We start from the raw sequence: 72,089 nt of genomic DNA on the forward strand, positions 1-72,089 counted from the left end.
TTGATGTCATACACATACTTTAGCACCTACAATAATTGCTACACTCATGTCCTTTGGTTGGTGTTATATATATAATCAATATTCTTGTAGCGTAGGGTTTTTATTATTGTCACAGGTTGTGTAATGCTACAGTTCCTTAGTAAATAAAGATGTGCAGTTGGATGAAAAACACCCCAAATGATAAAATCGAGCCTCTGATTTCCTGTTACAACATTAACAAATTCATCCTAAAACACACCACCCCAGATGGGACTCGAACCCACAATCCCTGGCTTAGGAGGCCAGTGCCTTATCCATTAGGCCACTGGGGCTATAGTCAGACAAGAGCTCTACTCATTTTCTATTTTAACGTACTACAGTACCTATGCGCTATATGATCACAAACAAAGGTTAAGCGGTTGTTCTTACTATATGTTATGTATAACTGTGGCACAGTGGGATGGGATTACACTATCTATTTCCTTCAACTCTATCCACACTTTTTACTCGATTCTTGAAACCCACTCAGCAGCTAACTCGGAAAGTCACGTTCCCGTTTTAGTCCAAACGAAGTTCACGCAGTTATTTCAGCGTTTGCTGCGTTCTTGAATGCGCTGCCGAGCGGCGCAAGCCCCCTTTGATCTCGACTGGTGACAGCTCTTCCTGCTTCCAGCCTTCTGTTTTCCTCCTCCCTAGCAGCACAGTCAGGAGGAATGGTAGCCGGTTAGCTCCTCAGGCGGCAGCTGTTGGATTAACTTGTCACCGCTGTTTGGCATTCGGTTGTTTCTGTCACAATTATGAATTTACTACCATCAAACCCGCACGGGAATGGACTCCTTTATGCTGGGTTTAACCAGGATCATGGTATGAAGCGTCGTGCTTTTTTTTTTCCTCCTCCCAAACGGAATTTGGAAACGTCGTTGATTGTTAATCTGTCACCACTAAGTCAGGGTCTTCAAATACATAACACAACATAACAGCAGTAGTTTTACACTTTCAGACTTTGGAATATCTTGTGAAAATATGGTTGTGTCGTTGCTCTCGTTGAAACGTTAACTTTGAGCACTCAATGTTAATATTAGCTAAGGCTACCCACCCGAAAAATAGTTAGCGTTTTTTGTTTTCGGCTAACCAGCTATCGGGTCTCGATTCAGAGGCTGGAAAATCAGGTATAAACGTGATGAAAGTTCGAGGTCTGTAATGAGAAAAATCTATAATTGGCTGCTGATTTGTATTTAGCACTAATGCTAATGTCAGCTAAATTTTCATCGGTCGTCGCACTAGTAACTGTGACCACTACGGCTGTCAGCTACTGTTAGCTAAGCAATGCTAACAGCTTCCTTCGCTAAATGGGCGTTAAAGCATTATTAATAAGCGCAAACTGCACAAGTTCCTGTTCGCTTTTTAGGTGAACAGTTTGTCACTAGAGTGCTCGCTTTCTAAAATAAAGATAATGTTAATTTGAAGTTCACGTTAAACATTAACATTTGCCTAGCTCCCCACCCACCCGCGTTTACACACAGGCCGTAAAGTTGGAGTGATTCCTGACCGTTCGGTCAACATCTAACTTCACCTTTCGGTAAAGTTACTGCTGTCATCCACCTTTGGCAAGAGTTGGGTTAACGTAACGTTACTACACTAAAGGGCCATGGCGCCAAACAACACTGTCATGGTGTGGCATTTTCAGATGAACTCCAGCACAGGTTCATTATTTTCGATGGATTTTCTGTCACAGCTGCGCTTTTATCACCGCTTTGTCCATGATGTAAATTATTCTCCTCAGTACCTATTCTGCGTTCACATTACTGCAACTGTTGATGGCTTAGTTATAAAGATATTTATGAAGAATTCCTGGAATTACAAGCGTGGATTCGCTTTGTGTGCCTCTGCAGGATGCTTTGCCTGTGGGATGGAGAATGGATTTCGTGTATACAACACAGATCCTCTCAAAGAGAAGGAGAAGCAAGGTAACGAGACTGCAAACAGCGTGATATTGGTCAGATTTTTCTTAACAGGGTTTTTACACCAGTCACTGTCTAAATATGTTTGCTACAGTCACTGGTTTGCTCACATACAAGATGATGAATTAGAAGAATATCAATTAAGTTGTCATAAAGTCTTTGACGTGGGGCACCATTATCTGGGTGTTGTGGAGCTGTTTCACTGTGTTTGGCAGTGTAGAAAGATTAAAATATTACATGAGAAAATTCAAAGACATTCTCTGAGAATTTCTCGATTCTGTTTAGTTTGAAGAACACAGATATATAAATGGACTAACACCATCAAACACCAATCTGTTAAATTCCAAAAATTTATTTTCCCCCAAAAAACAAAATAAACAAAAAAAGCTCAAATGTGTATGGTAAGGCCTCCAAAACATGTATTAAAATAAAAATAAAAATATTAGAAATGATTTCTGGCCTCTTTTTGCTACACTGCTTTTTAACATTATAACTGGAGGGTTTTTCATGTGAATTTGAACATTTAATTTTCCATGCTTGCCCTTTTATTTTTTTCTGGAAAAGGCTTTTTTTTTTTAGAAGAAGCAAAGATTAAATTGACATTTCACCCAGAAAATGGAGTAAATTAGACTGTGGTGTGGGCACATTTGTGCTTGTGTATGTGTAGGAGTGCTTTATTTGAAAAATTACTATCACCATATAGATGTACTTTGTGAGCATAATGAAGCCATAATCAGCTGCCTTTCCAGTAAAATCCTCCAGCATCATTCAGCTGGTGGCAGTAGTCCCTCTTCAGTTTTCAGTGGAAATCCCCGTGAACATGGACTGCTGCTGTGGAGCGGCTGCAGGACTCAAGACAGCTGAGTGAAACAGAGATCACTAAAACAGCCTGGGCAGGGAGGACTGGAGCTAGATAGATGGTAGCCTATAACCAAAAAGCTGAAGGAAAACAATGTATAGCTCAATAAAATAAGAGTAAGATAAAGTAATCTCAGTGAGGCAAAACGGCATAAAAATGTGCTCAGTTAAAATGAAAAATAAAGTAAAAATGAACTGAAGATCCCAGTAAAGTCAAAATCTTACACAATTATGTGTAAGATTTTCACTTATTATGTAAGTAAAATGTATGTAAATTTTGACTATTATACAGTGTGTAACTCAGTCATTTAAAATAGGCCACAGGTGTGGATGTGAGTGTGAACTGTTGTCACCTGTCTTGTGTCAGCCCTGCGGCAGACCCTGCCCCTCAACTCAGCTCAGCTTTTCAGATACTGCCAAATGTACGAGACAGGCGGAGAACTGAAATTACGTTTCCCACAACCCACGGGGTGCAAAGAGCTTGTTCAACATAAAATACACAGTATATATCACAATGTACACAGTAGAAAACTCTCTCGCCCCAACAGCTGGGATAGGCTCACGTTACTCTGTGACCCTGAAAAGGATAAGCAGAAGAAAGAAAATGGATGAATAAGATATAACGTAGAATAAGTAAAAATGTTAAAACTGAATTATAATTAATAATGCTTTATTAATTAGGTAAAGACTAAATATATATACTAAATATATATTGGCTTTAAAAAGAAAAGTAGCTCATTCAATAATTTATATTCATTTTTGGGGTAATCTGTAAAATTTGTTGAAAATAAATCCTCATTTAGGAAAATCATGCGGTCGGTGGAGATCATGTGACTAAGCACATGCAGCCCTCAGATTTAAGGTTTCAGGTCTGCAGCTGTCCAAGTACTGTTCACAGGGCTGTGGCGCTCCTTCGTCTCTCTGTGCTGACCCACAGTGACTGCAGGCTTTCTTTTTCTTACTGTCACCAACAGTATTTATTTCTCACGTTACTATTCATTACTTTAACTTTCAGAGTTCCTAGAGGGCGGAGTTGGCCACGTGGAGATGCTGTTTAGGTGTAACTACCTTGCACTAGTGGGAGGCGGGAAGAAACCCAAGTACCCAACTAACAAAGGTTTGTTTTGTGAGCACAGGTTTGCACAGCATCAGCTTTACTGTTGAACCAGCCCTCTGCTCTGACGGATGATTTCTTTTAGTTTTTCTGGAAGTGAAAGGTGGCATTCTTATTAATGACAAAAAACATCACCAGTTTTCTATTTCTACATACTGAACCCACAGACTGAATGCAGAAAATTTAGAAAACTTTCTGTTTGAGCTTTGGTTGGAGTTCCCTCTATTACATCATATCATTTTTTTTTTGTTTTTTTATTTCCAATTTATGCCACATAACTTTGATTAGACAGGACCAAAGTGCCCAGGGTTCATCTGTTCACCTGTAGCTTTTCTTCACCCTTGTTATGGGTTTTCAGTGGGATGCTGGTGTTAATACTTAAAATGATATTTTGAGAAATAATGAGGTAGAAAAAGTAAAACACACATCTGTTTGATGGGGTATGTCCAAGTCTAAGCTTCATCATTCTTTGCACAGTATGCAGTATAAATGTTGCAGTGCTATGTTGTGTCACTTCCTGCAGAAAAAGCATCACGTGGCACATTTTAATTCATGTCACCTCTTTGTTTTTATTCTCTAGTGATGATCTGGGATGACCTGAAGAAGAAGACTGTCATTGAGATTGAGTTCTCTACAGAAGTTAAAGCAGTGAAACTTCGACGTGACAGGTAATAAAAAAACTGTCCCCAGATTGTAGCTTTTAAAGCTTCATTAACTGATTTTGTTTATTCTGTGCTGATAGTGTGCCTATTTTTATTCATTCTCATTTAAAACAAATCTTAATATCATTGAGAGTGGCAGGTAAAATAAAAATTTTATACCCAAAAAATGAACTTTTGAGTAGATATATATATATATATATATATATATATATATATATATATATATATATATATATATATATATATATATATATATATATATATATATATATATATATATATATATATATATATATATTTTTGGCATTAGCTTGCAGTTTATATTTTAGCTTGTGTGTCGGCTCTCCCGTCCTCTTAGGATTGTGGTGGTCCTGGACTCAATGATCAAAGTGTTCACCTTTACCCACAACCCCCATCAGCTGCATGTGTTTGAGACCTGCTACAACCCCAAAGGTCAGTCCGTCCTGTGACTTAAGCTCTCGAACCATACTGACTCTTTGATGGCAGCTTTAGCAAACCTGTTAATCACCTGAACTCTAGTCCCAGAAGTTCTATCGCTGTCTGTAAGAGCACCTGAAAAACTGAGCTCAGTGCTGAACCTTTTCTTTTGGTGTAAGTCACAAAGCGTTTTTGAAGCGTGTTGTTCAGGTGTGTCGGGATGAACACTTTGTCCCTTTCTCTCCTCAGGTCTGTGCGTGCTGTGTCCCAACAGCAACAACTCTCTGTTGGCCTTCCCTGGGACTCATTCAGGCCACGTGCAGATTGTGGACCTTGCCAACACAGAGAAGCCCCCAGTTGACATTCCTGCCCATGAGGGGGCACTGTGCTGCATAGCGCTCAACCTGCAGGGCACAAGAATAGCTACTGCATCAGAGAAAGTATGGGCTCTAGTAAATTAAGCCAAGTCTAGTAAAAAGAAAATTCTTTAGATGTGTATTTTGCTTCTTACTGACTTGTGATCTATGTTGTATTTCCACAGGGGACACTCATTAGAATTTTTGACACATCTGCAGGTCAGCTCATACAGGAGCTAAGACGGGGCTCACAGGCAGCTAACATTTACTGGTGAGTGCTCAGCATAGTGCTAGTCACATCTTGACCTAACAGCATAACAAACATGGCAAAATAAATTTTAAAAAATGCTACTTGATGCAAAGCTGTTATTTGCACTGGTAACAACTGCTCTTCAAAGCCTTTCTGCAACATGCATCAGAATATTTGCTCTTCCCACAAGCGTAAATTGCATATCAGCAGGTTGCAGAAACAGCAGTGTTCATTTCTCCATTATACTTATAGTGTGACCACAGTCTGAGTGCTGCTTTTACAGTCATCATTCAAAGAAACTGCAAGATGTCTGTTACATAGCTACACCAACCCTCTCACAGTGACTCAGCTGGAAAGAGGACCTGAACTATAAAACTCTCCATAAGGTGACCCCATCAAGTCACCGTGCTAGTCCATCTGAACAAACAGAATAGCATGAAAAACTTCTCTTCACAGTTTAATTAGACTTTAATAAACTCTATATTATTACACAAAGTAAAATATTTTAAGCCTTTCTTGTTTTAATTTTGACGATTATGGTTTGTAGCTCATGAAAATCAGAAATACAGGATCTCAAGTTATTTTCTAACAAATCAAAAAGTGATTAACAATACAGAAGCAATCTGAAAACTACAGTACTGTGCAAAAGTCTTGAGCCACCCCTCATTTCTTTATATTTTGCTCAGAAAATGGGAAATAGTTGTAGTGATTAATTGAAATGAGCAAACATACATGAAAATACAGTATAGAAGGAAAAAACTAGGGGTGGGACTCGATTAAAAAAATTAATCGAATTAATTACAAGCTTTGTAATTAATTAATCGAAATTAATCGCATTTTAATCGCATTTCAATATTTAACATGATAAATATTAATTTAAGTTTAGTTGATGAATAAATCAATATACATAAGCTTAAACTTCAAAATTTAGTTTATTTTCCCACCAGTCTACTACACAGACCAATGAAGGGTGGAAGTGCTCCTGTGATAAGCAAACTCCTGAAATTAAAGTTAAGCATCATAACTGGATAGTTTTATTCAACATTAATGTCTCACTTGTTATAGTTGGAAATTAATCATTCTCTCAGCTGTATTCCTTGATGTTGAAATGTGTTACGCTTGTTTTAACAGCTTATTTTGAATTAAAGACTTAAAATTAAACCACAAAAAGGAGAAAAAGTTCGTTCTCCGTTTAACAGCTGCTTTTACACAGCTGTGCTTCGCACTCACGGTTGCTAGGCGACATGAGCTACGTAGAGGTGACGGCAGCTGATATGAAGGCTGGCTGCTCACTTCCGGCCTTTGTGGTGTTCGTGGGCTGCGAAAGACGTGGGCCGGGTCCTTCGCAGGATGCGGCCCCTAATTTGGACATTGTGCGTCGATATAATCTGTATGCCGGGAACTCGTGCACTGAGAAACGTTCCACGGTGCAAAGTGCGATTAAAATGCGTTAAAAATTTTAACGCGTTAATTTCCCCGTAATTAATTAATCGAAATTAACGCGTTAAAGTCCCACCCCTAAAAAAAACAGAATTTGTATAATTCTGAGTTTGTTAGTCAGTATTTGGTACGACCACCTTTATTCTTAAACGCAGCCTAAACTCTTAGGCTACGTTCACACTGCAGCCTGAAGTGACCCAAATCCGATCTTTTTAGCCCTCATGCGACCTGTATCCGATCTTTTCAAATGCGACCTGAGTGTGTACGGCCAGGTCACATTCATCCAACCTGCATGTCATTGATACTCGACAAACGTCACTATTCTGTGTCCTTTTACGCGGACGCGGGAAGGAAAACGTGTGACTTCTGTAAACATTGAGCGCGCTCGCTACATGTGATGTTATCGCGTCCTCTACTGCACATGCGGGACACTTTCAGGTTCGTCTGCTGTTCACACACAGATCACATCCAAGTTGCATATATTTGGAAATGTGAACGACCACACAAAAAAAAAAATCGGATTTCACAAAAAATCGGAATTGGGTCACTTCAGGCTGCAGTGTGAACGCAGCCTTAGACAAGCTTTCCAATCTTCAGGAATAGTTCTCCAGAGTTCTTGAAGCAGATTTCATAGCTTTTCTCTGGATGTTGGCTGCCTGTTGTTCTGTTCTCTGCCAAGTTGATCCTTACTGCATCAATAATGTAGAGGTCTGAGCTCTGGAGAGGCAAATCCATGACTAATAGATAGTTGTGTGTTTTTTATATCCAGGTATACTTTTACTGCACTGGAAGTGTATTTGGGATCATTGTCATGCTGAAAAATAAAGCCTTTTCCAATCAGATGCTTTACCAGTGGTATTGCATGGTGGATCATCTGAGCGGAGAAGCCAGACCTCACTCTCTGCAGCCACCTCCTCCAGCTCATTTCACCGAGGTGTTCCCAGGCCTGCTGAGAGACGTAATCTCTCCAGTTTGTCTTGGGCCTGTTCTGGGGCCTCCTCCCAGTAGGACATGCCTGGAACGCCTCAGGAGATGTATCAGACTAGGAGACTTGAACCATCTCAGCTAGCTCCTTCCACCGTGCAGTAGCAGCTCTACTCTGAATCCCTCTTGAATTATGAACTTCTCACCCTGTCTCTAAGGCAGAGGCCAGCTCTCATTCTGAGGGTAGGGACATACTGTAGAAATAAATGTTGAAATAAATTTCTGGCTAGAATCCTGATCATGATGTTATACAGTCTAACTGCTGTTGGGATGAATGACCTGTGAAGCTTCCTGCAGGGAGGATGTTTCAGTTTCTGACTGAAGGAGCTGCTCAGCTCACCCGCGGTCTCATGCAGAGGGTGATGGGGGGGTGGTGTCCATAATGGATGTTAGCTTTGATAACATCCTCCTTTCACCCACCACCATCACAGACTCCAGAGGACATCCCAGCACAGAACTAGACCTTCGCACCAGTTTCAGTCCTGCTCCTGTCCCTTTCGGTGCATCCACCCCCCCCCAGCAGATCACTGCATAGAAAAGGGCAGATGCTACCACTATGATACGATTATAAAATTGATCAACCTGCAGTTTAGGGTGTCCTGGTGCCATGTGCACTCATGCTTGTGTTATGGACAAACTTTGGTTAGTACAAAAATCCAATAGCAGAACACCACATTAGGTCAGGCAGGCTGTCCCTCCCAACCACGTCCCTCCAGGCCCACATGAGCATTGAAGTCTATTAGTAGGAGTCGCCAGTTGGGACACCGTCCAGCACCACACCCAGTGGGAATACCCAAGTTCAAGAAAGCTGGGTGATCTGAGCTGTTGTTCAGCACAGAGGCGCCAGTCAGGACTTATTCCTGACTGAAAGGTGCAGGGAAACAAACCAGGAAAAAACTCCAATGTAGCGAGCCGGGTCAATACTACAGTACCCACCCTTGCCTCCCGCCTGTCATTGAGGTCTGGAACACAGCCCCTCTTCAAGAGATTGGCTTGTGCTCTAGAGCCATTCATTGAGGTGAGCTTGACTATATCTAGCGAGAGTCTCTCAACCTCATGATCTAACTCAGGCTTCTTCTCCACCAGAGAGGTGGTGTTCCATGTCCCAGCAGCCAGCCTCAAGACCGCCAAGGCTTCCACCCTTACCCGCCGCCCGACACAAAGTGCCTCTTGCAGGTGGTGAGCCCCCAGCAAGGCAGGCCCATGTCACCTCTTTGGGCTGAGCTCAGCCAGATGATCTGAATCACTCTTTGTCTGGCCCCTCACCCAGGACCGGTTTACCTGAGACCCTACCAGGAGCAAAAGCCCCTCACAACATCCTGATATTAAAGGATGGATGGAGGACTAAATATTCATTCAAGTAGGAGATGTTTTTCTTCAGAGGTTTTTCAGGCAGAAAGCTTTCTCGGTCAGGAGGCAGCACCAAACTGCTCGGTTAGTTTTAGGAAGAGATTGTGGTTTGGGTTGTATTGTTTTCTCTTACAGAGCCTGTCTGTCAGAAAGCTTTAATGGAATGTACTTACTGTGTAGCAGAGTCGCTCTCATTAACAACCGGTTTGCATGCTTTACTTTGTGTCCCTGTGTTTATCTTAATGACAGCTTATTTTTTCGGTCTGCTGTCTTTTCAGCATTAATTTTAACCAGGACGCGTCCCTCATCTGTGTGTCCAGTGACCATGGCACAGTGCACATATTTGCTGCAGAGGACCCAAAAAGGAACAAACAGTCAAGGTCGGTCCTTACTAACGTTCATCACCTAAGTTTCCCACTTGTGATGTGAAGAATGTCTTGGATAGTAATTTAATTCAATCCAGTGTCATAAACATAAATCCAAAAACAGCCTGTTTACCTTTCTCTCTGCAGCTTGGCCTCAGCCAGCTTTCTTCCTAAATATTTCAGCTCTAAGTGGAGCTTCTCTAAGTTCCAGGTCCCCTCAGGCTCTCCCTGTGTGTGTGCCTTTGGAACAGAGCCCAACGCCGTCATAGGTAGGTCCAGATGCACAACTCGTTGTCTCATCAGTTACATGACAGAAGTTGTCAAACAAGGATGACAATGAAATCACACTTTGCAGCATTCTCATGGTTGTGGTAGTTAACCACTACATTAAAACTAGGAGTGAAGAAACATCTTGAAATGAAACTGAAAGTGAGGGAATGTCAGGGCTGTGCTCAGCACGTTAAACTGGCCCTTGAAACACACTTGACTCGGTCTACTTTCTACTAAACCATAGGTTTAGGACTAAGAAAAAAACACCAGGTCAGTGCTGACGGGATATAAATGAATTGAAACCAGAAATAAAGCAGTCACTCAAATTTCCTGCGCAACATCTGCAACAAATACTGTAGCGCACTCTCGCTGTGGCATCTCTGCTCCTGCATTGATGTACCAAAGAAGTGCAAATAGAGACTGACCCGGTTGACACAGGTCCATCTGGTGTGGCTGTGCTTGTTGCAATGCATGCATCAGGTTACACAAATATGTGAACAACCACATACAGTTATTATTTTTGGCTCACGCTGCCAAAAATGGTGAGGACAAGCTGTCTTACAAACCCAAAACTCTAAAAACCAAACAAACACACACATACAGGATGAGCCTTTTGTTTTGGTCTCTAAAAAAACAAAAATGTAAAAAATATCACCTTAAAATGTTATTTGTATTGTAGAATCTTTCAAATATCCCCCTTAACTCTCTACATCTTTTTTAAAAACTGTTTGGTTTGTGTGGTTCTCCAGAGTTCTTCGTTTTCCTCCAGCTGTCCCTCACACTTGGGTTACTCACTTCATCTTGCATATTTCAGTCCATACATAGTGCGACCCTGGCTGTTTACATGTTTCAGGCATGGTTTAATCCATGTCTGAGGAAACAGCTTTAAGTCTTCAGTCCTTATACGTTCAGCTGGTTTAGACTAATGTAGTCAAAACAAAGTCCAGGGTGGTGTTGGGTCAACTGTAGGATCATCATGGAAATGTTACACTGATATATAAACTTAGCACAAAATCTAAGGACATTTGTGTTTACTAGATTATTTCTTTGTTGTAACAAAGCTTCTTGGCAATAAATCTGTTGGAAAGCCTGTTTATTTTTTATGGAGCCACATCTGTAAGGAACATGCATTTGTGGGTTGAGCAGCAGCGTTGTATATGTGGGCTACATCCATGAGAAAAAGACTCCTTTTGTCTGCCAAACAGGCTTTTTCTGCTATTGACTCTTGATTGGTGTCATTTATTGGATTGGATGATTAAAGTCTGAAGAAACAACATATTGAAACAAACATATTGGCAATTTAACAATTTATTCTTAGAACAAACAGGGGCCTCAGCAGCATGTGGAAGAACCATACACAGCTACAACAAACTCCTCCTCATGCTGGTCACAGCTTGGTCACACACTGCTCTGAGATGCCATCTCATTCTTCCACTAGAATTTGTTGCAAGTCAGCCAGTGTGGTTGTGTTGGTCACTCTTGCATGAACGGCACACCCAAGCTGATCCCACATCTTCTCCACTCCTAAAGTCTGGAAGTAGTCTCCGATAAAGCCCTACTCTTGGGGAGATGAGCATTCATCTTGGAGGATAGAGTTCAGTCCCAGATTGTGGAGATATGGGATTGCCACTGGTTGCAGAATCTCATCTCGATATCTCTCTGCATTGAGATTGCCTCCAATAATGACAAGCCTGACTGTCAGCACCTGGGGCACCAGAAGCTCCAAACAAGAGGCAATAGCAGAATCAGCTGTTTGGCAGAGAGGTTGGTCAAGTTTTTCATGGGTGCAGCCCACATACTCAACTCTGCTGCTCAACCCACAAATGCAGTTTGTTTACAGATGTGGCTCCATAAATGGGCTTTCCAACGGTACAAAGTTTATTACCAAGAAGAAATAACTGACCAATAAATTTCCTTACTTTCTGTGCAAAGTTTATATTTGTAAATATATTTTTATTTTTTTGCAAACCATAATAAGGTAGCAACATTACCATCACTCCACATAGCAGTGGGGGGGGGGGGGGGGGGGGGTGACGTAAGTAAGAAGTTAACAGATAATATTCTGTGGCCTCGTTTACATCCATAAAATCTCAATGTTCTAGCATCAGTGCTGGTGTTTGTTTATCATGACATTCAGATTAAAAGCTTATAGTAGGTTCAATCACAAGATGTCAGCCAGATTATGGTCCAGTTCTGACACTGCAGGGTGTTTGGTCAGGAGGGGAACAATTCAGTTCAGATTTATTTATATAGCACCAGTTCACAGTAGCAGTTGTATTAAGGCACTTTATATAAAAAGGTAAAGACTCTACAATATTAGAGAGAGAACCCCAACAATCAGACCATCTTCTGTGAGCCAGCATTTGGAGACAGTGGAGCAGAAGAACTCCTTTTTAAGAAGAAACCACTGGCAGAACTAAACTTGGGGGAAAGAGATAAAAAGGAGACCACAAAAAACAAACAGCACAATATGCAAACTTACAGGAGAGAGTAGACATATGGTAATTACATGCAGTAATGGCATATAAATAAAGAAGGGAGTGGAAGAGGAGTCCTCAGTGCATCCTAGGAGGTACCACAACCATCTGACTCCGTAGCAGCGTAACAAAGGGATGTTCAGGGTCTTCTGAGGGAGCTGGTTTCACAGGAGCAGCAGCCTGATGGCTGAAGACTGCCTCCAGTTCTACTTTTGGAAACTCTAGGAACCACAAGTTAGTCTGAGTGCTCTTTTGGGATAATATATTATGAAATCCATCACATGAAGAGACGCTAATCGTTGAAGAATGTATGTGAGGAGTAAGATGAACAAAAATAGGTGTTGTGCACAACATGCAAAATAGGAATGATGGTGCCTGTGTAACATAAGACAGCCATTATCATACACACTTCAGTTTAGTTGCCACTTTGTGCTATTGGTTACCATTATCTGTTCACCCTTTTCTTGGAACAACTAGCTGCTGCCTCTTCCTGATGACAGCAAGCATGTTGAAAAATACAGGAAGGGCAATCTTTAGTCATGTCTTTCAGTTATGAAATAGCAACATTTTGACTTTATAATTGCCTAATCTGACACAGTATTATATGGAGTAGTGTGAGCGTGACATTGTTGCTAAGTAAAAACACCTCTGACCCGTCCTCTCTGCAGAGCGCTGCTTTAACTAAACACTTTGTCTTTTTTCTCCCTCGCTTCAATTTGTAGCCATTTGTGCTGACGGCAGCTACTACAAGTTTCTGTTCAACCAAAAAGGGGAGTGTTCCAGAGACGTGTACGCCCAGTTTCTGGAGATGACGGATGAGAAAATATGACCTTTGACCTGTTTTCAGACTTCCTATTAAACAGCCTGTTTTGTTTTTCTTTACTCTTTTTATTTTAAAGGCAGTTAGAGAAGTCCAATGTTTCACTTCTCTTTATGTTGCCAGACTCTGCCACAAGAGCATCAAATGAAGGGAGAACAAAAAAAGGAATTTCTGGGGGGGGGGGGGCCTCAACGCAAAGATGGTGGAAGTATGAACAGTGGTGCAGATTTCATCTCCCTGCACAGATGAACATGGATGATTTACTTCTAAACCAAACACAAGAAAAAAAAAGGAAGTTATTTTTTGAAAGGACAACTTGCCTCTTTTTAAGACGTCTTCCGAGGAATTTACAAAGGATGGCTATTTTTAATCACACGGGATTCTGATCCAATGGGAATATAGAGAATTTTGTCAACTGACCACCACCACCTAACAATAGGGAGTGCCTCTGAAACTGAAGAGAATCTGTGTGCACATGCTGTTGTTGTTGTCATATATATACATATATAGATATATATACATACATACAAGTGTTTGTGTATACCAGTGTACCATACTAGGCATTTGAAAAGCAGGATCAGAATGATTACTATTTTTTTTCTTCCCTTTGGTTTTACTTGTTTGCAGAAACATCTAGAGGCCCCACAGCAGACTGATCCTGTATTGTGTAACGCCACCTTAGTATTACTAGATTTTCTTACAGTTCCTGTATATACACAAACTTGCCAGACTGAACTTCTAACCACAAACTGTACAGAATTGTAGCAAAAAAAAAAAAAAAATCACTTGTCTTTGACATTGTGCAATATATTATTTCCTTAGTCTTTTTGTTTTAAAGGTTATTTTTATGTTTGCCTGACCAACACAGCTTAAAGAATTTGACGTTTTTGTAAATACAATTATTCACCTTTTTGAGTGTTAGTGATACCATCTTACATGTCTGTATGGTAAATGTAAAGCTACAGAATGTAGCTCGTTAGCTTAGCATCAAGTCTGGCTAAAGGTGTCAAATTCTGCCCATCAGAACTTTTCAGTTTGTTCATACAAAAAGGTAAAAGTAACGTTTTCTTATTGCGACCACTTTAGTTGTCAGTGGTGGTTTTATTGCCATCTTGCGTTTTCCCAAGAAACATATGGATATGTCAGGCATGACTGTTGCTTAGCATTACTGGTGGGGTTAGCAAGCAAGCAGGCAACAGTTATGTTTTAGTTGTGCATTACAGAATACAATCAAACTATACAAAAATTAAAGTAAAAGGATGGCAGAAGATTAGTTGACTTTTAATATCTCTGGATAGAAGTTAGGCTAGTTTTTCCCCACTTAAGCTACTTGTGCTAATTTAAGCTAACTGGCTTTTAGTCATTTACCCTGTAGACAAAGTCTGTGTCAAGTCTTGGCATAAAAGTGACTCCACTTATCCACTTAAGTTTTATTTATTTTACTTTTCAGTTTGTGAAAGCTGAGTCCCTTTTTTAAAAAAAGGAAAAACCAGGAGTTCAGTGAAAAGATTGGTAATACTTTGATGCCTGTATGGTGAATAAAAAGCTGCGGCTAGCAGCAGTTTAGCTTTAGCCTAGCATAAAAAGTGGAAATAACCACTAATGAACACCTCAGTTGAAATCATGCAAGCAACTGCAAGTGTTCAAGTGGAAAAAAGTGATATATGCACACAAAGCTAATTTGCTGTTTGCTGCTAGCCTTAATTTTCTATTTGCCCCACGTCTGCAGGGTATTCAACTTATCTCTGTGCAAAAAATAAACAGATTTAACAAAATGCTGAAATATGTCTTTAAAAGTGAATGTTGAGTGAATGTTTCTGCCTCAACAGGGAGCTTAATAGGCAAACAAATGCACACTGAATAACAAAAAAAAAAAGCCTAGATCAACTGTAAAAACATTTAAAATTTGGTTTAAGAATGCACTTAGTGTTTAGTGTTTAGCCCATTATGATTAAATCATAAATGTCAGAAAGATAACATTATTTTTGGTAAAAGTAACATTTGTAACTTGTTAAACTGCTTTACTCTGTGAAGCTAGTTAAGCTAATGCAAAGTGAAGCACTCTGTTTGTTGGGCCATAAGCAGGACATCTGCTCAGTGTGGCTCCAACCCAGAAGAACTTCTATAAGCAGCGCTGTTAATGGGTGCTTTTGGCCTTTCATTTGTCAAGCTCCTTGACAGCTTTTTGTTGATTCATTGCAAAAACACATCACATGTGTCACTTTCTGTGTCGGATTGTTGCTTATGTAGTTGTAAAGCCGAGCGCATGGGGGACTTGGTGGTCACCGTCCACAGGAGGGATGCTGCACAAACTAAAAAGCCAACTGGATTCTGACACTCAGAATGATTGTAAAACCTGCATTGAAATTTGTGAATAAAATTTTTAAATTTTTACAGTTTGAGCATTATGTGCTGTTTCATACCTACTGTAATGTGGAAACCAAATGTAGCATTGTACTGAATCTGTTTAACTGTTCACTATCTTCCTCTGTTTTTAACCATCCGTCAGCACTATTTTAAGGATGAATTAGCATATGCAGGATAACACATCCAGATCAGTAACTTGGGGCCAAGAGTAACTGTGTGGCAGTGTTAATTTTGACAGCAAATTTTGATTTAGTTTTAGTCATAATTTAGTATCTGAATAGTTTTAGTTTTAGTCGACTAATTGTAAGAATATAGTCGACTAAATCTACAGTCGATTTAGTCTAAAACATAAAGGGTGTAAAATGTAAATGCTTTTTCTTCAGTTCCCTTGAATTAGTCATTATACACAAAATTAAACATTCATTAAAAGTTATGGAATATTATTAATAATATTAACATTGGCGTTTCACCTGCTTCCCACACACCTGATCATTAACACCACCTTACTGAGATAATACAGCGTTTTACAGCAGGACGCTCTGAAAGGTACAGGGCAGTGTTCAGGACTAAGATTATAAAGGCTAATCCACCGCGGGGTGGAGATTTTCTCTGAACACAAACTGGGAAAAACACTTTACCCTGCAGGACATTAAAATGCTGACCTTTGCATGGAGATCTGGGTGACTGGTTTGCAGATGTCGTTGAAGATTTGTCGTGTTTTTACCCGAGATAGTCGCCCCACATGGTTTACACATCGTTTTGTCTGTCACGGTAACAAAGGACAAATGTGTCCATACATCGGCTCTTTCTTTCTCCCTGCTGACACTGGATACATCACTTAGTTCTACCGGAAGTAACAACAAATCACAGGCTAGTTTGTCCTTCCCGGGTTTAGAGCAAATTTGTGCATCTGTGCGTTTGATTGGATGTTTTCCTAACGTGTCCCGCCCTGTCACAAAATTAAATCAGTTCTGATTGGATGTCGTCCCCGCCAAGCATTTTCGTCTAGTTTTCATTCGTTGACGAAAGTGTCAAATAATTTCGGCATCGTTTTTATTATTTTAGGTCGTTTTTATTTAGTTATCATCTCGTTTTCGTCATGAAAAAAAGGGTCGCTGAGGAAATTAACACTGCTGTGTGGGAAATGGTAAAGCCATACATGTATGAATGCATTTAACAAGAGCACCGCTGAGTGGCTGCTAATGCTCGGCTGATTTTGATTTGCAACAGAGGAAAGGTCAAAGAGGTCAAAGTGCTGTTACAGTGAAGTCAGTGAAAAAGTGTATGGAGTTTGATGGCGCTAGCTTGAACAGTATGTTTCTATGGTGTGAATTTGAACATCCTAGGTCACATTCTTTGATATGCAGCGTTCACAACATTTTCAGAAAGCTTGACCTCTGACCTTTACCTTGAGGTCAAGGTTGCCAAGATTTGAACTCGTCTGAGAGTTTTAGTAGATGCATCTATGGTGTGTATTTGAGCATCCTAGGTCACATCTTTCTCAAGTTATGGCCAACATTAACGTCTAGTTGAGCTAAAAATTGTCTAGTTGAATCTTTGAATAATCACCAGAACAGATGTTGGACTGTATAGGTTACTACGTGTCAAACTAAAGCCCCTTACTGTAAACCAACATTTCCACTGACAGGCCAGTTCTCAATGAAGCTTCAGCTCATTCCTGATGTCACCGTCTCATCGCTCCAGCAGAGAGAAATAAATGACACAGAGTTTGCGTTTGCCCAGCTGAGAAGGCATTTACTCAAAGAAATACAAACTAAGAGATTATGTTTTAAATAAATTTATAAAAAAAAAGCATTTATCCACTGAAGCAGAACAAACACCTATCACTTGCTTTTCTTTGTGTAACATAGAATACAATCTGAATAGACTTTTTTTAGTAGCCTGAAATGAATAAGAGAATCCAGCCAACAGATTGCCAACTTCAACACAAAGATAACAACAGCCAATGATGATGGGGATAAAACCCGACTAAAAATGTACAAATAAAAAATGCAAATGTTTTTAAATGAACTAAGAGGTTAAGTGCAGCACTGGTCAGAATCAGCGTAGATCCAGTCCAAATTTTCTTCAGTTCCGTAGTCGGATAATCTGCTCAGGTACATTGTTTCTAGAACCGTAACATGCAAGCTCAATGAAGCATATGGTCAAATACACATGGGAATATATTTTTATCTCTTAGGATATTTGTAAAATATGACAAATCTGTAGATGTACAGTGAAAAAGGAATTTAATTTGCATGAATGAGCAGGAAAAAAAGAACATCCACTCCATAGTGTTTTCATTACAACAAAAAGAAAATCCAAAAAAACAGAGACTACATTCATTTCACCGAACAGAGTCCACATACAAAAACAGCAAATATAAAAAAAATAAATTAATTAAAAAAAAGAAAAGAAAATGATGTTGTGATGACCCCACTTATAGCTTTAGTTATCTTATTATTACTAGATAGTATCTGTGCCTTGGGAAATGGAGAAAGACTCAAAAGATCCAAAGATACACTTGTACAACAGAATACTGCATATCTACTCACAACTGGGTTAGCTAGGTCGACATGGAGGCTAGCTGCCGAAGATGGGAATGTCCACACGTACATACACACACTTCCCTTTGCGGAATACACTACTGGTGATATCACTTGGTTGCTTTTTCTATCTGACACACAGTTAAGCGCTTGTCTGTAATGCTACCAGGATAAGACTCCTCGTCGTCTTTGGATGAGTTTCGGGACTCTCGCTTGCTTAAAAAGCCTTTTTTTTTTCCTTTAATCTGGATTTTCAAATGTGTTTCCTTTCTGTGCTTCTTCTCTCCATCTGGGTCTCAAACGTCGGGCATTTACAGTCATCAGGAACGCTCTTGGTTTCATTTTGAGTTTTGGTCTTTTAGTTTTTGCATCACGTTTCGTGGCCGTAAATAAATGGAAGAGAGGTCGGGAAGGGTTTGCACATTCTGTAGTCCTTCGCTTTTTGGCACCTTGGAGTAAGATAATGACACCAGGTCAGATGTGGCTCAATGCATACAGGAGAGCGGGGGTCAGGATGCAGACTGGAGCAGTTGGGGGTGGGTGGGCTACTTGTCGCCGACCTGCTCGCTGACCCCTCCTTCTCCGGCTCTGTCCGTGGTGCCATTGTTACAGTTGGCAGCTGCTGGTTCGCTCTCCTCTTCCTCCTCTGTTTTCACCCTCTTTGTCTCAGGCTGGTCTTGCAGTACTCCGTTCTGCCTTTTGGTAGGAAGGGAAGCTGAGGCCGAAGCATGAGTTGCCAGGAGGTGGAGAGGGTTTGCAACGGCTGGTAGAAAAGAAGACAGGATGAATTAGAAATGAGCGTTAAATGTGCTTTTTTTAAAATTCTTGTGTTTCAAATTAGTTTAAAGACTTTACAAAATGAACTGAAGCCATCAGCAGAATGTGGAGAAACAACTGCTAGGACTTAATGTCTAAAACATCTGTTTGTTGTGCTGAGGAGATATCAACTGAAGTTAAGCCGGGCTGTACTTCATAATACCGTAATGCCAATTTTTACCACAAGATGGTGCAAAAGATCAATGTAACATGAGAGGAAGAGGAAACATGATGGAGGCAGAAGGAGCACTAACACTAATGTGGAAGGACGGGCTGAAGCACCCAGAACTTCACCCTCATCAGCACCAACGCCGGGAAACAATCACGCTCAGCTACAGAAAGAAGAAATGATAAAAACTGGACCAAAACAAACAAGAGTGAGCATCAGCACAGCTTTGGGTATGTTAATATTTTCAGATTAGGATGGAGAATTGCTGGTTTTGTTTGTCTGTAGTTCTGATGGTGTGTTCACTGAAAGGTTTCAACAAATCATCAGTTTAATCCTTCTGACAGGGACCCCCTAATGATTAATTAGGCATTTTAAATAACTTGAGAGTTTCAGGACATGTTGCAGAGAGATGTATCAAATGATCATAAAAAGATAAAAGTTATGATCAATGTTTTACTCAGTTGTTAATAAATCTTTAAGTCAACTGTATTAGTTATAGTATGTATAGTATAAAGTAGTATGTAAACAATCATTTCGTTGTGTACACAATGACAATGAGTTGAATCTAAAGAATCCTTAAAGCATCCTTTAAATCTAAGCACTCACTTTTGCCATTCATTTGAAAGATTTAATGCATTGAATACAGTTCTGTGGTGACTGCACCCTATAATGCTGACTAAATTATGCCTTTGCATAATTTGCACAGACAAACTATGCCCGCCTCCCCATCATATCCTGAAAAGAATGAGCAGGAGAAAATGGATGGATGGATGAAATGGGCCTCCTCATTTTCAAACAGTCATTTTCAAGTCTCTTAGTAAATGTTTAGTTACAGCTCTGTACTCATGTAAATCAGAAAGCAGTGGATTAACAGAGTTGTAATAAATTTGTAATTTCCAGTTAGTTTTACGTTTCTTTTTGTTTTTGGTTTAGTCTCACTTTGCTCATTCCAACTTAGTTTTTTATCAGTTTAGTCTTTTTTAATAACTATAATGTAGGTGCCGTTTGAGGGAGGCAGAAGCACTGATGGACTGCCCGAGCCCACCAAAGACACTCAGTACTCTAACTGCAACCTCTTCCAGGCCTGGAAAAAGCTATAAAAAGCATCTTCAGTCACATGAGCAAGATACAAAAAAAAAAAAGATAATTCCAACTGCTATCAGGCTGCTGAACAAATTATGACCTGTTACTTACTACAAATATCTAAAATATGGTGACATTGTATTTCTTTTACCATGATCTGCTAATCTGGAGCTCTGCAACAGGTTTTTCACCCAGTTATTACTTTTGTAAATCTGTGATGTTTGTCAGAGGGAAGATTTAAGAAGTTCAGAAAATATATTACAACACTTTGCAAAGGCAAAGTAGACATCCCTGACTCAATAAACATGTTGACCACAGCGGTGAACATGTTTATTGTTTGTTTATTATCATAATTTTCATGAACCAGTCAAAGGTCTCAGTTTTTGATGTGTCTCTAGGAGGATTTTGAAACAGGCCTTTGTTGTGTGTCTGCAGATAACTGAGCACTACTGTAAACACTGCTTAACCCCAGTGACAAAGATTTGGGCCTTTATTCCTCTTTTCACCTGCTTTCTAGTTAATGTAAACTTTCCATTCCATGTTTTTTAACCCAAGTATTTATTAGCACCCAGTATTATTATTATTATCAGTGAAGTGATGGTCTGACTGTGTGCGAGTCACCTGTGCTAGCGGCAGTACTAATGGGGACCAGGTGGGTCCCATTCTGTGTGATGGCCTTTATTGGGAGCTGGTGCTGACCCAGCGGAGCTTGCTGCACGATGGTAACTGTGGTCAGGGGAGCAGCTTGAGAGGTCTGGATGATACGACTGACTCCACCTATGGAGGAGGCTGTGATGGATGGCACCGGCTCCACTTTTACTGCACACAAGAATATCAATATTACACATGCTCACAGGATTGTATTTAATAACAACACAGGGGAGCGTCAACATGCATTAGAGACCACAAAAAACCCACCTTTGAGCTCCTGGTGCTCTCCCCCTCCGTTCTCCTGAGGTTTGGGGCTCACTGCAGCAGCAGACTGTCCGCCAACAGTTGCCATGGTGACGGCCGGGATCTGGTGAACAACATGCACCGTCTGCATGACGGGGGCAGAGCTAACTGTAGTCGTAACAATGGCCGGCGTGGCCATGGCATAGGTCACAGGCTTCATGGTCGTTTGAGGCATCTGGCGCTGCACAGCGATCAATACTGGCTGATTGCTGAGGGCGGAGCCTGTCAGAGGGCGGGTTAAAGGTTAAAGCAGCTGTCATTCACTCACATAAGGCAGTGCAGGAGCGCACAAACACGGTACACCTGCACAGAAAAGGGTTGTGTAATGGTGGTACTGCTGTCTCATTTTTGAGACAAACACCTGAAAAACAGAGTGCATGTGTTCAGGCTTACATGTGACCTCTCTGCACACAGTAGCTGTTATAAGGCTCAGGACAAAAAGAGAAATCCAGTGTTTTACCAGGGGGGTTCTGTGCAAAGCGGGCCTCTTGGATGACAGCGAGTTTGGGCTGGATTGTAGTGGCTTGGGTGGGGGCTGGTGGTGGGGTTGGGTCTGACTCCATGGGGACTGGGGAGCCCTCTCTGGACAGGCTGTCTGGGGTCTGGACCCCACTGGAGTGGGCCGAGAGCGCCCCTGTGTGGTTTGGAGAAGCTGGAGCACTCCTGGAAAAGGGAAGGGAAAGCAGTGGTTTCATCACTGCCATATAAAACCTACTATATACCCATACAGGAAGATTTTTTTTTTTTTTTAAAAACATGTCAAGATGCTTTACCTGGAGGACAGTGGCCCCACAGGGGTCCTGAAGCACGGCACACCCCTGGGCCTGCGCTTCCTGAAGGCTTGTTCTACCAGCTTGCCTTCGGAGGCGGGGTCAATCCTCCAGAATGAACCTTTACCTGGCTCTTCCTGAGACCGAGCCACCTTGATGAAATAGCGGTTCAGCGACAGGTTGTGGCGAATCGAATTCTACAGAACCAAAAATAAATGAATAAAAATTTTAATTAAAATGAAAGAACATGCTAGGAGATCTGTGTTCCATATAATGTGTAACACATACTGTTATAGAGAGAATACAGAAAGTACAAATGTAATTAGATGATCATTTTATTGAGACACCAACAATTTTTAGGCACATCTGTAGAACCTCAACAATGTGTTGATTCAATCCAGCAGCAACAAGTGTTTAACATAGTTTTACATAACCTTTGTTTCACTCAATATACACTTTATTTCCAAAAGTCTTCACTCACCACCCAGATCACTTCCACAGGTGTATAAACCAGCACCTAGGCATGCAGACTGCTTCTACAACCATCAGTGAAAGAATGGGTCGCTCTCAGGAGCTCAGTGAATCCCAGCGTGGTGCCGTGATAGGATGATACCTGTGCAACAAGTCCAGTCACTGCTAAATATTGCACAGTCAGCTGTTAGTGGGAGTATAACAAAGTGGAAGACCACATAAAATCCCAGAGTGGGTTCAGTGGATGCTGAGGATCATGGTGCACAGAGGTCACCAACTTTCTGCAGAGTCAATCACTACAGACCTCCAACCTTCATGTGGCCTTCAGATCAGCTCAAGAACAGTGTGTAGAGAGCTTCATGGATGGGTTTCCATGGCAGCTGCATCCACGCCTTACATCACCAAGCTCAATGCAAAGTGTTGATGCAGTGGTGTAAAGTGTTGATGCAGTGGTGTAAAGTGTTGATGCAGTGGTGTAAAGTGTTGATGCAGTGGTGTAAAGCATGCCGCCACTGGACTGTAGAGCAGTGGAGACGTGTTCTCTGGAGGGATGAATCACACTTCTCCATCTGCCAATCTGATGGAGGAGTCTGGGTTTGGAGGTTGCCAGAGGAACGGTACCTGTCTGATTGCATTGTGCCAAGTTTAGTGGAGGGGGGGTTATGGTGTAGGGGTGTTTCTCAGGAGTTGGGCTCGGCCCCTTAGTTCCAGTGAAAGGAACTCTTAATGCTTCAGCATACCAAGACATTTGGGACAATTTGATGCTCCAACTCTGTGGAACAGTTTGGGGATGGCCCCTTCCTGTTCCAACATGACTGCACACCAGAGCACAAAGCAGCTCCACAAAGACATGGATGAGCCAGTTTGGTGTGGAAGAACTTGACTGGCCTGCACAGAGTCCTGACCTCAGCCTGATAGAACACCTTTGGGATGGATTAGAGAGGAGACTGTGAGCCAGGCCTTCTCTCCAACATCAGTGTCTGACCTCATTGATGTGCTTCTGGAAGAATGGTCAGAAATTCCCATAAACACTCCTAAACCTGTGGAAAGCCTTCCCAGAAGAGTTGAAGCTGTTATAGCTGCAAAGGGTGGACCCACATCATATTAAAGCCTCTGGATTAAGAATGGATGTTACTCAGGTTCATGTGTGTGAAGGCAGACGAGTGAATACTTTTGGCAGTAAAGTGTATTTTCAGCCACAGCAGAGACAGGAACAGAAAATGTAAATATTGTCTTACTGTTAAATCCTCCAAACTATCACTGAGTCAAGATTCTCATCTTCATGTTTTCAAACATAAATTAGATCAAATAAAATATTAAAGTTCTTCATAAAAAACTTTAATAATTAAAAAGGCAGCAGTTTGCTTTCAGCTTTAGAATTAAAATTAACAATGTTGCCTTTCTCCCAGTTTGTCAACACTGAGGACACCACCGTGTTCAGTGTGAGCTCCACATGGTGGCGTGCTCACTGTCCTGTACAGTTTGAGCAGAAAAGCTACAGCTTCTAGATGTAAAAGCAGGCCAATCAAAAACACACTAGTACGCTACAGCAGATGGAGGGGAGGTGACATCAACATACACACATCTGCCTGAAACTGTTTGCATACGAGCACTGTATTGTATTGACCAGTAAAACATACATGTACGTGAAGTGAAGGACACCCTATGCCCCCCTTTAGAATCACCCCTGTATGCTGCACACCTTCAGCAGATGGAGGACAGTTGCTGTCTTTTTGCAGCAAAGTAGCTTATCAGAGTTCGGGCAACCTAAACAAGATATCTGCATATAGATGGCCTTCATTTTTACTTGTTCTTAATTCAATTACATTGTCAATAACAAAAAGAGGATCTGAGCAGCTGAAAAGAACATTTTCATGGTTGTGAAGGTGGTTCGTTAATGGACTTTTACTATTTACCCATAAAAATTTCAAAGGTGATTACAGTGACAATTACTGCTGGTGCCTACATCACTCCCCTTGAGTTTACCATCTTTACCCTCTGTGGTTCTGCCTCTTTGCCCCCTGCTGTGTGTGTTTCAGAGAGGGGGCTCAGCCTGACCATGAACTACACCGGTGATAGCATTAACTTCACTGATGTTCTCAAACTTTGTCAGCTGGCTGGTTTGGAGCATCAGGTCACTGGTTGAACACTGCTTCTGTTATCTTGAAGTTATACAAGTTTTGCTGGCAATGTGTAAATTTAAAAATGGATATATTTGACATTACTTTGCAGTAAAGCCATTCAGTAAAGTCTGTTACAGTTTTCTCCACTCTTAACTTTGTATAATGTCAAAGCGAGCGGATATCCCACCAAGAGCCCCACCCACCTGCTGTTCAAACCTTCTGTTTGTGAGGGGCAAACAATAAGAAGTTGGAATAAAGGGATTCAAAACTGAGCCAAATAGCGTTTCAGATGATGAACTGAGAGACTTATAAGACTGATAAGGATTATTTTGAACTGTGAATCAAGCAAAGCTACAAGATGGAGAAAGTAGACAGGAGTACTGGAAGGCAAGATGTACAGCAAAGAGAGGGGTGGCAGAAGCAAAGGAAAAGGTTTACAGTGAGCAGTATGTGAGGTTGGACACTAACGAAGGAGAAAAGGACATTTATTGATTGGCTAGACAGAGAGATCGAGCTGAAAAGGATGTGCAGCAGGTTAGGGTGGTTAAGGATAGCGATGGAAATCAACTAATAAATGAAAAAAGTGTGTTATAGATGGAAGGAGTACTTTGAGGAACTGATGAATGAAAAGAGAGGGAGGGAGGAATAAGGGACAGTTAGTGAATCAGGAAGTGCAGAGGATTAGTTAGGAGGAAGTGAGGGCAACTGAAGAGGAAGTTGACATACATGTGGAGGTATGGAGATGTCTAGGATAGAGGGAAGTGGACTTGAGTGTAAGAGGATGCCTGAAAAACAGATCAGGGTACTGATACTGATTTTCAAGGACAGGGTTGATGATCTGTGACTGGCAGTATAGCTCTGAGTGTTGATGGAGCAGTTAGAGAAGGTCAGAAGGAGTTAAACTGTGTCTTTGTGGATCCAGAGAAAGCAGATGAGAGGGTGCCAAGAGAAGAGCTGTGGTGCAGCATGAGGAAGTCAGGAGTGGCAGAGAAGCATGTGAGGGTGGTGCAGGACATGTATGAGGAGAGTGAGACAGTGGAGAGGTGTGTGGTCGGAGTGACAGATGGGTGCAAGGTGGGGCGGGGGGTGGGATTATATCAGGGATCTGCTTTGAGGCCTTTCTTGTTTGCAGTGGTGATGGACAGGCAGGCAGACGAGGGCAGGCAGGAGGACTATGATGTTTGCAGATGACATTATGATCTGTAGTGAATGTAAAGAGCAGGTGGAAGAGAGCCTGGAGCGAAGAGTAATGGCAGTCACAAGAAGGAAGACAGAACAGGTGTGAGAATGAGAAGGAGACAGGTGGAAAGGTGGACCTGCAAGGAGTAGAGCTGGTGAAGACAGAGGAGTTTAAATAGCTGGGATCGACCATCCAAAGCAAAGGACAGCACATGAGAGGTGAAGAAGGGAGTGCAAGCAGGGCGGAGTGGACGGAGACGAGTGTCGGGGTGATTTGTGACAGATGGGAAGTGAGACCTACTGTAATGTTTGGTTTGGAGACAAAAGACAGGAGGCTGAGCTGGAGGTGGCAGAGTTGCAGATGTGAAGAGTTTCATTGAGAGTGACCAGAATGGACAAGATTAGAAATGAGTACATGAGAGGGAGCACTGAGGTTGGGCGGTTTGGAGACAGCGTTAGAGAGACAAAACTGAGACGGTCTGGATATGTGCAGGGGTAGTTGATATATTGGACAAAGGATGTTGAATATGGAGCTGCCGGGCAGGAGCAAAAGAAGAAGACCACAGAGAAGATTCATGGATGTAGTGACAGAGGTTATGAAGAGGGTTGGTGTGACAGAGGATACTGGGGATAACGTGAGATGGAGGCAGATGATCTGCTGTGGCGACCCATAAAGGAAGAAGCCAAAGAAGAAGAAGAGGAGAATCAAGCAAAGCACCTCTAGTAGAGTCCAAGAATAAAAACATGGACCTGGAAACGAGCATCATAGATCCTCCTCCATAATTACACGGACATTACGGCCCTCTCCACTTATAAACACGACGGGTGTAGAATAATACAAACATCATAAAATAATGAAGTTCAGTACTTCACAAAGCTAAAACACAACATTAATTTATCAACTCTACTACAAAACTGATCATTATCGTCATGATAAAAGTGCACTTCATGGCAGAACATCAGCGCTGGACAGTGAGGACGGCAGACATGAACTCTTCAGCTTCTGCTCCACTGATTATTGATTTATGCGTGTTTATAAGAATGTACCCCCTGAAGTGAGACTCCTGCAGAATCATTTCTGTTTAACACAAACAAAAAAAAAAAAAATGATGGCAAAATATTTGGTTTTGGTTGGGAGACTGCTTTGGTTACTAACATCGGTTCAGGATCAGCGTTTATGACACACCCAAACTAGTGGCTGAATTTCTGCCTGTCATGGTCTGCTCTGCACATGTTAAACCCACGCTGGGCCCACTCATGACACACTCAGGGTGTCTCTGTTAGCAGAGGCTGCAGTGGTGGCACCGTGTTTCACCCATGTTTCCTCCCTATTTCAATGAACGAAAAATAGCTGTCCCAATTTCTCACACACAATTTCCCACAGTGACCTCTTCATCCAGACCTCATTAACAAATAAGGTGGAACATCTTCACATGATGCAGGAGCTGGGTGCAGTCAAACGGTGATGCTCTGCGTGATGATTAAACATAAAATGGCTCTCCTTTTCACATTTGAAATTTCATATTGGCAGAGGCCTATTGTTGTTATATAGAGAGAATAACTGAAGCTAGCACAGGTTATGAACAAGTTGGGCTCCCAGGATGCCAAAATTCATTTGTGGAAACATGTCGCTCCTAATTAATCAAAAGACTAGGATCTGATAGAACACCCGTGCACACGTGTAGTCTACCTGAACATCAAACAAACTGCAGATGCTTACTGATATAAAACATTGCTGTTTTAGTTCCATCTATTCAGTGGGTCGACTGGATTGGTGAATAAGTGGGTGTATGTAGCTCTCCAGCCATGACAGAAAAGTAATAACTACATAAAAAAATAAAGACGGTTACCGAGCCACATTTCAATCCCAAGCACACTGTGAGATATAATAATGCCGCTGACCTGCCAGCCTTTATCTGCTGTCCTGTAGTAGGGATAGTTCTTGGTGATGTGGGTGTAGATTCCGTTCAGTGTTAGCTGTTTGTCCGGAGCCATGGTGATAGCTTGGACTATTAGCTGTGCATATGAATACGGGGGTTTGGAGTCATCCTGTAGGAGAAGCAAAGTTACGTTTATTACACAGGAAATGTGTGTCACAAGCATGTATACACGCACACACACAGGATCTGTAGTCTATGCTGCTGCTGTGAAAGTTGGGCAATTTTTAGATTTCATTGAGTAACCAGTGATGTTCAAAGTGCTCAAATCCACTGAGATTTCTCTCAAGTCTGCTGCCGTCATCACACACAGTTCTTGTTTGACACATTTACTTTGAATCCATTTTAAAATCAAGCACACACACCAACTATATGCACTGTTCTCATTAAGCTCTTCCTCTCACCTTAGGGCTGTCTTCACCTGAGGCCTCCTTGTCGTTTTCTGATTGGGAGCTGTCTCCTATAAGATCGGAGGCCAAAATGCGGGAAGTCCTGTAGCTGGACAGTCCTGCCCCACGTGGACTTGATGGACACGAGTTTGCTGCGCTGTGAAAGATATTTAAACCATGTCTTGATTTGTGATGAGGAAATAAATAAGACTAGAAAACTGTGGCTTATTTAAAAAAAATAATCTGCTTACATACAACTCGAGCAGTCCTACCTGATGGTTCCAGTAGGTGAAGGCAGCGGGCTCATGAGGTGCGCAATGTTGTCAGGAATGTTGATGGTCAGGGGGGAAATCTGGGGCTGGACAGACTTGATTGGTGATTCTGGCACGTTCCTTGGCTCCTTCTTGTCATTGGACAGGGCTGTGAACGTTATTTTTATACTTGTGCTTGGAAAACGGAAACAACACCTAAGGGGAAAAGAACACAGAAACAAAGTGACACGTGACTATTTAAATGTGTGAAATAAATCTTCCAGTAAATTATGTTTGTTACAGTGTTACTGTACGCTCAAGCCTCTAGGCTGGCAACAAGCAGGTCAAGGAGGTCCGACTACTGAGATTCACACCTCTTAAATAGGGTCATCCTCCATTACCATTATGTAACAGATCATTTCTAACATGTCTACATTATTACCAGAGCTAACATGAATAGCTCCTAATGCACGGACACACACACACTTCTGAAGCAAAGGTGAAGCAGAAACTATGAGAGAGAAAAATGACACAGCAAAGGTCGGGAACATGAAGCCAGGCTGCAGTGCTAACCTCAGCTATGTAGCTGGGGTTGTAACATAATGCACAAGACACACAGCAACAGCTCACTGCCAGCCTTTTATTATGAAGGCAAATACTGTAGCCTGTTCTGCAGAAACACCACCTACGCAAGTTTAACTGTTAGCCTGAGTTGCTGGCATGCAGGGAGGGGCGGGAGGAGCTGAGGGTTAAACCCTCAAAGAACTTTTCGGCTCTGAGAAATTCAAACTTAATTCTATTATAATTCGGCCATTTTAATGTTTCGCACACACACGAGTACAAACGAGCATTAGACACTTTTTTCAGTTGTGCGAAGCCTCTGTAATTTGCCATAAGCGAAAAAAAGTGATACCTAAAAACAACTTTGAAGTGTAACGCTAGCTTCCACATGACGCACCAATTCTTAGCTGAATTATAACTGCCTGACGTCTCACTGACGTAAGCAGCCTGCTATAAACCACGGCACCGAAAGAAATTATCTGCGCTTATGAGTCAGGTTCAGTACGCCTCTAATAATGAGCGCTGCCGTTATTATGCATATTTGGCACAGAAGTGCCGGCTGACGCGGTTTTTGGTCAAACACACACACACACACACACACACACACACGAGCTGCACGTACCAGGCTTGGTGTTGCTTGTCACAGCACGTGCAACGCCGCAGCGGGATAACAAAACAACAACACACGATTCTAGAAATAACCAGACCCCCCCCCCCCCCCCTCATGCAAACTGGGATATGAATCTTACATTCGCGGGAGCTGTAAAGGTGGAGCCCCTCTTCTTTGGAACACCCCATCAACAAACACCCCGTTTTTTCCAAGGCATCGGAGATAGAATTCCCCCGTGCCTGTGCCATCTTCTCCCGCAGTGAATATTTCTAGGTGCCGCCGGGAGATGAAGCTGGAGTGTCCCATACTGACGTCCACGGAGCCCTGCGAAGAGTTCCGGCCGATGGTCACCGACTTTTTCTTCATGAGATACTCGAATTCTCGGCCCTCCAGCCGGGCTACCGCCAACCCCGACATCCCGCTTACCACCGCCATCTTCTAGGGTTTCTGAAGGAAATTTAGAAATCTGTTAAGCGCAAATGTATAAGCGGTTTCAGGGAACTGAAGATTTTTTGGGGGGGAGGGGTTGCGAAATATAGGGGGACCCAATTTTACACTGTGGAGAATTTAGCTAGGAACGTGCCAGCCCGGGGACACAGCAGCACCGACCCACCGCCGTGATGAAGAGGAAAAAAAAGGCACACCGACCAATCAAAAACGGCCAAACGGACGGAAGTACTATGACAGACAGTCCTTTCAACCAATAGGAAAGCGATCTGAGTTGACAGAAGTGCGGCCTTTACCAATGACAACAATAATAAAAATAGCCGTATAAAGCAGGGCTCGGTTGCGGCGCGGGCTGACACGCAGATGGACGGAGAGAGGGAAAATGCGGCGCAGGAGCGGTACACAAGGCTGGAGTAAAGGAATACAAATGTTCTTCATTTATTACTTATTTTCTAAACTGGCAGAACTTAATGAACACACTGTCTTATATGTAATACCAGCTTAAACGTGTGCTCGGAAATCACACATTCATGGATCTAGAATAACACATTTAACGACAAATTAATTTTTGTGGAGAAGTCCCTTATGGAAACTGTCTGTTAGTCTTTGTTCTTCTTGGTCCAAGGTGCATCAACTGTTTCATTCATTTATTCAGTGGCCACCTCACTGGAAACCAGCACAGACTGATGGACCTAGCTACTGGTCTGACGGGCCATTTGGTTTTCTGGAGCCAGAAGTGAACACTGACTATATTTCCAATAATATTCACTCACCATCCAAATCATTGAATTCAGGCGCTCCAGTCACTTCCACCGCCACAGAGCGGAGACTGTGAGCCAGGCCTCCTCCTCCTCCAACATCAGTGTCCGACCTCACAGATGTGCTTCTGGAAGAATGGTCAAAAAGTCCCATAAACACTCCTAAACCTGTGGAAAGACTTCCCAGAAGAGTTGAAGCTGTTATAGCTGCAAAGGGTGGGCCCACATCACATTAGAGCCTGTGGACTAAGAATGGATGTTACTCAGGTCCATACGTGTGAAGGCAGATTGAGTGAATACCTTTGGCAGTATATGTTGACAAGAGTCTGAGGTTCTAAGTTATCAGCTGGTACTAAGGGGCTCAAAATGTGCCACACCATTACACTACCACCACCAGCAGCCTGAACCACTGATACACACAGTTACTCAGGCAGCATGGATCCATGCTTTCACATTTATGCCAAATTCTGACCCTACCATCTGAATGCTGCAGCAGAAATTGAGACTCATCAAACCAGGCGACATTTTTCCAGTTTTTGTTCTCCAATTTTGGAGAACCTGTGTGAATTGTACCCTCAGATTCCTGTTCTTAGCTGACAGGAGTGTGGTCTTCACCTGCTGTTGCTCATCTGCGTCAAGGTTCCACATTTTGTACTTTAAGAGATGCTCTTCTGCATATCTTGGTTTTAATGAGCGGTTATTTGCCTTCCTATCAGCTATAAATCTATCTATATATCTATCTTTGGACCTCGGGCGTCAGCAAGAGTTGAACAAGTGTACCAAATAAAGTGGATGTACGGAATAAATACATACATAAAGATATGAATATATATACACAAATATAAAATATATTGTACATGTATTCTATTAGAAATGTTAAACATAATTATATATATATTCTACTGGTGAAAAAAACAGTAAAGACTAGGTTACATTTACTGCTGCATGATTCCAGATCCACGCAGATATTTAACCGTCCGGGGTTTCTGTGTGTCGGGTTAGTTTACTAACTGTAGTACAGCAGCCACCACGCTGTGAGCACAGTGTCTGTGTATGAAGATCATGTTAAATAATGCATGTAAAATCACTCAGACTGTGCAGACACTGCCACAGAAGTAGACTGGTTTCCACCAGGGGCCTGGTGCCACAAGCTGTTAGCCTTCTGATGCGAGTACATACATGTTCTGTGAGACTGCATTAATATTCAAGGAAACGTGCTGCCCTGAGAAAGGCCGTGCACCATGCCACACGTGTTCTCTCACAATGACGTAATCATTTTGAACTGAGCTACATTCAGGAGTAATGCAGCCTATGGGAGGTTTTGTGCCTGTAAAACAGGAACTACAGACTTTGTGCCGGCAGAAACTTTGCTCTCAAATCCAAAAGAGACATTAGGTCAAAGCTGACTTAAAAACACACTTTCAGGCTCATGAAATTAACACAAAACATATTAAACACCTACCATACAAACATGTAATTTTTGGAAAATAAATCAGAAAAAATGAAAAGGACTTCTCTTTGAATGTCTGGTAAAAACGAATTTGAATTTTAGGTAGCTGAGACTTTAGGAGCCCAATAGATACAGAGATGTAAGATTTAAGCACTCTTTTTCTGTTTCATGGGATTTCAAAAAAATGGCAATTTTTCCTACTTAAAATGTTTAAGATCAGCTGGATAATCCAAAAACCCAGGGATCTCGATGTTACACTAATCTGGTTTATTTGGGTCTTCAGACCTAGAAGAGAATAATTATATTGGCCATGCAGGATTCAATCTGCAACAACTATTTTGTTCATGATTGCACTACACTGCCAAAAGTCTTCACTCACCATCCACATCATTGAGTTCAGGTGCTCCAGTCACTTCATAAATCTCATAAACAGATTTCTTATTCACACAGAAAACACATCAAATGTTTAAACTGAGCAAATGTACCACTTTTAGAAAAATATTGGCTCATTTTGATTTGATGGTAAGAACACGTCTCAGAAACAGGGCCATGGTTAATGGACTGGTTCTTATATAGTGCTTTTCTACTCTGCTGGGGTACTCAAAGTGCTTTATACTCCAAGCTTTAGTCGCCCATACAAGTACTTTTTTCTATGGCAAAGTACTTTCTTTTACACATTCTGATGAATGTACCAGGAGTAACTTGTGGTTCAGTATTTTGCTCAAAGATGCTTTGGCATGCAGGCTGGGGGAGCCAGGGATCGAACCAGCGACCTGCTGATTAGTAGATGAACTGTTCTACCTCCTGAGCCTCAGCCATCCCAAGCATCCTGTCTTCTTTTAACAACAGTCCGTAAAAGTCTGGGAACTGAGGAGCCCAGTCGCTGGATTTTTGGGAGAGGAATATTGTCCCATGTCTGGAATGAGATTCTAGCTGCTCAGCAAAGTTTTGGTTTCATGATGGGCCAAGAGTTTTTTAAGTCTGGTGACAGCTTTGGCCTGTAGGCAGGCCAGTACCCAGACTACAACAAACCCATGTTTATCATCGTCTTGCTGAACTATGCAAAGTGAAAAAGATATCATTTGGATGGGAGCATGTGTTGTGTGAAAACCTGTATATAACTTTCAGTACTAATGGCCCCTTTCCAGATGTGCAAGGTGCCAATTACATCAAGTGAAGAAAGTAGGTTTGAATGAACTTTCTGGGGGAGAAAGGTGGATGTAGACATCTCGGCATCACCCACTGGTTTGTGCACTACTGTCTGAAACCTCAACTTTGGCCTTTTGAAAGGTGCTGTCCTTGATTCTTTTGGAGTCAGAAGTCATATTGGATAGATATTTGGATGACAGGGTGGAGTACTAAGTTATCTGTTAATGCTAGATAGACTTAGTGACGTGGGCATGGTTACTGACAAGAAAATACTGGCAGAAATTTACATTTCCATTAACCAGATTAAAGTCTTGGATCATAACCACAGTATACTGATGAAACTGATGGACATTGTACATGTTATTCAAATGAATCACCTTAAGATCACCTACAGCATACATCCTCATATTTTAAACTGTAAAGTGGTACCTGTATATATTCATTTTCACCAGAATGAGGTTTTTATGTTTGCGATGCCTGAACACACGTTATGTTTTCTGCTCTTGGGAAGAAGAAGAAGGTTGTGGTTATCAGCAGCCTTAGCTGGAGTGAAGCATCAGTCAGGTGCTGCCATCTGCTGGATGTCTGTGGTCATTCAGAGACGTCTGAGGCTGGGAAGTGACTGCTTTAAATCTCTGAATCATAGCAGCTCATCAGCCTAGAGTCAGCGCACTTATCTACATGTTCTGCCTTATGTCAGCAGTCAAAGATTTTATTTTCATATATTGCATGAAAATACATAAAAATAGTTAAATTTAGGTTATATGACTTGAATTCTGAGGGTGCAGTATCAAATCAACTTACTGAAATAGCAAGTTTCTCTGCATCCATACAAAAACAGATGTTCTTGGCTCGGTCTCCACATTAACACAACTTACGCACATAGGCTGTTTTGTCTTATTGCTATGACTGATTTTTAAAGTAATAATAACGGATTTATTAACCCTTCTTAAGGTCAAAATTTACAGCTGATCAATCTTCACTGAAAGCACCTTATTAGAAAGCACTAAACACTTTTTTCTAGAAAAATCCAGTGCAAACAGAAGACTAGGAATAAACTGAAACTAAAGAATGCTTTGACAGCTGTAGTAGAAAAATATATATATAACCCCCCGTCTGTAAGCAAGTGTTATTTCATGACTCAGCACAGAGTTCAGATGGAAGTTAAATAGATGAATATTTCAGTTTTAACTAAAGCTTTTCAGCTGCTTTTCACTTTTTATTTTTCTTTCTAAAACAGTCACTCTCCACAGAATCCAGACTAATGAAGTATTTTCTAGTGATGTAGAACCTCATTAATGTATTGAGGACCCTGCACCCATTCAGTGAAAGGGAAACTTGGATAAATTAGGTCCTGAAGCGAGGAGTTAATTTACAGGAAACACGGCTGAACAGATTAATTTTGAATGTGCAGAGAAAATGGATTCCACATCAGGTTATACTGACTGGGTTTAAGCAGACCTACTGGAGCCTTTTATTTCTGTATACTTTGCTGCCAAAGAGGCAGATTTTCTTGTAATTTTTGAAAGTAGTCTTGAGCACTGGTTCTTCAGGCTTTCTGAAAGTCTTTAAAAGAGTTTCCTTAGACATTGGCTGCTTTTTTCAGATGTTTTGGCACAGTGTGCAGTGAGCTTTTATAAAAGTGGATGAGTGGAGGACAAAACAAGAAGTGACTGGCCTGGAAAAAAAACCATCTACAGATGATGAACAGCATTGGAAGGCATGTCTATAAGAAACTGGAAGAAATCCATCATAGACCTGACAGATACACGTGGCCCTTCAGCTGAACCATCTACTGAAGCCTCATCAGAAGTGGTCTCATTCTTAAGGAAGGGAAATGGGAGAAAAGGCCAAATTTCCAAATCAGTGGCATCAGGTATTATTGTGTAATGAACCCAAACTTGAAAATTTTGGTTCCACTCATCATAAATATGTAAGGAGGAGGTCAGGAGAAGGGTACAATAATGGGTCTCTACAGCCATTTGTAAAAGATGATGGAGGTGCAGTCATGGTTTGAGGATTTTTATGAATGCAGAAAAGTACTGTGTGATTTTGATCCACCATGCATTTCAATTCAGTTCAGTTTTATTGAAATCACAGCAAACAGTCACCTTTATATTGTAATTACCTTACAATATAACCCTATAATAACACAGAGTAAACCCAACAGTCAAAATGACCCCCTGTGAGCAGCACTTGGTGACAGTGGGAAGGAAAAACTCCTTTTTAACAGGAAGAAACCTCCAGCAGAACCAGGCTCAGGGAGGGGGGGGGGGGGGGGGGGGGGGGGTCATCTGCTGAGGGGGGGCTGAGGGGAGAGAAAAAAAAAGACATGCTGTGAAAGAGAGCCAGAGATTAATAATAACTATGATTAAATACAGAGTGAAGTATAAACAGAGTGAAAAGAGGTGAATGAAAAGAAACTGCATTATGGGAACCCCCCAGCAGCCTAGGCCTATAGCAGCATAACTAAGGGAGGGTTCAGGGTCACCTGATCCAGCCCTAACTATAAGCTTGATCATAAAGGAAAGTTTTAAGCCTAATCTTAAATACCACCTGGAAGTCATCTGAATGGCACTGGCTTCAATGATCCCAAACCCACTGCTGAGGGACATAATGTAACTTGATGTGATCTGTTTGAATTCTTTTCTGAAGTTATGCTACATAATGCTAGCTGGGAACCAACTATTTGTCTTTGACTAAATGAAACAAAATTAGCATCATTTAAGCTCACCATTTAAAACATTGTTATCAAATTCTTTAATTTGTATATAAATGTACAAGAAAAATATTTTACTTACAAATCTGACAAAAAAAAATGCTGACTTTGTCCCAGTATAAGGTTTAAAAAAACCCTGTGGAAATTACATTTATGCCATCCTCTTTGCTATCATGGAGTTCTCCCAGAGATTTCATCTGTCTGATGATATCTCTTTATGGACGCAAAGTGAAACAGTGAACTGTTCAGCTAATGCTAAAAATCCACTTCAGCAGGTTCACAGTCCACATTAATCACCATTCCTCCTGTAGTGGTGGTCAGATTTTAGTGAAACTTACATACAATTATCACCTGATGGGTCTTCAACCAAACTGTGCTCCAGGTCAACGTCATATCGGTCATTTTACAGCCACATATCCAGTTTCACAAGAATTGGTACTCCTGCTAGAATATTTTTCAGATTTTAGCGTTTAATCTGTTAACGAGTTTTATCTGTGCTGATACGACTGTTTGTGCAATTTAACCAACCAATGACAAAAAAATGTTCTTCCTGTAATTCACACATTACAAAAACCCGTGAACGGTGACGGATCGTGAGCCAGATGAGCGACAACATCACTGATGTTCTAGTTTGACTAATATGTTACTGAGCTGAAGAATATACAGTTGGCATATATAATAAATTACACCAATGTTCACAGTCTACATTCACATAAAAACTACATTTAAATTTTGTTTAAAAATGCTAAAAGTTAAATAAAAAACAGCAAATACAGGATAACATTTACAAAATAAAAGAAACATAAAGTAAAGCTAAGAATGATTTCAGAGACAGTAGCTTAGGAACCAACATTTTGTTTGTTCATGTTATATTTTCCTGTCATAATAGTTTGTCAGGTTTTTCCATAAGGTCCATCTGCTACAGTTTACCCATTTACCTGAACTGTGGAGGGGACGGTTTACAAAAGACACCTTTAAACCCCACAGTCACCTGTGGGACTCCTTGACATCAGATGCCATCACCTCACTGCAGTGAGAAGTGCTGGCAGGACTGACAGCAACCAACCCCCCCCCCCGCTACGGCAAACAGTGTCAGTTGACTTTGGTGTGTTTGCTTGTGGGTGCTGGCTGTGCATTGTTCAGCAGGGAGACAACAGGTAATGGAGACACATTAGGTGTGAGGTGGAACCTGAAGCCCCAGATACACACACACACACACACACACACACACACACACACACACACACACACACACACACACACACACACACACACAGAGTGAGATTGCAACACCATTCTCCTGGAGCTGTTTGAGCAGTGAGGGTAAAGTTATGAATTAGTAATGAAATGCTGACACATTCCCAAATACTTCCCTGTGTGAGGCTAAATGAATGTGTGGGTATGCTCAAAAGGGAGTGTGAAGAGCAAAGTAACTGGGACAGTGCAAATCCTTTAATGAGGCATCATAACTTCATTTTGAAATCCATGTTTCATTTCATCATAAGGACTTGATAAGTGGTGACGAAGCTTCATTCTTGTGTCCAACAATTTTAAGCCTGGATTGTTGCAGTGATAGGTTTAGATGTTGGTCACACTGTGAGCAGGGTGTGTGAAAGAGAAACAAGTTATACCACATTCTTGGTAAAGATTACATCACAATACATATTTATAAACAGCTCTGAACAAGAAGTTTCCAAAAGTTTGATTCCAGCATGTGTGTGAGTCTGCCTGTGTGTGAGTCTGCGTGTGTGGTATTATGTATGATGTAAAATCGTTCCTCTCTTTTGTTCTCACACAGACCCATTATTGTAAAATGAGAGCACTCGTGTCCCAGTAACTAATGGACCCAGTTTGACTGGTTTCTGTTAAATGGGTTGTGCGACCAATTCTTAGATTTCACAGGAAGAAAATCCTGATCACGAGCAGCAGCCTTAGAAGGGGCTCACCAGGGAAACAGGAACATTATGATTAGCATCATCAGGACGTAAATGAAGCGGAAATGTGCAAATACAGGACGGTCTCCTGATATCCAGGCCGGAGTAAGGAAATGTGTTTAATATCCAAAAAATGTGAAGGAATAAGCAAAATATGATTAAACACAAAACAGAATCTGGAGACTCAGAGCAGGAGAATAAGGATGTGCACACCAAGAAGATGACACTCCGGGCCCCACGGATCAAAAACGAATCCAGAAAATCAATGAAGAAAACACTGCAGCCCTGTGCCCACATTTACATGTAGTACACAAAAAGTAAGAGTATGAAGACAGTATACATCAGATCATAATCAGTCATAATTCTACATAAATAATAGCAAAAAAACATAAAAAACATTTAAAAGCACCTAAAGTAAAAGTACTCTTTATGCAGAATAATCTGCATTACATTACTGGACCATAATTATTGATTTATGTTGTAACATGAAAAGCACTCTAGTCAGTACTGGTGGGGTTGGACTGGGGGTGGAGGACCCTCCGGACGTGCCCCTGGTCAGAAGGTGATGTCACCATGTTAGTGTCTGAATGTCTGTATGAGACGATTATTTGTTAGAAAATCAAACAGTGACAAAAACACACAAAATGAGCACAAAGAGAAGTTCAATTACTCTGAGAAGTGAAACGAGCTGCAACACAAGGAGGCAGAAACTGACCAGAACAACGAACAAACGCACACGGCGTCGTGTGCTGCACTCTCAGTCTCTTTTCCATGCTCATGCCCTGGAACCTGCTGTCTAATAATCTGTAGGTTATTTGATGTTTAATATAAACTATATTCACTCAACCTGGAAGAATGGTCAAAAATTCCCATAAACACTCCTAAACCTTCCCAGGAGAGTTGAAGCTGTTGTGGGCCGACACATTAAAGCCTGTGGATAAAGACTTACTCAGGTTCATACATGTGAAGGTAGATGAGCGAATACTTTTGGTAATATAGTGTTGCTGCTTTTCACTGATATTAGTATTCTTATGCATAATCAGTTTGTACATTTTATTATTGTCATTAAACCACAGCTTCAGATCTTTACCAATATAGACTCATTTTAAAAACAATAAGGTGCTCCTCAGCTGCCACCAACAGCCCGGTGCTCAGTCAGAGGTGCTCAGAATACTGATGTCCTTCCAGGTCAAGGTTCCACGTTTGTCCTTTCACAGTAAAGTTCTGGAGATTTTCGGTGATGAATCAAATGTTCACAGGTGAGTGTGAGTAGAAGCTCAGCATTTCCCCGACTGAACACAGACATCCTCGTTAAAAAAAAAAAACACTCTTTCCACAACACTTTGAGTGCACGATGCTTTAAATGTGAAGACCTTCACCTGAAGCTGTACCGCTGCTTCTGTTTTCCAGCACCACATCCCAGAAATCTGCCGTGTGCTTCAAATCGTGACACAAATGGAGACGCTCACTGAGGTAGTAACTCCTCCACTGGGACCTCCAGGTTTCCAAGATACCAGAAGATCCACAACACCAGGCTGAGGAACATAAGGAGGGGCCCGGAGAAAACAAAGAAATCCCAGAAGTTGAGGGGAGCAAAGATCCCAATGAAGAAAAGGATAAGGCCTACTGCATCCAGGAAGAGGGCACCAAAGAAAAACACCAGGCAGCGTCCAATACCGTATTTTTCGGACTATACGTCGCTCCGGAGTATAGGTCGCACCAGCCAAAAAATGCATAATAAAGAAGAAAAAAACATATATAGGTCGCACTGGACTATAAGTCGCACTTTTTTTGGGGGGGGGGGGGTTGATAGAATCCGAGACCCAGAGCAGAAATTCCATCTTGAACGGCAATTTAAAATAATAATGGATTAAAGAACAGGACGAACACGGTTACACCTACGTTATGCTAACGTAGCACATTCAGCTACATGACGCACAACGAACACGTGTTCGGTATGTTAACATAACATTAAGTTATTCAGATAACCATAGCATAAAGAACATACTAACAAGTTAACCAAACCATCAATCCATTGAATTCTTCATCCTCGGTGTCACTTCTAAACAATTCCGTACACTCCGTAGACGAAGCGCCGCTTCCTCTTCTGTGTCGCGTTAGTCAGACTCGTCGTCAGCTGCAGGTCCAATTATTCCAGCCTTTCTGAATCCCAACAGGATGGTTTGGTTGTCACTGAAGCCCATGTTTTCTTGATCCATCCAATGACTTCCAGGAAAGTTGGGTGGCGCATTCTCCCAGTTGCCGTTAAGCTGTGCTCTCCATCCATCATCCACTGCGCCCACAGGTTACGCAAGACTGCCTTAAAGCTGCAGCTCACGGAGATGTCAAGTGGCTGCAGTATTTTGGTTCATGTGTTATAAATGTCACATATACGTCGCTCCGGAGTATAGGTCGCACCCCCAGCCAAACTATGAAAAAAAGTGCAACTTATACTCCGGAAAATACGGTAAATGTGGAATAATCCATGAGGAGGAAATAACTAATGCAAAGTTTTGGCAGTAACTCACAGCTTTTCAGTTTATATTAGACACAAAAATATGAGTGAAATAAATTCAGAACTAATGCTGCCTCCCTTCTCTGCCCGACCTCTGAGTCTGATGTGAGACTGACAATCAGGAAGACTTTAAACTCTCAGATCACATTCCTTTCTCTATCTCACATTTACCTCATGACTCCGTCTGACAGAGAGGAAAAATAGTTCCTTAATGATGACAAGAGATTTCCAGGCTCTATCTCTGGATGGGACCTCATTTCAAACATATTTAGTTGCAGCACGAACAGACCTGAGCTTTATCTCTGGCCCACAGGTGAATCTGGAAAAGCTAGAAATAGACAGGCCACATATTTTAGCCCTAAACACGATTTGAAATCCTAGGATGCTGTTTAACCCTTCAGAAGCAACAATGAGAGGAAAGAAAACCTACAAAACATTAAAGGTGAACCCAGACGAGGAAGAAATGTGGCTTTTTATAACATAGATAATGTTAACAGGTGTGAGACAGTCATTCACAAAGGGAGTCAGACAATGATTACATCCAATCACACTTTATTCCAAAAAAAACAAAAACAAGACATCTGCTACAAAATCAGGAGATAAAAATAAAAAATTGTTCTGTACAAGAGCTTTCCTTTCAGTGTGCGCAGCCCTTCTCCTTACTGTGGATGCGGGGCTCTTCCCTGATTAAGAAACTGTCTTCCCTATTTAATAATTTGAACAAAGTGACTTCAGTTTTTCAGTCTGTTGGAGTTTTTGGAAAGCAGCAAAGGGAGGGTGAGGGGGCGGAGTCTGCCCATCACAGGTCATCACCTGTAAAGAAGAACAGGAGAGCTGAGGGTTTATTTATCGGTTGGATTTAGACTCAGAATAAAGTATCAATTTTAAATTCATGTGCAGAGCATGAAGTTGGGCAACTGTAATAAGTTGACTTCTGAGAAAAAGAGAGGTGCAACAATGTGACGGGGTATAAAAAATGAACCCTTGTTGAAACAGAGAGATTCAAAAATGACTTAGAAAAAAGTAAGAAAGAAAATTTTAGGTTTTAGGGCTGCAGCTATATTTTTTAATTACTTGAACGTTAATTTTGAAAACAGAAATTAAAAAGTGTTAATTTCATAAAAGGTCTTTCAAATTCCTTTAGTGTAGTTTAAACTTCCAAATGATCCTGAGAAATTATAACCAACATGCAGGTGACACTGCTGCCTCAGTAACATTCATAGAGTGGGAGGTACACACTCAGCATTACGAGCCTAATAAGGCAACAAGTACAGACATGACAAACACACAACACCTAATCTTGGACCTATCTGCAGGATTTAATGCACGTTGTGAAATATCGTGTTTGCAGTTTCAGCTCCACCAATATGTTCAGTCTAACTGATAAACACATTAGCTGGTGATTCATGATATACAGACAGGTGGCTGCTACAAAAGCAATGTTATCCTTAGGTGGAGGCCTGTGTTCACTGATAACATTATTTGCCTTCAGTCAGAACTGTGGGCAGGAGCTCTGTAATACTGAGGACTCATTTCTGCAGTGTGACCCCGCCCACCCAACCACACCTGTTCTTTTCTCAAAGCAGCCTGTGAAACTTTTATTGAGTCCCAGTTTAATTCAGTATAAACAAGGTTTGAGGATCTGTGAAGAGTACAAAAATAATAGATTTAAATTAATAACATTTAAAATGCAATAAAGCACAACAGCTCCAGAAGAGAGACGTGCAGCAAAGGAAACCAAAATAAAATATAATCCAAACAAACACGACTGCAGTAACATAATTTTCAGGTGACAGGGTTCATAATTAACCAGCAGGTCATATTCTGGGAAACTGACACATGTTCTTCGGTTAGAGCTAGAATCTGATTTAGTCCATGAATCAATGAGTCAGAAAAATTCTTTTTATAAATCAACTCTGAACACTACATTTCAGAAACATCAACTTCCTGGTTTTTACATTTTTGAATAAACAGTAAAAACTTTGAAAATTCTCAATTTCACTGTTTATTTGCTAAAATAGTCAAATGTAAAAAGATTTAGTCAGTGAGGCCCAGTGAGTCCACAGTCCTAAACCAGAAACTTTTTCAGTTAAAGTCTTGATTCTGTTAGTCTGAAGCTGGCCGTAATCTTTAGTCTGAGGCTGGCCGTAATCTTTAGTCTGAGGCTGGCCTTAATCTTTAGTCTGAGGCTGGCCGTAATCTTTAGTCTGAGGCTGGCCTTAATCTTTAGTCTGAGGCTGGCCGTAATCTTTAGTCTGAGGCTGGCCGTAATCTTTAGTCTGAGGCTGGCCGTAATCTTTAGTCTGAGGCTGGCCGTAATCTTTAGTCTGAGGCTGGCCTTAATCTTTAGTCTGAGGCTGGCCGTAATCTTTAGTCTGAGGCTGGCCATAATCTTTAGTCTGAGGCTAGCTTTAATCTTTAGTCTGAGGCTAGCTTTAATCTTTAGTCTGAGGCTAGCTTTAATCCATGTCTGGGAAACCTGCTTTAAGAGTGGGTCCTGGAAACCCTGTAAATGTAGAAGACTAAACTCCAGCTGAGGAATGTTGTCTCCTGTGCTTAATTCCCAAAAACATTTGGCCTCAGCTTTGTCTCACTGCTTGTTTGTCTACACTGTCACATTAGAGCAAAGAACATTGGTCAGCATGCAGTGTTTGCTTTTGTGACCACACCATTTGTTACATTTCCATATCTCAAGATCATTAACCAGGTTAGATTATATGGGAATCAGGCTGGGGGCCATTAGAGTCAACTACGCAGATTCATGTAGGATCCCTGCTGGTTTTTGTGACTGGGTGCCCAGCAATACCTACACCCACCTTCCACCCACCTATCTACCTACCGCACTCAATTCCACTGGATCAATAAGCGCTGCTGAGTTCCATTAAAATGCAATTGTGCCTTTTGGCCCAAAGGGTGTCTGGCTTGCCAGCCAGTTACAAGCAAACTGACGGCTAAAATAATAACTGTGAAGGTGAGTAGAAATGGTCAGGCTCATTAATTAAAAGCTGCCACAGGCCACTGAAGATCTTTTCACAGCAGCCGGGGAAAGAAGAAAAAAAACACTGTTATTACAGATATTCATGAGCAGAGTGCTGAGAAAGGTCCTGGAAAGCTGGTGTTTGGGGGGAGGCGGTGGGGATTGGGTCCAGCTCTAGTGTGAAGCCCCCCCATCCCTCAATATTTCACTGTGGGTGTCATCTGAGAGTAATGTGATGTAAAACATCTCATTATGACTGAGGTGGCAGCACGGGGAGTGGGCTGCCATGTCAGTATGTACTACAATTAGGATGCCAGCATCACTGATGAAAGGGTTAATGCTGTGGCAGTGAGCACCTAATAACAAGCAAAACAGCAGCAGACTGGCAGGAAGGGTGAAGGCAGGGCACCCTGCTGAATATTTATGACTTCAATTAGAACTGTTTCTGGGTTCCACACGGCCAGTCTTTCTGGGGATCATACATTTTTCAGAGGCTTGCTTTAACTTTTAGAGACTGTAACAGGTTATAGTGTCAGTTGGTTAGGGAGGGGGAGAATGGGTTTTCAAAGTCTCAACAGCATCGAACAAGTTACTGTAACAGACTGCAGACAGAGAGGACGTGAAGATGGCCCCTGGTTTGCTGTTGGGTGAAATACGCACCGTGATCTCTCAGAGCAGCCTCTCTGCTTTGCCGTCCTGTGCCTGCAGACCCACAGCTGAGCTCTTCAGCACTCCCAGCTCCGTGTTTCTGTATGCTGGGGATGCGGACTCGGTCCCTCCATCAAAGCCTTTGTTGTCGTGGCCCGACAACACTCCATTGCCACCTTCCCAAATAACCGGAGGCGGCGCAGACGCACGCACGGTGCCGTACAGCTCCTTCCCATTCCCCATGCTCTTCTTCTTGATGTCACCTGGTTCCAGGGGCTTCATGCGTCTCATGGAAAGCCTCTCGGACAGTTTCCTCGCCCAGTGCCTGAAGTTGATGAAGTTCGTCCTGTCGGCCGAGTGAAGCTGTACGTTCCCCGTGTACCACAGTACCCACCACATTAGACTAAGAAAAATGATGATTGAGCCCGTGTATATGAGGAAATCCCCATAGAAGCGGCCGTCCAGATAAAGCTTTCCAAAAATCCCGACTAGTAATACAATCAGACCAACAGCGTCAAACACGACGGCGAGGAAGAACAAAGGCGCGCAGTTCCCCACGAAGCTGCGGGCCATAACGGAGCAGAGACCAGAGCGCAGTAACGGCGCTGAACAGGCAAACAACTTATTTCAGCACGCACATTTCCCCCACCTTACACCTGTGCGGTGATCACCTGTGCGCTTGCCCCGCCCTGATTCACGTCACTGAATCAAAAGTGGGCTCCCACATTTGCTTATGTTTATGCTACCTTCAAATGCAGAGTAAATTTCACTACCTGACAAGAGACATAACCGTAGGTCTACGTCTCAGTTTTATATGGTTTATAGTGGGGAATCCACCTCAGCAGAGATATTGCTGATAAGGCCAATTATCCCAATTAATAAGTTCAGCTGTCCACTGAAGAAACATCTCGCTGTCTATTGACAGGTATATTTAACTTGAACGCTGTTATCTATCTAGCTCTGAGGTCCAACAGGACAAGAACAGAGATGAGTCCACTGTCAGAGGCTGTAAGAAGATCATTGGTAACCTTCACTAATGCTGTTTCTGTACTGTGATGAATTCTGAAACCTGACTGAAACTCTTCAAATAAACCGTTCCTCTGCAGATGATCAGTTAGCTGTTTTACATGACATCAAAGGTGATCGTGGAGGAATTATAACCTTAAACTTAGTTACAGCACTTTCAACTATTGTAATAAAACTTATTCCCCACTACTGTGTAATCCATTAAAGTAAATGTAAATGTTACTAAGAAATGATCAGACAGGAGGGGGCTTTCAGGGAATACTGTTAAGTCTTCAGTTTCTATGCCATATGTTAGGACAAGATCCAGAGTATGATTAAAGTGGTGGGTGGGCTCCTTTACATTTTGAGAGAAGCCAATTGAATCTAACAATAGATTAAATGCAGTGTTGAGGCTGTCATTCTCAGCATCTACATGGATGTTGAAATCACCCACTATAATTATTTTATCTGAACTGAGCACTAAATCAGATAAAAAGTCTGAGAAATCAGACAGAAACTCTGAGTAGGGACCAGGTGGACGATAGATAATAACAAATAAAACAGGTTTTTGATTTTCCCAATTAGGATGGACAAGACTAAGAGTCAGGCTTTCAAAAGAATGAAAACTTTGTCTGGGTCTTTGATTAATTAATAAGCTGGAATTGAAGATTGCTGCTACTCCTCCTCCTCGACCTGTGCTTCGAGCATTCTGACAGTTACTGTGACTCGGGGGTGTTGATTCATTTAAACTAACATATTCATCCTGCTGTAACCAGGTTTCTGTAAGGCAGAATAAATCAATACGTTGATCAATTATTAAATCATTTACTAATAGGGACTTGGAAGAGAGAGACCTAATGTTTAATAATCCACATTTAATTGTTTTATTTTTTGGTGCAGTTGATGAAGCTGTATTATTTATTGTTTTTGAATTTTTATGCTTAAATAGCTTTTTGCTGATTTTAGCTTTGTTTTTTGGTGGTCTGGGAGCAGCACCGACTCTGTGGTTTCTGGAACATGCATGAGGCAGTGCACATAATGCCCATTTGGTAGCAGTAAGTGCAACTCATTATTAGTTGCTTTATTCATATATTGGCACAATCTGATATCATGGTGGTTTTGTACTCAGTAGCTGGCAGGAAAGACCAGATGACGTCTGACTGCATTAAACATTTGTATTCCCACGTGCACCTAAATCAGGTAAGTCCTAGAAAAGTCAATCATTCCATCAATCAATGTTTTTGTCTAGCACTTTTCAAATAGGTTAGTGTAGTTCAAAGTGAAGGACTGACAAGAAAACACCAAGTCAGGCAAAAAGATAATTAGACCAAACAGATCATATACTACAACTTAAAATCAATTAAAAAACATAGAAATCAAAACTAAAGGAAAATGTGAAGCCAAAGTTGTGCTTTTTGTGCAATAAAACATGACCTGCAGTGTGTAGATGTTTTGGTTACATGACCAGGGGAAATGAAAAGCACAGCCATTCATATTCATTCAGCTGCAGTTCCACTGTGACCCAGGCTCTCCTTGGAACGAACACGCTTCATGATAACACTTCATACCTGGAAGCTGCACAGCACAACCACAGTATGACCTACTGCTCAATGAGCACCTCCCTGGAGCCGTAGGGGTGGGGGGGGGGGGGGCAGCTGGGGGAGGTTAAGGGCTTTGCTGAAGGGCACCTCTGTGGAAGTAATGAGAAAAGAATCAGCATGTTGCACCCCCCCCCCCTTTTGCTGAATGGGTGGAGTATCATGAAAGTTTGGAGTACATCATATTTTTGTCTTTTTAGCATCACATTTAGGAGCGTAAAGGTTGCATAATGCAAGGACTAACCTTCACCTTGACCTATTAAAAATAAGCAGCTTTACGTTGCTGTGCAGACATCTGCAGTTACTGAGACTACGAAAATGATATGAGTGCAGTCTGAAGCCAGTGGTGACATAAAATCCCCCGTCCTTCTGTGGCTGTATTTGGTCTCTTTTCTGGATCAACTGTGTACAGTAATTTAGTAATTTTAATATTCCAACAATTATTAAAGGTAGTAATGTTTTTCCTCCTTACTCTTCTTAATGGCAGACAGAACTTTCCCAGCAACCTCCTCCTCAGTAGACCTCAGACAATTCTGCTATTCATCTGGGCAGGGCTCACTGAAACTGCAACCTAGTCACACAGTGAATGATTTCATGACTTATTAAGCTCCGTGATTAACTGGAAGACGCAGCAGATTACATGGATTTCCTTCAGTGAAGTCCTTCATGGCTCAAAATGATTCCTTTGCCATATGCAAAGCATCTGCTGGGGAAAATTACAAGAACATAAGATTGAAATGGGGGCTGATCACGATGTCTTCCTCATAGCCTGCAGAGGACCTCAGCAGTTACAGCACAAATCTTAAACTAACTTGCTAAATAGGCAGGATCGTGTGTTTATGAGTGTATACTGATTAAGACTGCGCCAGAGAACATGTAGAGAAAATCCCCCTATTTCAGGCATCACTGTATAAATAAATTGAGCCGCTAGAGGGCACCAGTCATCTGCAGATCAGAGGTGAACCTGCATGAAGCACTGCAATGGAAGCAGACTGCACTGACTAAGCAGCAGGACCAATGTAAACGATCTGGAAAAGCAACAATTTTTAGATGAAAATTAAAAAGGAAATAACTTTGAAATAAATGTAAAATTGATCCCAGCACGTGTGAGAAAGGTTGCACATGAGGGCGCATGCAGATGTAGATATATAGAAATAAGTGCTTTAGATAATCAATTCTGAGCTAAGCTACATATACTATAAAAATTCAGAAAGATGCAGCTGCAGCTGCAGACAAACTGCTTTACTGCACATGTGCAGACACATCAGAACGTGCTCCTGAGGTTAAAGTTTTCAGTCTGCATTAACACACTGCAGTGCAGCAGTGCAGCAGCCTCTGGTGTAATGTACCACCAGATAGCTTCTGTGAGATGGAACAGGTTTCTTCAAGTATTCCTTAGCAATATGGCCATAAATATTTGACATTTGTCATCATATCAGGAGTTACACACACGCAATTATTTAGAACTGCATTTAATGTGATTTTTATATCACCAGTACATCAGAATCACAGCATGTCGCATGAAAAGTGAAGCTCACAGTGACAGACTCGCAGAAAATGACAAATTGACTGCGCAGGTTTATTCGGGTCTACTGAACCGTTTAGCTTGATGTAGCTCATTGTTTTGCTTTTCTGCCACAAAATCTCCACCCTCATTCCACTGGAGTGATGCTGGAGCAGGAAGCTGTCCAGAACTTCACAGTACAGAAAAAAAGACAGGCGGTGTTAGCAGCTTTGTGATGATGTATAGCTATCAGCTTGAGAATGCAGCACAATGCAACACAGTAGCTCAGTGGTTAATGCTGCTGGCTCATAACAAGATGACTCTTTCTGCATGTTTCACATATAAAACACGCAGAGGTGCCCAAAAATGATTGTGTGAATTTTCTAATGACGTACAAACAACATGCTTGGTAAATGTCTCAGGAGTTTCACTTGCTGCTTAAATAAAGGTGAAACAAGCAAAAATAACGATTGATCTGACATCTGCAGTTTGGTCAGATCATTTTCAGCAAATTACTAATAGTGTGCTGTCATTTATGCTAACTTATCAGGTGGTAAAATACTTCAACAGCTTGTTCTTCCACCTAATTGTAACTAAACAAAATCAGCTGTTCATAGTGTGGTGGTCGAAGCTGTGAAAAAACAAATTCAATTAAAAGTGGAACAGTATGTGCATCGTTTTCAGTCCTTGGGAGAAAATCTTTATCCATCCATCAATGTGATGGATGGATAGATAAAGGCAATTAAAAAAAGGTGATAAAAAAGAGAGACTGTACATTAATTGAAATGAGTACCTTAGTCAGACATTCGTTGATGCACCCCACTCTGAACATCCCACCACAGTATTTCAGCCACTTTAATGTGTGGACTTTGACGGGGTCACTGCAACATCTTGATTCTTTTTCAGCCATTCTGTTATAGATTTGCTTATGTGCATGGGATCATTGTCCTGTTGCATCACCTATTTCTGACCAAGCTTTAGCTGTTGCACAGCTGGCCTCACAGTTGGCTCTGGAATATGTTGGCTTACAGAGGAGTTCTCAGTGATTGCAAGGTACCCAGGTCCTGTGGCTGCAATCCAAGTCCAAATCATCACTCTTACACTACAGTGTATGACCGAAATGTTGTGTTTGGTTTTTGCCAAATGTGGTGCTGTGCATTATGTGCCACACATCTCCGCTTTGGTCTCATCTTTCCAAAGAACAGAAGTCTTGTGGTTTGCTCAGATGCAGCTCTGCAAACATGAGCCATGCTGCCATATTCTTTTTAGAGAGAAGAAACTTTCTCCTGGCATCCAGACAAGCCACACTGGTTCAGTTTTCTAACTGTATTATTATGAACTGAGATGAAGAGTCTGAGATGAATTTAATTATTTTTTTTCTGAGCTTTATACTGTCTGATGTTGGGTTGAATTTGCTGGGATGTCCACTCTTGGGAAGACTGTGGCATTTTGTCAACACACACCTGAATGCATCAGACCAGCCAACTGCCAACACTTCTACTTTCATAGAGGTGGTCACATGTGCTGATGATCAGTTAACCAAGGTAATTGATTTCCAGCACCTGGCTGCTACCTATCCACTTAAATTCCTGTGTAAGGGTGTACTTAATTTTTCATAGCAGAGTCCTGTGATTGTAGGTGTGCCACACTGAGGCTCATGTTCATTTATAGTCCCTGAAAGGTGGATGGCAGATATGCATTTGTAAAGTCTATGCTCATTAGCCATTTCTGGGTCCAAATGCTCTTTCAGTTATAAACCAATCACCACACACCCAGAGCCGGAAATAGTTTGGGTTTCATTTTTATTCATTTATTGGAGTTAGAAGTTAGCTAGCTAGCACATAACATCTAAAGATGGAATAACATATCCTGACCGAAGTATTTCTAAAAAAAAAAAAATGTATATTACTGCTTTATCTTTCAGCATTAATGAAGAAGGAAAGCTAATTAGCAGCTATGATTTGTAGGGTTAGTAAAATTTGACATATATTGATCTGCTACCTTGTGGCCGGCTACAGAGCTAAGGTTATCTTAATATAAATATTTTAGCACAGGGGAGATGAGAGTTAAATTATTCTCACTAAAAGAGTCAAATATGGCAGGAAGAGGACCCTGAAAATGCACAAATCTTCACCCAGGAGAACGTGTCAGATGAGCCCCAGCAGCAGAGCATCAGTATGTTCCTGCATGTTTGGACCATCACAAAGTCCTGATTCTAAGCTTAATGTCAGTGCGGAAACTAAAGCCTTTCACCTACATGCCATATTAAAATCATATTTTTTAGAGAAAACATTTTCTGAAATGCAAAAATAAATAATCATGAGTAAAATATTGTCAAATACAGTAAAGTATAGATACAACCTAAACTAAGTCATATAATAGAATAGCCTTTGCTCTGTCTTCTTGGAGGGCTTTCTTACATTAGAGTTCTGACAGTGTTGAGGTAGATTTTGTGTGCATGTGTGTGTGTGTGTGTGTGTGTGTTTCTGCATGTTTGTGTGCTGGGGAATGAATGTGTGGTTTTAAGCCTTTAAAGGAGAATGTGGTGAAGAAAAGCAAACACATCCCTGTTCTCAGAACTCAGGTTTGTCCTTCGCTTTGATGCAACATTTCCTGCTGCAGAAAACAGACGTTCTGATGGTTACATGTTAATAATTAATGTTAATATTAATTCAGTGTCCACCCAACAGCTCCAGGTCAGTGGCTCAGAGTTTTACTGGCCTGTGTATATTTTTACGGTCCTGGGGAGAAATTTTTTTTTTATATTTGTATTTTTAAATATTAATACAATTTAATTAATTAATTCATTTATATTAATCTAAATGTGCAAAAATAATGTTTCTAAAACCTTGGAATTAATATGGTCTAGTACACCCATGTTCCCCTTTAGACTCACCCCTGCTAGCTGCAGGTATCGCTGTGATATAACACTGCCTGATTTAAACATCATATCAGGCTAAGTTAACAGGTCATCTGCATATTTTTACTTCTGTGTCTTTATTGTAGATATTTTTGCTGTGTAAAATAAACGGCGGAGGATTGGAGCAGCTACAGAGTTCGCTTTTCTTCACGCTGGCGCTGGTTGATCAGGTGGTTTAATGGAGGGCGCCTCCAGCTGTTTCCCAGTAAGGGTTTTAATGGTGGTTACAGGAACAAGTGCTGCTGCTTTGGACGCTAGAAAAATATTTTCTTTCACTCCACCTGAGCTCACCGTCTCAGTGACGGCTCTGTCAGGTGTGTGCAGACAGATTCTGTGACAGCACCATTGTCACTGCTGTTGTTGTTTTATCAGTCTTTTTGTTGAAAAACTAGAGCCTACACGGGCTTAATGTTGTAATACTTCTTATGTAATGTAATGTAAAGCTTTATTTATATAGCACCTCTCAAAACAGATGTTACGAAGTGCTTCACAACAGGACAAAGAATAATAAAAACAAATTAAAAACAAATTAAACAAATGCCAAGCTAAAAAGATGTGTTTTTAAAAGACCTTTAAAATGCATCAGTGAGTCCGCCGGTCTAAGATGGACAGGGACGGGGAGCCACTGAGGCAAAAGCTCAGTCTCCTTTCGTTTTCAGTCTTGTAGAATGCACAGACAGTAGTCCTTGATCACATGACCGCAGTGATCTAGAAGGAGTATATAAGTGAAGGAGTTCACTGATATATAATGGGGCTTGCTCGTGAAGAGCTCTAAATGTAAGTACCAAAATCTTAAACTGTATTCTATATTTCACAGGTAGCCAGTGTAACTGGTGATGTGAGAATATTTGGAAAATTTAGTCAGAAGCCTAGCAGCAGCATTCTGAACAGCCTGTAAACGCTCCAGGGAATGTTTGCTAAGACAGGTAAACAATGCATTACAATAGTCCAGGCGAGAAGATATGAATGCATGAATAACCATCTCAAGTTCAGAATGAGATATGATGGAGGTAAGCTTAGCAATATTCCTAAGGTGGAAAAAACAAGAATGCGTCAAAGATTTAACATGAGAGTCAAGCATAAAGGCAGGGTCAAAGGTTATCCCAAGGTTCTTAATAGAAGGCTTAACGAATTTAGCAAGAGGACCAAGGGCTATCATTATATTAGAGACAGATCTATCCGGAGCACAGATCAGAATTTCAGTTTTGTCCTCATTAAGTTGAAGAAAATTTTCAGCTAGCCAGCTTTTAATGGATTTTAAGCACATTATTAGTACCTGCAACTTTGAGACATGTTCATGCTTGAAAGAAATATACAGCTGGATGTCATCAGCATAACAGTGGTACGATATTCCCTCAAAAGTGTTTAGAACATGCCTCAAAGGGAGCAAATATAACAGAAAGAGCAGAGCAGATGCTCATTCACATGCAGATGATACCCAGCTTTATCTATCCATGAAGCCAGATGACACACATCAATTAGTTAAACTGCAGGAATGTCTTAAAGACATTAAGGCCTGGATGACCTCTAATTTCCTGCTTCTAAATTCAGATAAAACTGAAGTTCTTGTACTTGGCCCCACAAATCTTAGAAACATGGTGTCTAACCAGATACTTACTCTGGATGGCATTACTTTGGCCTCCAGTAACACTGTGAGAAATCTTGGAGTCATTTTTGACCAGGATATGTCCTTCAATGCACATATTAAACAAATATGTAGGACCGCTTTTTTGCATTTGTGCAATATTTCTAAAATTAGAAACATCCTTTCTCAGAGTGATGCTGAAAAGCTAATTCATGCATTTATTGCTTCAAGGGTGGACTATTGTAATTCATTATTATCAGGCTGTCCTCAAAGCTCCCTGAAAAGCCTTCAGCTGATCCAAAATGCTGCAGCTAGAGTACTGACAGGGACTAGAAAGAGAGAGCAGATTTCTCCCATATTGGCTTCTCTTCATTGGCTCCCTGTTAAATCTAGAATAGAATTTAAAATCCTTCTCCTCACATACAAGGTCTTGAATAATCAGGCACCATCTTATCTCAAAGACCTCATAGTACCATATCACCCCAACAGAGCACTTCTCTCTCAGACTGCTGGCTTACTTGTGGTTCCTAGGATACTTAAGAGTAGAATGGGAGGCAGAGCCTTCAGCTTTCAGGCGCCTCTTCTGTGAAACCAGCTTCCAGCTTGGATTTGGGAGACAGACACCCTCTCTATTTTTAAGATTAGGCTTAAAACTTTCCTTTATGATCAAGCTTATAGTTAGGGCTGGATCAGGTGACCCTGAACCCTCCCTTAGTTATGCTGCTACATTTCTAGGCTGCTGGGGGTTCCCATAATGCACTAGTTATTATTAATCTCTGTCTCTCTTCCACAGCATGTCTTTTTCCTCTCCCCTGAGCCCCCCCTCAGCAGATGATCCCCCCTCCCTGAGCCTGGTTCTGATGGAGGTTTCTTCCTGTTAAAGGGAGTTTTTCCTTCACACTGTCACAAGTGCTGCTCATAGGGGGTCGTTTTGATAGTTGGGTTTACTGTGTAATTATTGTAGGGTCTTTACCTTACAATATAAAATACCTTGAGGTGACTGTTTGTAGTGATTTGGGGATCAATGCAATATTAGGCAAGTGGTCAAATGTTATGCTCTAACTATAAGTGGATCACACTCCTCAGCCTCTCTGGGAAAGCATCTGTTCGTCAAACCTTGGATTTGTCCTGGTCGTGGAACATTGGACCAGCTCTTGATCCTTTTGAGGATATTTGAGGGTGTGTGGGAGTGTGCCCAACCAGTCTACATGTGTTCTGTGGACTTGGAGAAGGCATTACACCCTGACCCTTAGGGTGTCCTGTGGGGGTTGCTCCGGGAGTATGGGGTGTCTGGCCTGTTGTTACGGGTCATTTGTTCCAGAGACCTTGATCGATATTGCCGGCAGTGTTGGACTTGTTTCCAGTGGGCGTTGGACTCCACCAGGGCTGCCATTGCCACTGATTCTGTTCAGTTTTAATGGACAGAATATCTAGCTGTAGCCAGGTGGTGGAGGTTTTCCACTTTGGTGGCCTCAGGATTTCATCTTTGTTTTTTGCAGATGATGTGGTTCTGTTGGCTTCATCAGGTGCTGACCTCCAGCTTGCACTGGAGTGGTTTGTGGCTGAATGTGAATCAGCGGGAAAAGAGAATCAGCACCTCCAAGTCTGAGAACGTGGTTCTCAGCCATTGTAGGGCAAGTTACTCCCCCAAGTGGAGGAGTTTAAATGTCTCGGGGTCATGAATTAGGGGAGAGTGGAGCATGAGATTGACAGAGGGACTGATCTGTTGTGGTGATGTCGTGGACCTCTGTGTGATAGACAGAATTAGGACCCCAATGCAGGACTCTGGAGATGGACTTGAACTCAGAAACTCAGCTTTATTTGCTGGTAACTCACAGATTAAATAAAACAATCACGGAGCAGGTCAGGAGCTAAAGAACTGAAAACTAGAATTCTAGAAGAACACATGGATGAGAGAGCAACAGCATGAGGAAGTATGTGACAAAGAACAGAGGAAGACTCAGACAATATTCAGTACTGTACTGTATACACGAGGTAACAAGGGGAGAGCAAACAGGTGGGAGCACAGCTGGGACTAATCACTGAAGGCAAAAACGAGGGAAGCAGAACAAAATGCAAAACACGTGAACCAAGAGACTATCAAAATAAGACAGGAAATAACTAACACTGAGACCAGGACTAAGACAGAAGATAAACAACATGGAGATGAGATAGGAGGACTGAATGGGACTGCAAAAAGGGATTTACCACATATCAATTAAAGCAAGCAGGGAACTAAACGCAGAGAAAACAGGAAGAGAGACATAACCAAATGGGAAGACAAGATTAACTTGACACAACTAAACAGGATACAGAGAGACAAGACAGACACAGGGACACTAAGGACAAAACACAGAGACAAGAGTAGGACAGACTGGACACAAAAAGGAACTAAAATCATCTAATGAGGAACAAAGAACTAGAAGGAAAGATTAAAAAACTCAGAAGCACAAGGAAATAATATCATATTCAAAGGACTAAATATAGAACTTGAACATAATTCAAATCTCAAATCCAAAGGAATAAATCATCAAACCACAAAAACTCAAAACCCTGGGTCCAAGACTCAGAGACCATGACAGGTGAGACGAGAGCTGAATGCTGTCAGTTTACCGGTCAGTCTACGTTCGGACCCTCACCTGTGGTCAGTCTGTGTAGTGACTGAAAGAACGAAGTCACGAATACAAGTGGCGGAAATAAGTTTCCTTTGAAGGGCGGCTGAGCTCTCCTTTAGGGATAGGGTGAAGCGTGCAGTCATTCGAGAGGGACTCGGAGCCGCTGCTCCTCCACATCAAAGAGGAGGCAATTGAGGTGCTTCGGGCATCTGTCCAGGATGCCACCTGGACACCTCCTAGATGAGGTGTTTTGGGCATGTCCTGTTGGGAGGAGGCCCTGGGGCAGACCCAGGACTGCAGAGATTATATCTCTCGGATGGCTTGAGAATGACTCCGTGTCCCTCCGGACGAGCTGGAAGAGGTGGCTGGGGCGAGGGAGGTCTGGGCTTCTCTGCTTATAATGCTGCACCCGCAACCCAAACCCAGATAAGCAGAAGAAAATGGATGGATGAAAGTTTGTCATTATATGAGCTACAATATCGAGTCACCTACAATTCTTCCAGTTGGTCAGTCAGTGAATCTATTAATTTTTTATTATATTTGCAGTTTATGTAACAGGAAATGTCTGTAAAGTGTACTTTTACAGCTACACATAGATATGAGTCAGATCAATACAAACTTTAAATGCTGATTTTAAAGAGCACGTACAAAAAAAATATGCTTTGAATGGTAAACCCCAGGGTAGTCAAAAGAGATGAAAACAAGCCAAATAAAAATCTTTTAAAATGATGCCTGTGAGAGATTTGCAGTAAAAACAGCCTGAGCTTGTTTTTCTCCACTCTCTGTGAAAGCTGAGTAAAGAGCAACTCGCTCACCCTCCGCTCTGGTGTGAAACAATTTGATTGACTTCTTAGTGGAAGATATGTCAGCGCTTTGGGGTCGTTTCAAAAGTTCACTTAGTTTGTCGTTAGCATCCGAGGGATTTCAATAAAGTCAATTAGGCTGTAAACTTTGGTTGATTACACTACTGTTTCTTTACTGCTTTATCTTTCTGCTCTTGGGCACTTGGAGGAACCTCGGCTCACATCAATCCTGCTAATATTCCCTTTTTCTTATAGCCACAGATCACTGTTTTATAATGCAAAATCAGATAATAATACAAATCACTCCACAGGCAATATACTAAATTCTCTTTCAAAGACACAGTGGAGGTAGAGCCACAGTGACATTAGGAACTGCAGTGATGCAGTCACCATTGCAATGGGGGGGAAGGGGGGTCTAGAATGGGATAAGGTCTGGTTTAAACTAACACCGTGGTGATTGTAGCAGGGAAGGGTTAGTTCATCTGTGGAAGGAAGAGTCCAACCTTTTTCTGTTCCCTCTGAACAACTTCTGGATGTAAAGGAAGTGGAACTGTATTCAATAATTGAGAGTTGGAAGGTAATTGAGGACATAGATCAATAATGTCAATGCTGTTCTTGTTCCTGATGCTTACAAAAGTTATAGCTCTAGTTATAGTTATAGACAAATAAAGGAAGACAAATAAAGTAAGAAGTGCTGTAATTATAGAACAATGTTTGGCTGGAATAATTTGCCAAGTGACACTATTAATGCAACCAGTAAGCACCAGTTTACTTTTTGAAAAGTTATCTTCTTAGAAATTAACTTTTGGGTTAAATGACATGTTTGTGAAGTGATGGTTGCTTGATTTTAAGGGATACAATAGTTTGTTTTGGTGGATTAGTTTATTTTATTTTGTAATAATCATGTTGAAATTTACATTGAGCTATGGTTTCTAGGTTTGTGAATATTTGTGTAATTGTAGGTGTGTGTGTGTGTGTGTGTGTGTGTGTGAGGGCGGGGAGGTTGGGAGGAGGGGGGTTATGTATTCTTTGTTAAAATGATGTCACTGTGTTGGTGGTATTGTGAAGGCTTGTGAAGACACTGTTTTAGTAGCACTGTGTTTGACTGACTCCAGGAAGAGTAGCTGTTTTTCTTACAGCTAATGGAGATCAGAATAAATAAATAAAAGCTCAATGATGATGAATCTGGAGACAAAGGCAGACAGAGAGGAAGAAGGATGAGGAGCCGGTTTCTCTCCCTGTCTGTCCCTGTCAAAGCTCTGGATGTGGCAGGTGGTTTGGCCGCTTCACATTTCAAAATGTCAGATCTCTTAGAAATGAGGATCTTCCCGGGAAGGCTGATAGCTTCCCAGGCCCTGATTTCCCAGAGGATTGCAGTCTTGACTCACATGGGTGTCTGTGAGCATTTAAACAGTCAAACCCCCCAGGTGCCCACCCATCCTGCTTCTGAAACAGCACCCTCCTCCATTCTGTCCTCCTCGATCATGCATTCATTCTTTGTTTCTGCTTCTCATCACCTGTTGGGATTGTAAAAAGGGAGTCGCTCGACTTTCCAGGAATTTGTGGGATTAAACAGAGTCATTTCATTAAATGTTTACACTGCCTTAGCCACCAGTGAGGGATGTGGAGTTGATGAAGCAGAGGGTTTCAAATCTGAGATGGTATCTTTTCCCCACCTGGGGTAGAAAATTGGAGGGCTGCATTAAAACTGATAGTGTGTTTCAGGGGAGCAGTTACTTTTCTTACCTGTTTATCCCTGAGGGGCTCAGTGTGGAGCTGTTCTTTGTGCCCACTCACACACATACACACAGCCACCCACACATATGAACACACACACACATTTGGTTTTTTCCACACATGCTTGGATTGCATTAGATTCTTTCACTATTCTGAAAGCCTGTCATCCATCCTGTGACCACTGCCTGTTTTAGGGTTTATAGACGAGCATCCTCCCCTTTATAGAATTTGGGCCTATTTGGAATACCCCAAAGAAAAAAATTAGACACATCAGCCTTCACTTAACATTTTTTTGTTAAGTGCTGCTTTTAGCCCTCTGAGGTCGTCCATCCTGAGGGTTAATATCTCGCTAAAACAAAATCTAACCCTAGACGGGCTGAGATTAAACTTAAACCCTACCTTTAATCCTAAAACCAAATCCTCAACTCTCGGTGATACTGCTCTCTCTTTGAAGCTCTTAAGCTCAAATTGGCTCTCAAAATAACAGAAGTAAACAAATCAATGCTACCAATTCTCTTTTTCACCAGCAAAAGGACCGACAGCTGAAACTATTTTGTCTGTGCAACAAGCCTGCATTGTGACCTTTTGCTGCACTATGTGCTCCTTGAGTCTGAAGATATACACTTGGGTATATGTACCAGTTATTGATAAACAGTTATTGATTATTTTATTTTCCTTATATGAAAGTTAAACTGAAATATTGTAACTTTCTCCATTTCTGTTATTTTTTCCAATGTGTTCTACAAATTAAATAATATCATCAGTTGGTCCCGTTTTGATGCCCCTGATGTGGTTTGGACTTTCATCCGTGCTTAAATCATGTTGATAACATATTATAATACAGCATGACACTATATATATATATATATATATATATATATATATATATATATATATATATATATATATATATATATATATATATATATATATATATATATATATATATATATGTTTATCAGCAGTGAAAAAAAGAGATAAAAACTACCAAACAAAAACAAAAGCAAAAACTAAAAGCAGCTTACCCAGTTCCCCTTAGCTCATAGATCAGCGCAGCCTTAAGTTATTAGATTGAAGTCAGTTCAATTTAATTCATTTTTATTTATATAAGGCCAAATCACAACAGGAAGGAACTTTAAATCTATGATTAACATGCTTGCTGGTGAAATGTAAGCTAGTAACTGATGATGTCAGAACAGTGAGTTAAAAAGCTGCTGAGCTGAGAAAATAACTACAAAGATGATTCGTTTTGGATTCAACACTTCGAGTGCTTTGAGTGCATGAATTATAAATAACTTTAAACATAAGCACACTAGATACTGAAATGTAAGCTACTGCTAACTCTACGCGTTAGTGTACGGTGGATTTTCACTGTACTGAGGTCGATGGCAGCACTGAAAGTGAACCACAACAGTGATGATAATGAGCTGAAAGCTGCTGCTTCAAAGCTCTGCAGGGCTAAGCTAAACTTATCATTTCTAGTCATAATTTGAATATCAGCTTTCACATTATATACCATATAACTATCTGACTCATTACACATAAGGATCAGCTCCACCTTAAAATCACATACCAAATTATATAAAGACTTTAAAACTAGATTTTTACCCACTCTGTGCTTCTCACTTTCTGCACATACACACAATAAACATTCAACATCTCTCTCTGCGGTCAAAGGTCATATCCCATCTGCTCTTGTCTTGAGAGGTCTGCCCTGCAGTGTAGGCTGTTTATAATCGTCAGCCTTGGCGTCACCTGTATCCACAGCCCAGGAAACTGACACGGAAAGTAGTGACGCCAATGAAATCTCTTTCTCAACTTCTACACTCCTCTCCGAGTGGCTATTGTCTTTACCCCGGCCATATAAATCAGACGGTGTGCAAGAGCTGGAGGAGGATTAAAAGAGGAACAGGGAGGGAGGGAACAGAGGAAGATGGAGTGGGGGAGAAAAAAGAGAAACAAGTCTTATGGCCAGGCTGTCCTCTTCAAGGTCACTGTGGCGATTGGGTTCGTTTAAGGAGGATGGGACTCGGGGAAATGAGGAAACACGATGTCTGCAGTGTGTCATTTTCTCCAAAGCAAATTTTTATTTCTTGATTTATTCAGCCCTCCTGTTAATTACATCTCTTACAGGAACATGACAAGAATTCCAACATGATTTTATGGTGAAATATATATGACCAAATTTCATGGTGTTGCATAATTTTGAGTTGATTGCCCTACACTGAAGATCTGCCAAACCACTAAGAGTTTCATTATTGGGGCCCATTCCTATTAGAAAAAACAGTATAAAAAAACCCTGTGAAGAAGCCTCATGATGCTTTTGATGTTTGTCTCATTATCCTGTATTTATGTCAGTGTGTGTTCTCGTGCCGTGGGTGACTGTGTCTGCACTGCTTTAGGATGTGGGTAGGCTAATTGATCGATTTATTGATTTGATCCTTTATTTAATCCCATTTATTTTGATGCTATTTGATAACAATCGGTTTAATATCTGTCTATATGTATACACATGTACACACGTATATACATAAACCTACACAAATCTATATACATACATACAGTAGCAGCTTCTCATTCAATGTTTTTACTTCTTTCCTACATTGTAAATTAATACTGAAGTCATTCAGACTATGAAGGAACACAGAAGGAATTATTTAGTAAACAAAAAAGTGTTCAACAAACCAAAATATGTTTTAGGTTTTAGATTCTTTAAAGTCGGCACCTCCTGCTGTGATCACAGCTTTGAAGAATCTAAAATATAAAACAGATTCTTGTTTAACACTTTTTTGTTTACTAAATAATTCGATGTGTATTTCTTCATAGTTTGGATGACTTTAGTATTGATCTACAATGCAGACAATTTTTAAATAACAAAAACCACTGAATTAGAAGACGTCTCCAAACATTTGACTGATATAAATAATGCAATTCTCAGACCAAAACAATCTCAATTATGACACCTAACTGCACACCTATACTTGGTAAAAATACTTTTAGATTTGTTTTTTAACTGTTTTATGTTTGGACATTAGTTCCACAGTTTTCCTCCACATATGGATATACATATAAATTATAGCTCTGCATTCTATCATAGAAAAATTTGAGTACCTATTGACACTAGATGCTTTATGTATTTACCCACATCTCCACACAATAACTTAAATACAGAAGCACTCGAGCAGTAAAGAATGTTAAGTGATTTCTAATGTGTCGCATGCTTTGCTTTAGACAAGACTAAGATGCTTTTAGACAGTTTGTTTTCAATATATTTAATGTGAGATTTCCAGCAAATTTTGTCATCCATTATCACACCCAGGACTTTAATTTCATGCACTCTCTATGTTGACACCCACTATTTGCACCTGTACCTTATTTGTTTTACACTTACCAAAATCCAGGATTTTTGTCTCACTGAAATTTTGTGGCAACTTATTTTTGTCAAACCACTGAGGTTATCAAGTTCAAAAGTTTCTGTAAATTGTCACCAGAAACTGACATTAGTATCAGCAAATAAGACAAGCTTCAATAAGTCAGACACATTACATAAATCATTGATGTACATAAATATAAATCATTTTGACCCCTGTGGGACGAAACACATAACATCCAAACATTTTCAAAAGCCTTCACTCACCATCCAGATCACTGAGTTCAGGTGTTCCAGTCACTTCCATGGCCACAGGTGTATAAACCAAGCACCTAGGCATGTAGACTGATTCTATTATCATCAGTGAAAGAATGGGCCGCTCTCAGGAGCTCAGTGAATTCCAGCGAGGTACCGTGATGGGATGATACTTGTGCTACTAAATACTCCACAGTCAGCTCTTAGTGGGATTATAACAAAGTAGAAGCGATTGGGAATGACAGCATAAAATCACAGAGTGGGGTCAGTGGATGCTGAGGGTCATAGTACACAGAGGTCACCAACTTTCTGCAGAGTCAATCATTGCAGACCTCCAACCTTCATGTGGCCTTCAGATCAGCTCAAGAACAGTGAGAGCTTCATGAATGGGTTTCCATGGCAGCTGCATCCAAGCCTTACATCACCAAGCTCAATGCAAAGTGTTGATGCAGTGGTGTAAAGTGTTGATGCAGTGGTGTAAAGTGTTGATGCAGTGGTGTAAAGCACGCCGCCACTGGACTCTAGAGCAGTGGAGACGTGTTCTCTGGAGGGATGAATCACACTTCTCCATCTGCCAATCTGAGGGCGGAGTCTGGGTTTGGTGGTTGCCAGGGGAACGGTACCTGTCTGACTGCATTGTGCCAAGTGTAAAGTTTGGTGGAGGGGGGGGTTATGGTGTGGGGGTGTTTCTCAGGAGTCGGGCTCGGCCCCTTAGTTCCAGTGAAAGGAACTCTTAATGCTTCAGTTTGGGGATGACCCCTTCCTGTTCCAACATTCCAGACTGTGAGCCAGGCCTTCTCTCCAACATCAGTGTCTGACCTCACAGATGTGCTTCTGGAAGAATGGTCAGAAATTCCCATAAACACTCCTAAACCTGTGGAAAGACTTCCCAGAAGAGTTGAAGCTGTTATAGCTGCAGAGGGTGGGCCCACATCATATTAAAGCCTCTGGATTAAGATGTTACTCAGGTTCATGTGTGTGAAGGCAGACGAGTGAATACCTTTGGTATTATAATGTATATGATTAATGCACAAAGATTACTTTGTCAAAAGAGAGGAGTTCAACATTTAAAAGAAAAACTGTTTACTTCCTGTTTTTCAGAGAAAATTCACATCATGCTTACGTCTGTGTAATAAGTACAGAGATTTAGGGTTTCCATTTTCAGCTAGCTCAGTTATTCCACGTGTCAGATTTAAGCACCAAAGCTACTGTCAGGCATCAGAAAAGATCAGCTTGCGTTAAAATACATCCTTTCACAACACGTTAGAAGACAGACTCCTGCCTGCACCGAGCTTCTCCTCGAATTTCTTTGTTACCATGGTGATGAGAGAACATCTGGCTAACGTATCATGGGGTCAAAGATCTTCTAGAAGGAAGTCTCACAACTTGAGAAGCATCTTGGATTTAATCCAGACGGTTATTTTGAAGCCCCTATCTAAATAAATGGGAAATGAACTATACGTTTAATATTAGTAGTCACTGGGACTTAAAAACCATATGTAGACTCACCGGTTAAAACCAATAAAACTTTGCCAGAAGTTTGATGACTCGGCCTAATTAAGGTTTACAAGTTAAACTGCTTCTGCGTTTGCACAGTTTCACAACAGTGACGTCTGTGAACCTTGTTTCAGTGTAAAAGCATGCTGATGTTTCCCACTGATGATAGGCCGCTCTGCGACAGCCGCCATCCTTAGTGATTCACACCTCTCATATTACACAGCAGGCAAACATATAATATATGACATTTAATATTGTACTAATTTTAGACTGAAAAAGCAATTTGCCAATCAGAAGGTAAGCCCGCCCTAAAGCATACCCTGCTTTATTGTCCTTCTGGACACCAATGGGGTCCATAATTTACAAAATGGATAGCCTGTACTCAAGACTTGAAATGCACTTCCTCTTCACTGTTCAGACCATCTCTCCTATGCAGTCTATCATAGAGAACGTCAAATACAGACTTAAACAGGTAAAAAATTAAATACACACATGAAGCAATCAAGGAAACTGGACACATGAGGGTGATGAGACACAGCTGAAACTAACTAAACAACACAAGGAAGTAAATCTGAATACAAGAGAACACGACTATCAAAGTACTACAGGAAGTATCGAAAAAGGGAAGTATTTAGTTACTTGACTAAACGTGGGGAGGCAAACAAACTATAACCATGAACAGAACCTAGACAGCAAAACTAACAGAACTCAAATTACTATAAAGAACAAAAAGAGAAAAAAAGCTCTGAAATAACACATGAAAAGCAAACTGAAGATATTTAATAATAAACAGAACTTGAAAGCTCAAAAAAACATGAAACACTGGGTAACAGACCTACGACCGTGACGCAGTCTGTGGTTTACATGTGTACATGTATGTGATCATACTGTGAGATCTCACAAAGATTGGTAAGGGGGTAAGGGTGATGTCACAGACTGGAATTCCAGATTCAGTTTTTGATCTTTTACAGTTTCAGAGTTCAAACACAAGAAGGCATCTTTGAAAAAGAAATACAGTCTGCATTAACTCTGACTGAAGCAGTCAGTTTGCTCACAACATCCATCCATCCATCCATCCATCCATCCATCCATCCATCCATCAGGCCTGGATCACAGGGGCAGCAGTGTAGCCCCTTAACTGGCAAGGGCCCGGTGACGGGCCGTTTGTAGTCCCTTTTATATGGCAGGCTAGACCCTCCCATTTTTATTGACACGTCATTCGGCCAATCATGTAACTGGCTGCACCAAATCACCTGACAAAGCTACGTGACGCCCTCTGAGTATTATTGGCTCTGGGAAACCCATTTCTTAACATTATTGGCCGAATGAGGTGTCAGTCAAAATGGGCGGGTCTAGCCTGCCATATAAATGCACTTCATTCGGCCCGCGGACCAGACGCAGCCGATTAATAGGCTATGAAATGGGTTTTTCAGAGCCAATAATAACCAGAAGGCGTTATGTAGTTTTTGTCAGGTGATTTTTTTGCTGCCAGTTAAGGGGTTAAGCAGAGACACCCAGGCCTCCCTGTCTCGGTCCACTTCCTCCAGCCTTTGATGCCAAGATCGCTTTGGAAAAAGAATAACTGACACAGTGTTACAGTTCGGCTCCTGTTGTCTTTCTTTTTCCTTCTGTCTGTGCTTCAGTAAGTCTCAGGTGGAGTAGCTGGGCTGGCTTTGTGCTGCTGATCCACCCATGGGCGGAGTCTTCCTGTTTGAGCCGTCCTCCCCTCACCTGTTCAGAATGGAGCAATCAAGTGTTGGGTATTTTAAACCTGGAGGGTCATGGAGGGGCTCACTGTGGCTGATGATGCCTCCTCAGACTTGAATTAGGATTTACTATATGGAAGGGGGAAAAAAAAAAGAGATTATTTTAGGTATTTATTTACTCCTGGTGTCTCATGATCAGCAGTCCTGAATAGATTTCTGTACAATGGGACTAATAAGGAGTGACTCCTGGATCAGTTCTGGTGAAGTCTTCAAAATGGAGGAAAAACTGCAGGTGACATCACTGCGGCTTTTTTCTATTGTATATTGAGTCTACGGAGGAAACCTGTCAGTCTCCTTTAACGTTGTTTAAACATCTGAAAATCTAGATGAATGAAACCAGCAGAAATGAAGACAGACCCCCCCCCCCCCCCTTTTTTTTTTATTTGACCCTTTAACATTGTCACCATGGTCACAGCAATGGACAGTTGCCACTGAAACACAACTCATTTCATCAGATTAATGAAACATTATTGTCCTGGAATTCATTTCCAAAGGGACATGTGCTGAGGTTATCTGAAATGCACTCATTTGAAAAATGACTCGAGTGACGTGATTTATAGTGCTTATTTTCTCACAGCATCAGAATAAAAATCCCACTTGATCCATGTCTGTCCAGTGCCCCCCGCCCCCCCGCCAACCACCATTCATTTGTGTTCCCTATTAGTAATCCAATTATGCACACTGGCTCCTGCCACTGACGTATCTGATTGTTTTTTAATCATATTAGGCCTTTCAATTCCTTCAATTGTTTGTTTCAGATGAGGCAGAAACATGGTCTCAGGGAGGACGGAGGAATGACACGTTGGCTAATAACTGATGAGTGCAAAATCAACATGGAGTTTGTTGTGCTGCTGCTTCAGCTTCCAGCCTCCTCTAGCTAACTGCTCCCAGCTTTTCTGCTCAATCACAGGCGGTTTCCTGCGGGTTACACACGAGATGCCCAATAATCGACACACTGCTGTTGTGTGCAGGGTTGATCTTTAAATACTGATTTAGAGCCCCGGTGTAGGCAGAAGTATGGAACTGGGCCTGGGGGGAGAGGAGGCTGCTGCACACAATTTGGAAACGGTCTTCACATTTTGTCGGAGGTGAAGTCAATATTCGCAGACCTCCCAGGGGCTTTGAAAAGGGGAAATTGTGAGAAATGTTGACAAATAGATAATCAGTTAAAGGCTAGATAAAGCGAGCCTCACATGCCTCTCTGTCAGCAGAGATAAAAATCCACAAAGTGTAACTGCAGTGAAAGTTGAGAGGAAATCTCATCTCCTCCCCATCTTCTTTTTCACCAGCTCACCACATTTTCTCTTTCAGTCTCCACTGCTGTCTTTCTTTCAGGGTCTTCTGTCCAGGGAGCAGCTCTTTCACTCTATAGCCTGCGCTACATGAACAAAAAGAGAAGTCCCTAATGGTATGCAAAAAACTCTAAAACACAAAACATTACAGAGAATCCTGCTGAAGAGCTTTTGAGCAGGGCAACCTCTTAACATCCATCAGGTGTCGTGGTCCCGGGCCGTATGGCCAGCGTTTGTGTTTCATCCTTTAAGAGGTTTCTGCTGTTTCATAGTTTTGGTTTTGATTCTTAGTTCATTCCAGGGCCTGTTATTTGTTAGAGTTGTTTATGTGAATCTGCTCCCTGTGTTGTCTTCCTCACGTCTTTGTACTCCAGCATCTGTCCTGCCCCTCTGTGCTCGTGTTTCCTGTTTTACTTTGTCAGTCTTCATCTCTTATGCTGTGTTTAGTTTTACTTCCTGTTCTTGTCTTTTGTGATTCCCTGCACCTGTGCTTCCCACCTGTTTCCTGTTCTCTTGTTAGTCTTTGTGTATATATTGTCTGTGTTGTCCCCTGGTACCTTGTTGTGTTATTGTTTACCTGTCCAGCCCGTTTATTTTGTATTCAGGATTTCTTGTTGTTTTCATCAATAAACCACCTTTAAGTTCAGTCCTGCTTTTGTGTACTGGTCCAGCCTTACATCAGGTCATAGGCAGTTTGTGTAGGGTTAGGGGCAGAGGTGGGCTTTTATTTTAGTCACGTGCTAGAAAGGTACAAAAAAAATGTCTTTCAAATAAAGGTCAATACATTTCTTTCTGTGTAAAGCTTTTCCATTTGGGTTGGTTCCAGATAGATGAAAATTCTAATAAAAGAAACCCTATGCCTGACCCTGGATGGGTCACTGGTGATCTGGTGGATGTTAAGAGAGAAAATCTTAAAGCATCAGAAAGTTTAATCCACCCTTCAGGTGGAAGAACCCTAAATTCAGTAAGTAACATCTCCATAACTGCAAAGTAAAAAAAAAAGGACAACCCGAAGCTTTATGGATCAGAGGCTCCATGTCTCCATCATCAGGGCAGACTAATCTGTCAGAAACTCCAACAAAGAATCACTGATGTTACTGAACATGTTCTAGAAAGTCTCAGAAGGGAGATGAAGCACAGGTGATGCATTCATTCTCCACAAGATAAATCACAAAAATCAATAGTAATTCATGTGAACTTGTTAATAATCAGGCTCAGTACATATCACTTATGGACAGAGATTCTGACTGTTTACCTGCTGAGCTGAATCAGAGGCTCAGTCTGAATCTGCTGTTGTTGTCACAAACTTTTCTCTTTGTAACATATTTTTATCACTCATTATCTAACAATAACACATGTCAAGATCTGGGAATGGGAAGAGCTGCAATGGGCTGCCAGCAGGCCTGACCTCAACCCCACGAGGAGGAGGTGCCAGGCTGATGTGGCTGTGTGTGGTTCTTCCACATGCTGCAGAGGCTCCTGTGTGTTACATGAATAAATTGTTACATTGCCGACATGTCTTGTTTCTTTGGACTTCAATCATCCAATCCAATAATGGGACAAAACAAGAGTCAGTAGCAGAATCAGCTGTTTGGCAGAGGTTTGACACACATACTCAACTCTGCTGCTCAACACACAAATGCATTTTCCTTAATTTGTATCCAACACACCATTTTGAACTTAGCGCATCAATGCGCTGCTCACTCAGGTCACATTAACTTGTACAACCAAATCTGTGGGCTTTGATTCTATGTGGGGGGAAAGAGGGAAAGTTATTATCATCATTCCCTGCTGTGCTGAACTTGGTGCTTCCTTGTGGGGATTGATGAGGTCAGAACCTAGGACACGGCACAAGAAATCTCCATATAAAGTAGGAAGAACCCATTCCAAGTACTGTGCTGAAAGTTCCAAAATTACATCACATGGTAAAAGAAATTTTGGGCTTTTAATTGGATGGAAATCCAATGTGCTCTGCACCATTAAGTTCTGGTCCAACTCAGGCAAAGAATCTATTGATAGATGTCACTAACTTGGTCATTACACAGGGTGATGGGGACATACTGGAAAATGTATAAAAACTTAAAAGATCATTTCTTTTACACTCAGTGTGATGAGCTACACCTCTTGAATGCAAAAGTGCAACATGTATGATTTATCTGTGTTTACTTTTCTCTGCAGCTTCTGCAGAGGGCAACACAACCTATATTACATGGTGGCTTATGTGCTTAGGTAATGGATAGATGCTATCCAGTCCTCAAACGTATTCTCATATCAACTATTTCTGCTGTTGTTTCCTTCTTTTTAGGGGGCCAGAGTGCTGAGAGCTCTCTGTGCTCAGATTTGCTGAGCCCGCAGGCAGTAATAAACTTCAGACATGTTTTCTCAGCTCAAATACCACCTTCGGTGTCCCCTCTCTGTGACACAGGCCGTATTATCCTCACAAGCACCAAAAAATGCCTCTGCAGTCTTGGTGTTGGAAAAATGTCTTCTCCTTCTTCTGTCAGCTGCCTCTCTGCACTTACACTGCACAAAATCACAAAGAAAATCCACACTTGTAATGAATGTGCTGGAGGTTTTTTTTTGTACCCAGTAAGTGTTTGTATTGTGAGAGATCCTATTCTCTTATGAGAGAATGCAGCCTAACCTAGTACAGAATTCTTCTAACATGAGTAAAGCAACACAGTTAGAAAGTGCGCACTACAAGGAGTATACAAGTGTTTCTGGCTGTGGTCCCAGGAAGCTATTGATCCTGGATGTTCTGTGCTATAAGTGTGTCTGCTGCTGGATTTCTGCAGCGCTTATGTGCATCTGTTTGTCTGGCTATGGACCAGATAAGGAAACAGAGAGTGGAGCTGGAGCCGAGCTGGTAGCGATGACAGCGCCGTGTACAGTGAGCAGTCTGGAGGCATTTCTGTCACTGATTCTTACAACCTTTGCAACAGCTTCTGACTGCTCATCTGTGAGCATCAGTATCAAACAACACTAGATGGCGCTGTTTGTTCCTACTCGGGAGCTTCGCTTCTCATGCACATTCATATGAAGTGAAGAAAAAAAAAAGTTCAGTTCAGACAATGATATTCCTGTGTGAGAAAGTACCCACAAACCATTAATATTAACCACTACTCCTGGAATATAGTATTTCAGTATTGATTTTTAAAAAAAAATTAATTTACTTATACAAAGCACAATCCTCATTTTGTCACCTGAAGATACAATCCTTGGTGAAAGGCTGAACTATAGTAACATTGAAGGCTCTGAAGGGCTACTGATGGAGCGTCTTCGGCCGCCATTAAACTGACAGAGGAATGCAGACAAAGCTCATAATGCCAAGTTAAGTGAAGCGCTGATATGCTATTGCCTGGCAACAATGATTCGGCCGGCATAATATGAAAATTGGATTGCAGGACTTGAGAAGATGAGAATCTCTCTGTTCCCGCTATCGCTGAGGTGTTACTGAGCGTGTTTATGCTCTCAGCATCAGCGTGCTGGGAGCATAAACGAACCAACAGAACAAATACAGCCATGCACACTCTGCTAAGTATCAGTGTGATAATTTATGCCCAAGAGGGAGCACAGGATATGTTTTTAAGCATGTGTGGATGTGTCTATTTTCACATGGGAGAAGCTGTTATAGAAAGAGTGAAAGAGATGTGTGTGGGTTTGATTATTCAGTTCAATTTAATTCAATTCAATTCAATTCCATTCAATTCCATTCAATTCAATTCAATTTTATTTATGTAGCGCCAAACCATACAATAATTACAGTGAAAACGACCCCCTATGAGCAGCACTTGGTGACAGTGGGAAGGAAAAACTCCCTTTAACAGGAAGAAACCTCCATCAGAACCAGGCTCAGGGAGGGGGGGTCATCTGCTGTGAGGGGGGAGAGACAGAGATTAATAATAACTACTGATTAAATGCAGAGTGGGGTATAAACATAGTGATTGAAAAGAAACACTCAGTGCATCGTGGGAACCCCCAGCAGCCTAGGCCTATAGCAGCATAACTAAGGGAGGGTTCAGGGTCACCTGATCCAGCCCTAACTATAAGCTTGATCATAAAGGAAAGTTTTAAGCCTAATCCTAAAAATAGAGAGGGTGTCTGTCTCCTGAATCCAAGCTGGGAGCTGGTTCCACAGAAGAGGGGCCTGAAAGCTGAAGGCTCTGCCTCCCATTCTACTCTTAAGTATCCGAGGAACCACAAGTAAGCCAGCAGTCTGAGAGCGAAGTGCTCTGTTGGGGTGATATGGTACTATGAGGTCTTTGAGATAAGATGGTGCCTGATTATTCAAGACCTTGTAGGTGAGGAGAAGGATTTTAAATTCTATTCTAGATTTAACAGGGAGCCAATGAAGAGAAGCCAATATGGGAGAAATCTGCTCTCTCTTTCTAGTCCCTGTCAGTACTCTAGCTGCAGCATTTTGGATCAGCTGAAGGCTTTTCAGGGAGCTTTTAGGACAGCCTGATAATAATGAATTACAATAGTCCAGCCTAGAAGTAATAAATGCATGAATTAGCTTTTCAGCATCAGTCTGAGAAAGGATGTTTCTAATTTTAGAAATATTGTGAAAATGCAAAAAAGTGGTCCTACATATTTGTTTAATATGTGCAACAATGAGAAAGTGATCCCTGCTCGTAGCTGAAAAGCACGGCAGGAGGGCAAAATGCAATGCAAGGTCCTCTATTGACATCCACTGGGCCCCTTGTTTGTCACTAAAGCAGCATCAGATCACTTTCCATGTATCGATCAAAGCAAATGGAATGACTTGAGTGAAACCCAGTGGCCAGACTCACTGTGTGTGTGTGTGTGTGTGTGTGTGTGTGTGTGTGTGTGTGTGTGTGTGTGTGTGTGAGAGTGTGTGTGTGTGTGTGAATGTGTGTGTGTGAGTGAGTGTGTGTGTGTGTGTGTGTGTGTGTGTGTGTGTGTGTGTGTGTGTGTGTGTGTGTGTGTGAGAGTGTGTGTGTGTGTGTGAGTGTGAGTGTGTGTGTGTGAGTGAGTGTGTGAGTGTGTGTGTGTGTGAGTGAGTGTGTGTGTGTGTGTGAGTGAGTGTGTGTGTGTGTGTGTGTGTGTGTGTGTGTGTGTGTGTGTGTGTATGTGTATGACAGGCAGATTGACGTGGTGGCTAGGGAGACGTTGTTACACCAGACCTCTGTCTCTGTGTGTGACAGAGGGCCTTACCACATCTCTGATGCTGCTGTCACATCCACACCCACATACACAAAGTTTGGGAGACTGGAGAATTAACTCATAATAGAAAATAATAAGAAACAGTAGATAGTAGTAACACTGTTATCTGTCATCCTGTCCATGTTATCCTGAGCTTGGAAATGGGCACAGAGCAGCTTATGACATGAAGGGAGATTTGTCTCTGCCTCAATCTTATATTAAAGGCTTTTTTTTAATATATATATAATATTGCTCCTCTTTTCATTGAATTTGATAACACTGTTCTCAACAAATAACTGCTATGATTTGAGAACTCAGCATTATGTTACAGTACAATAAATTCCAGTGGGGCCAGAAATACAAGCAGTCAGACAGTGAAGAAGATGTCAGACAAACCAATAGTTTAGCCAGACTGTCTGTATGATGCTATACATAAAACACAAAGTATGCAGAGCCATGGTGATGGGTGTTTCACAGCTAGTAATACACATTTCATCCATACTGAGTCCAGTCTTCCAGCGAGGCATCAACAGCAGCAGCAGCACAACACAAGCAGCTGACTGCACGGGAGCAGATACATAAATGACACTTTCTGCTGGCAAAATCAGAGATAGCTGCCGTCTTTAACTTCTGCGTCCTGTGGTTATAAAACGATGATCTTAGAAGTGCAAAGCGGCAGATTGGAAACAGCTCAGAAGTGATGACCACGTAACAGTATAGTTTTATTTGGCCAACCTTCAAACTCATCAGAGTGCTGAAGCACATTATACACTAACTAACTAACTAATTACTATTTTATTCACAGTAGAAAATAGAAAACATATCAAAG

At 41.4% G+C, this 72,089-nt stretch overlaps 3 protein-coding genes and 1 non-coding gene across 6 annotated transcripts; 1 reads left to right on the top strand and 3 right to left on the bottom strand.

The window, feature by feature from the left end:
- Positions 1-238: 238 nt before the first annotated feature.
- On the bottom strand, positions 239-311 carry trnar-ccu (transfer RNA arginine (anticodon CCU)). The gene has a single exon. It is a non-coding gene; the product is annotated as a tRNA-Arg (tRNA).
- A 267-nt stretch (positions 312-578) lies between these two features.
- wdr45b (WD repeat domain 45B) lies at positions 579-15,205 on the top strand. Of its 3 annotated transcripts, none has more exons than XM_030755496.1 (10): positions 579-843; positions 1,872-1,946; positions 3,814-3,915; positions 4,493-4,580; positions 4,933-5,027; positions 5,262-5,452; positions 5,554-5,639; positions 9,671-9,772; positions 9,941-10,026; positions 13,227-15,205. In XM_030755496.1, the coding sequence occupies exons 1-10, from the start codon at positions 777-779 to the stop codon at positions 13,331-13,333; spliced, it is 999 nt and encodes a 332-aa protein (XP_030611356.1). In that variant the 5' UTR covers positions 579-776; the 3' UTR covers positions 13,334-15,205. The 3 variants fall into 3 exon arrangements, with proteins under 3 accessions (XP_030611356.1, XP_030611354.1, XP_030611355.1); XM_030755494.1 differs by having other exon boundaries at positions 580-843; positions 9,905-10,026; XM_030755495.1 differs by lacking the exon at positions 579-843 and adding an exon at positions 1,472-1,682 and having other exon boundaries at positions 9,905-10,026.
- A 3,459-nt stretch (positions 15,206-18,664) lies between these two features.
- On the bottom strand, positions 18,665-30,157 carry foxk2a (forkhead box K2a). Its single transcript, XM_030755434.1, has 9 exons — positions 29,690-30,157; positions 28,401-28,595; positions 28,144-28,285; positions 27,705-27,851; positions 22,033-22,226; positions 21,720-21,922; positions 21,224-21,481; positions 20,927-21,124; positions 18,665-19,000 (listed from the first exon to the last, which is right to left on the bottom strand). Exons 1-9 carry the CDS (start codon positions 29,983-29,985, stop codon positions 18,783-18,785), a joined length of 1,851 nt encoding a protein of 616 aa, XP_030611294.1. The 5' UTR covers positions 29,986-30,157; the 3' UTR covers positions 18,665-18,782.
- Positions 30,158-41,121: 10,964 nt separating this feature from the next.
- Positions 41,122-44,735, bottom strand: LOC115798879 (transmembrane protein 238-like). The gene is made up of 2 exons (XM_030755874.1): positions 44,160-44,735; positions 41,122-41,335 (listed from the first exon to the last, which is right to left on the bottom strand). Exon 1 carries the CDS (start codon positions 44,718-44,720, stop codon positions 44,169-44,171), a length of 552 nt encoding a protein of 183 aa, XP_030611734.1. The 5' UTR covers positions 44,721-44,735; the 3' UTR covers positions 41,122-41,335; positions 44,160-44,168.
- Between the last annotated feature and the right edge of the window lie 27,354 nt (positions 44,736-72,089).

The sequence above is a fragment of the Archocentrus centrarchus genome, chromosome 19, assembly GCF_007364275.1.
Source record: "Archocentrus centrarchus isolate MPI-CPG fArcCen1 chromosome 19, fArcCen1, whole genome shotgun sequence".
NCBI lineage: Eukaryota > Metazoa > Chordata > Actinopteri > Cichliformes > Cichlidae > Archocentrus > Archocentrus centrarchus.

Coding starts and splice junctions, on each gene's coding strand:
- wdr45b (XM_030755494.1), top strand. CDS start 777: ATGAATTTACTACCATCAAACCCGCACGGGAATGGACTCCTTTATGCT. Junction 4,581..4,932: donor GTGAAACTTCGACGTGACAG/GTAATAAAAAAA, acceptor CCGTCCTCTTAG/GATTGTGGTGGTCCTGGACT. Junction 5,453..5,553: donor TAGCTACTGCATCAGAGAAA/GTATGGGCTCTA, acceptor GTATTTCCACAG/GGGACACTCATTAGAATTTT.
- foxk2a (XM_030755434.1), bottom strand. CDS start 29,985: ATGGCGGTGGTAAGCGGGATGTCGGGGTTGGCGGTAGCCCGGCTGGAG. Junction 21,482..21,719: donor CTTTGCACAGAACCCCCCTG/GTAAAACACTGG, acceptor GCCCTCTGACAG/GCTCCGCCCTCAGCAATCAG. Junction 19,001..20,926: donor TAGTACTGCCGCTAGCACAG/GTGACTCGCACA, acceptor CTTTTCTACCAG/CCGTTGCAAACCCTCTCCAC.
- LOC115798879 (XM_030755874.1), bottom strand. CDS start 44,720: ATGGCCCGCAGCTTCGTGGGGAACTGCGCGCCTTTGTTCTTCCTCGCC.